This window comes from Acipenser ruthenus, chromosome 14 (assembly GCF_902713425.1).
Source record: "Acipenser ruthenus chromosome 14, fAciRut3.2 maternal haplotype, whole genome shotgun sequence".
In the NCBI taxonomy this organism is placed as follows: Eukaryota; Metazoa; Chordata; class Actinopteri; order Acipenseriformes; family Acipenseridae; genus Acipenser; species Acipenser ruthenus.
The window spans coordinates 13,448,232-13,506,661 of NC_081202.1; the positions used below are offsets into that span (position 1 = coordinate 13,448,232).

The following is a 58,430-nucleotide window of genomic DNA, read 5'->3' on the forward strand; positions in this document are numbered from 1 at the left end:
AGACTTGGCCTTTCCTCTTCATAAATGAGATGCCGCTTGGGGGAAATGTCCCAGCCTTCCCCAGAGGGATGAGAAACAGCGATAAGGTGGTGGAGGTGCGCAGAGCCATGACATGAAAGGCGAGTACAGGGCTGATTGAAGGAATGGCTTGTCATTGAGCCTCTTGGAACCTCAGCCAAGCTTTAATGGAATTTACAAAAACATTCTTCATCACATTTTACCATCTGTCAATAACACAGTAAATACCTATGGGGTGAAAATAACAGGTGGTGTGAGATGCATGATTTTGTCACCACAGGTAACAGATGTATTGCCTATTGAACACAATCAGAATGGACTATGCTTCAAATCCCATGATTGAAATCTACCTGGTTTAAGTGATCAAGATCAGACATAACATTGTGCATAACCTGCCTGACTGGTATTATACCAAATTACATGGTTTCTAGAAAAATCAAGCAGTCCAAATTACTGTAACTTTTCCTTTCCTGTATATTTCTTATGTTGATTCATTATATGTGTGTTAGCCATTTGGTATTATAGTAGTAAAGAATAATAAACCATTCTCCTTATCCAGCCAAGCCATTTTATTCATTTAAAAACTGCCACATCTTATACTTTATTGTTTAATACAATGATATACATACAAATTCATACCTCATCTAAAGTGACATTGTTTGCTCTGTAACAGCCACAGCTCTGAAAGTGCACATTGGAATCACAGCCACTGTGCTTCTATGATAAGAGCTTCTGAGATGAATAGGCATGGCAGTAGCTAGAAACTCTGTTATGGCTGTACTTCTATCCTAAAATGTACTTAAAGCACTTTGTGTAACTGGTAATTACAAATATCAGATAACATAAGTGTACTGTATATAGCTGTGTATAATACCAACACCAACAAAAATAGAATTAATCAATTTTCTTTGTAGTTTTCTTTGAAAGAGGCAACCTACTGTGTGACTTATATACTGATGTGATTGTGTGTGGCATTATGACCGTTTACAATTTAACAAATGAAAAAGAACAACTGGTTTCATTAAAAAGTTTCAAAAAAGGTTTATTTCAAATCAACTTTGTTTCCTTGCTTGATTTAAATGGTTTGTTCTTAACCATTTGTAGCATACACTCTCATAATCTTTGTGTACATCATGCAACAGTGATTCAACAGTGCAGTCTAAATTGTATGCAACAAAGGGTTCATATTTCACTTTGGCATGCTTAAAAAAAACTATACATTGAACAGATGTACTTTGAATATAAAATGTATTATTTTGGCTTATACACAGGTGTGGCTTTTGCATCAGCCAAATTACAAGTATTCATAAATGCTTAGTTATTTATATTCCATAAATGTTTATTAACTGTTTCAAACCTTTTTGAGGTCAATATGCAATATAAACTAAACATTAATAATAGATAAAGCTAAAAACAGATGCATTCAGAATGTATGATTATATATTAATCATTGTATTGCTTTATTTGCTTAATTTAATTAAGTGCAGTATAGTGCAAGCCAATGGACAGCACTGTATTGTTGTTACTGAAACCAGTGACAAGCGAGCAGAAAGCAGACTCAAGACTCTTAGCCTGGCAGTCTGAATATGAAGAGCACTTACGACAATTAAAGACTCAAGATCAGTGACTTTTTTAAACCAGCTCTCTCTACCTCTGAACAACGCTGATTATGTACAGTATGTATTTTGACCATTGATGGGATATTATATTTTATTTGTATTATTGCATTTTTCAATTTTTGAATTAATAGCGCAGGAATTTCCCAAACAGTAAACTCAATTTCAGCTAATCCGTGTTTTTCACTAATTCGGGCCCAAATCGGTCCCAATCTGCACGAATTAATGGGGGTCTATTGTATAAGTAGTAAACTATCTAAAACTATCAACTTCAAGTCATTAATGTTATTGATATTGGGTCAAATTTGTTTAAAAGTACATTTAAAGATGTAACTGTAGTAATTATTTTCAAATGAAACCAGGTTTTATAAAACTATACATTTTTGTATTATATAACGTGGTTACTTTAGTAACAGGAAATGAGCTACATTTATAAACTGGTTAGTAAGCTTAATGTTAACTGGTAATAAACAAAAAAGAAAATCCCATTAAAATAAAGCATGGCCAGTCTAACAGAAATCACCAGCCAACTTTCTCTAAATATAAGCTAACACCAAACTATTTTAAATACAGCATTTTTGGAGATTTGCCAAGTTATAATGGGAATTTATAAAATCTATGCATACTGTATAATATGAGATTGCAAACGTAATGCTGACTTGAAATACATCCACACTACCTGTATAAATAATGAATTGTGAATTCATTTGAAGAACACTGGAAATGCACTGTTTTAAAAGACTGCTGTGTGGGTTTCAGCATTTGATTAGACCAATACTGAAACTGCAATTGTTTGAAGGCATCACCAATTAAATGTATACATAAAAATACTTTTTCTAATGAACTGAATCTTCTACATTATGTACAGTCAAAAGGTGGACATAATGAACAGTTTTTAATTTGTCATATAGTAAATACAAAAACACATCTACATGATATACAAACCAATTACTTATTTTTATTTTAAAAATGTCTTGTGCATGTTAATACTTTCCTTCACTAGCTGCAAAATATCACCTTGAATTTGTACAACAATATTAAAATAAGTTTCATACCAACAAAACAATCGTTTGGTTATGGTTGAGCTCCAATTATTAGTCAAAAAAGCACCTGTGAATGCTTGGTCTCACATACCCTTGGAACAAGCGTGAATATTTACAATTACATAGCATGAATACAGACCAAGATGTTAGCCTTTAATGTACAGATGTGTTGAACAAAATAGTTCCTTAGCTTGAAAGACATTCTTAAGGTTGAAGGTCCCTTTAGTTGGATGTCCAGTTGAAGTGGCTTTATGATACTACAATTTTATCAACTATATATCCAAGTTCTTCTTTAGGAATGTACACAAGGTCTTGTTGGGTGATAACAAAATACCTGAGATGCAAATTAATTTATGTGTCAGCATCTTCAGGATTGCGGCTTGGGTGACGAGTGTGGTGTCTTCTGTTTCTGCTTTTCTTTATCTCCTGCATGTGTTTCCATTTGCCAGCTGACCCTCTGTGCTTTTGCCGCCTTCTCTCACGGTGCCACTTTTGCTCACAGTAGTCATCTAGAGTGAAGGTTGGGCTACTTAGCAGCTGGAGATAATCTTTATATCTGTTGCGGGACTCCAGTGTACTATCTCTGGCACGTCCCTCTTCATCTTCTGCCTTCGGTGTGTTCTCCATTTGCTCATTCTCAATGACCTTCAAATTGAGTTTCACGACTGTGTGGGTGAAGGTGTGCTCTTGGGCAGTGCAGTAATATGTCCCCGTATCCTTTTTGTGCAGCGTTCGGATCAGGAGGCCCAGCTCTGTCTTCATTACTCTTTCATCAGGCTTTACCTAAAACAAAAATACATGATGAATGCACAAGAGTGTTCAACACATAAAAGAGGGACTTCTTTCCCAAATGCAACAAGTTTAAATGGCTTTAAAGTTTCAAAAAACAAAATGGCTTGCATAATTTAAGACTACTTAATTAGTATAATGTCTTAAGAGGTGTATTGCTACTGAAAAAAATAGTTGAGATGACGATATGTTTTTGTGGTTGTTGTATTAAGATCCAACAGGTTGAATTTAAAGTTGCTTGCCCTAGATATTAGGGCTTGGTTCTGTCTCACTCATAGTTTGGGGGGACATTTTGACAACCGATAACAGTATAGGGGTGACTTTTCACAGGCAAAAGAGGAATTCATTTGGTCATAAGCTAGTGTTATTGTAGATATAGCTGTTCAAGCCAGGAATCTATGTAGAAACAAGCTATGCATTTACCATTTATTTACAATCGTTCTCATTCTTGCTTTAGAGTGTTAATGAACAATCAAATTGCTCATGGCAACTGGACTAGCAGATTAAAGGAGCAAAGGTTAACACTACAAACCAAATGCCTCTACATTAAGATGGCATAAGACTGTTGTTAAGACAGTGATGGCATCAGGTAAAGGGTCAGCACCTTCTAAACCATTTTTTATGACCTGTTAGATAGCTCCCTCTTTACAAATGAATCACATGTCATGGTCCTGTCAGAGCTAAAACAATACAGCTGCCCAGTAGGAAAGAAGAAGCTTCAAAGCATACTTCACTTCAGCCTCCGAGGTGAAAGATGGAACATACAGAAAGTTAGTTGATAAAAAAAAGTGCCCTGTAATTTTAAGTTATAGAATTAACCAAATCAGCACTAGTAAGTTTAAGCACTTTCACCTTGAAGGTTAACAGGAAAGTTTGCAATTGTTTACTTTGAAATAGATGGTACATCTTATCCCAGACAAGAATGGTGTGATTTTTATTAACATTTTACATATTTACATGCCACTTCCTCAGCACTGCTAAAATTGACTGCTGGTAGTATTTACAGTGAACAGTTTGAAGTTTCACCCATGGCTGCTACCTGTCAGTAACCAACACTGTGTGTTGAAAAAACTTGTGCAGGATATCTCAAGTTCTTGTTTTCCATCCCCAGGGTACAACCACTCTCCTCAGTTTCAGACTCTCAGCAGGACTGGAATGTATGGTACTAAACAGGGCTGACACACTAAAAGGCATAGTACTGAAATGTGTCAAGAGCATTACACATATTTTGAAAGCATTCCAAAATACAGATTTATAAACTACATGTAGTTATGCTGTAGTTGCCATTTATTAATATTTACTACTTATATTTAGCACACAATTCTGAGATTGTGAGTATAGAACAACATTATTTAGAACAATATTTAACAGTCTATATTTCTCAATCTTATAATTTGGTTTTAAGCTCACGTATTACATTACGTAACAAATGGGTCCAGTGAAACTACGTGTAATGTTAATGTACCTATGTTTTGAAATATAGTACCCCGTATTTTGCTGTCATATTATCTTTCAATTATCCACAGTTCATGCAGTTAAAAAAAAAAAAAACACAATACAAAAAAGAAAACTGTTATTTTTTCCCCTGGAATCACACCACAGAAAAAGGTCGCTCCTTCCTTTACATACATTTTTAAAACATATTAGAGGTCTATAAAACTCCCAATAAACCCAGTAGGTTAAACATTTCACGTACTGTTCAGAGCAAGTATGTTACTAATTATATGTTATATGTCATCCATTTAATTGCTGGGAACTTGGGAGTTTCCAGTCATAACAGCTCTGATAGACTGCGGCACCATCTGCTGGACCGTAGGCAGTAGGAGACCAATGAAAAATAAATAAACAGTTAGGTCACAGAAAATGCAAAGGCTCTTGGACCTGCTTTGTTAGAATAAGTCTCCAAAACAACGTCATGACAAAAAAGAAGCTGAGAACTATACGGTGGCTAGACATTTGGTTGTGTTTACTAAACAACTGATAATGATGAGAATAGTGCATGCACTGTTTGTATCCAATGCTTAACTGGCTATGTGAAGGGGTATATTGTGGTGTAGGGAACAGCAAAATGATCCACTGACAACCTCAATTCCAGTCCAGATCCTGTCTCCTCCCATACACTATTCAGAGGAGAATTGAGATTCAGCCAAGACCTGAAAGGTGACAGGCAAGAGACACCCAATTGAGGCGACTGCTTCCGATCCAGCCCAATGGTTTCCTCCCTTTTCCTTCCCTTAAGGAAAAGTGTCTGTGTTTCATAATCTGATTGTGCAGCAGTTATTCAGGGTGAGACATTGCCCAGAAGATGAGGAATGATTCTTTAAAGTTCCAATCAAGTACGGTCTCTTGGGTTTTCCCACACGGGACTGGATTGTAAATGGGTGACTTGGGAATACTAAGTAGGATTATAAGAATTTGTAATGTCAATACATATTGTTTTTATTGTAGCATACTTACATCTGTGTTCACTTAAAGAGCATTGTAATCTTCTACAATGTTTTCTTAATATAACAAAGCTAACAGTTTTCCTAAAGCATTATTAAAAGAAACAATTGTTTTAATAGTTTGAAATTTTACCAATGGAATGTGATTTATCATTTTTTACAAAGACCATACCAATTTGCATATAATGACATATGAAAAAAAATACATATGTAACTAATCTTCAAATGTAGTATAGGTTTCTCCAAAATAATAATAATAAACAATTAAACACCCTAGACCATTGTTGTCCAATATGTTAGCGATTTCTATTGGACAGCACTGGCCTAGATGTTTACTTGCTTGTGTTCACTGGAGGGAGTTTGGAGCTCAGCTTCCATGTTGTGCAGGACAATAGACAATGGGAACTGTGATTATTATTATTATTATTATTATTATTTATTTCTTAGCAGACACCCTTATCCAGGGCAACTTACAATTGTTACAAGTTATCACATTATTTTACATACAATTACCCATTTATACAGTTGGGTTTTTACTGGAGCAATCTAGGTAAAGTACCTTGCTCAAGGGTACAGCAGCAGTGTCCCCACCTGGGATTGAACCCACAACCCTCCGATCAAGAGTCCAGAGCCCTAACCACTACTCCACACTGCTGCCCTTCCCATATGATTTTGTGTCATTTGAGAAGCTCTCAGGATGCCACTTTAGAGCGCCAGAAGTTTACATTTGGGCAATACCACGTCAAACTAGAAACTATAAGAAATAAAAATCTAGATGAACACTTATTTATGGGCATTCTCAAAAAAACCTAAAATAAACAGTGAAAAAATAACCTGAGTGATATCATTAAGAATTTATTTTTGAAAAAGCGTTAAAGAGATATGTACTGTGCAATGTTATCCTGGTTGAAATCCCTGTGTTTAATTCAATATGACATGCCTCTAAATCACAGCAAGGCGCCTTGAAAGTTATGATTCCAATCGTAAACCATTGAGTTGCTACTAATTAATTTAACAATCAATAACACTGACAACCTTTGCCACTGTAAAAGGTTCAAAACCTTACACAAAGGAAACTGTTAAACCCGGGGGCTATTAATCATGAATGACTGCTAGCCCTCGAGTGCTCTACTACACCTTTTATGTCTGAGGAAGGAAAACGTTAATTAAAATATAGGAAGCAATACGATTTAAGACAGATCATCATAAAAAAGAAGAGATTTTTGCTCTTTCATTATAATAGTACAATAAGAAACAGGATAAGAAATAGTTCAGCAATGACATGACAAGTAAAACCAGGGTTGAGTCAGCAAAAACCTTTTTAACAAAATAAATTATCAGCAAAACAGGATGGTTATATTGAACCAATATGGATTACTGGTTCTATATAGCCAGGCTTATTTTACATTAACCATGTATTTTAGATTGCCCCAATTAATCTAAAATGTTGCCTGCTTGACAATAAGCATTGTATTTATTTATTTTTTTAGAGTACTGTTTGTAAATCTCTAATATACCTTTTGGCGTCATTTGAAGTATCAGCACCTGTATTTATGTTTGCATGCCCGTATGAAAGTGCTTAACCATGATAAATGCTATACCAGTAGACACCTTTTTCCAGTCATTTTCTAGTTAAAAAAAAGAATATATATATATATATATTACAGTCTGCTTCTGTTACCAGTCATTCATCAGGCTGTTGTTTCATTACATGACACATGGGACAAAACTACATTCTACCTTTCAATACAGTACAGTAAAGTGCAGTAAGCTGGGTACAATTAAATGAATAGTTAAAAGGAAAGTTTCATTAACACTTTACCTAATGACTTATGATTTGGACACTGTACCACAAATTAATGGTGCTGAAGATCAGCATATGATAAGATTTTAAATACCAAATTCAGCTATGTAGATGCCCCTGAATTTTCACTTTTTTCATTTTTAATAGCAATACATTTCATCTTGTGCATGCATAGAAACAGCTGCCGTTTACTGTGAGAAACAATCTGAAGTGCATAAAAGACCACAAAAAAAAAAGTTAAATCATGGTTGCCCCAACAAAAATAAAATACTTTTGGCTACTTTCCAGCTCTACTCCACCAGGACGTTTACACAGCAGAATCTGCTATATCCCACTTGGAGGTGCAGCAAGATATCTTTTTTAAATCTTTAAATCATACCTCTTCCCGATGGTCAGCCTCAGACCTCTGAAGAAACCATCTAGTATATGCCTGCTGAGATTTAGGAACACATTCTAGGAAGGTAGAGTTGTATTCAACACCAAATATTAGCTTCTCTTCAGCAAGTTCATTGCTCATACCTAGGAAAAGAAATCATGGTCAGTAATTAAGGTAAATGCTTCTTTAAAAAGTAAGTAGCGGGATTCTGAAAAATATAGCGCTACACGTCCCCCAGGTGTTGCTACAACTGTTTAAATAACGCACCTGTATTTTTTCTTTTCATTGTTAACATCCTGACAACTTTTTACAATTATAACTTTAAAATCTGTTTCTAATCTCTTTGCAAAATTCCTGCTCTAGTGCACTGATAGTGTAAGGATTATTGCCCACTATGAAACAGGTGACACAGCAATAACGATCCCTGATGTGGTATGGAATAGAAAAGCCAGAGCACTTGTTGTGTTTTTTTTTTTTTTTTAAATTGCTCTTCCTGTAGTGATTTAGGGCCCTATTCATAAAAGTACTTGCCGACTGCCGTAATAAAACAAATTTTGTTTAAAACTAACAAAAGTCGTTCATATTACTATTCATAAAATGATCTGAGCAAATGGGCGACTGTCGCAAAGCACTTTATGAATGGGTATACAGTCGTTCAACAACGAAAATCCGCCTCTTTTTGATGACATCATCAGCATTATTAATGTTCCCTGGGTGGCGTCGGTAGCTGTTGCAAGAAGAATAACGGAATCCACCGACAGTAACCTACTACCGAAACCCGGGTCTGCAGCTGCCAGTCACGGGCAGTTTGCAAAACCTGATTCCGATGCCCCTATCATGTCTGCCAAAAATTATTTTCATTGTTAACATGTGGATATGTCATGTCATAATTTGGAAAAAAAAAGTATTTTTTAAACAAATACTTTGTATTTTCGTGTTGTTTGGCAACGTTGGTAAACACATTTACGCACACATAAGATTTCACACATAAGATGGTTATTATGCTTTAAACATGGTAAAAAATATCAATTGTAAAATGATATCAACTATATGTACTCTGTAAAATATAAAATCTTCATCCATCAGTTTCAGTCATGATGCAATCTGAAATATCATTGCCTGCATATTTCCAACCTAAACTTCCCTAAATAAAGATGTTGTCATCATGGTAACATGCAGGAGAGCCAGACTGGTTTGCACAAGCAGTTATAGAGCTTTTAACCTCATCTCACCTTGCAGACTAATTAAATCGAATGACTACTGTCCTGCATGCCTCTGCAGCATGCAAATGTTTATTTTCTGTCTTACTTTTCAGAACTACCTAAAGTACTTACTGTCCTCCAGATCCCAGCACTGGCTTGAAGGATCCCCGTGTTTTATATCTTGTCTTCTTGCTCTTCTGTAGAAGAAATAGCAGACATGGCTATGTAGGTTCCATTCAGATACTCAGTAGCAAACTGGTTATTCCTTACCAGAATCATCATTTACATTTTTTTTTTATTATCTTGCAGACAAAAAATAACAAAATGCATGGGGAATAAACTAAGTTAATCAATGTGTTAGAGGGTAATTAAAGAGAAACACTTGAAATATAATTACTTTTGCCTTATACTTGTGTTTTTTCCCCCCATGAAGTGAATGGGTACCCATTCCATAAAGAACATATTTTTGGTTAATAGGTCTTTCAGATATTCAAAATGTCAACGTCTGAGGGCATAGTGTGTTTAATTTGTTATACACTGTTGAACAGTGAAATAGCTCTAATCTACAGTTGTATATTTTGGTACCCATTCTTTGACTAAACCACTATACCATATGTAAAAAACAGACTGAAATGCCTGAAGATTATTACTATAGAAATCTGATAATGTAAACATAATCAAATACAATCTAGATCTGTCATTTCTGAGCTGCTCCCATGGTAAGCATATCTTAACTTTTAATCTTATTGTTAACAATTTCTGAGCTGACAGATACAAACAATGTTCAGAAATCCAGCATACCGGCATATTTTCCCTGACACAGTCGCAGTCGCTTACTCTCAAAAGCTCATTAGGAATTCAACTGAAACCACAAACTTCAACAGTCCACCTCATATTAATCCACCTTTGTATATTATTCCATGTCACCTTTTTCCAGTAAGTTAAAATACAAATTGGTTACACTAAATAAGTGTATGTATTCCTTTCAATTCTAAACTCCAAAGTATTTACTGCCCCATTCTATGTAAGAGTAATGAACTGGTAACTGAACTTGAAATCACGCATGGCAATGAGAAGCTGGCAGATTTCATTTCTGAAAGGAGGTTCTTTGGGTATACCTTTTTGAAGCTGGGATGTATCTTGAACAGGCATATCCATCCCACGCGCAGTAGGGGTCTCTTGCTAGACAGCACTCAGCACAGACCTTCCCATAGATGTCACAGCGGTGTAGGGACAGCTGGGCAAGACCATCCCTGGACCCGATAAATAACTGTTGCTGGAAATCAAAATACAATTTGGTATGCTGAATCTTATTGCGCTTCAATATACAGTACATACTGTACCTACTTATAGTTGGGGCTCTTTATTTTCAGTGCATATTTTTAAGTTCTCAAAATACTGTAATACATCACACAACTTTTAGAGTTACTGTATGTATTTATTTCAACTTGAGTCCTTTGTTGAAACATCATTAAATGCTATTAATTGTGCAGCACATTGCTTCTTTGCTACTTAATGAGAATAATTTCTGTTTATTTTATACAGCTACGAATCACATCAAACATGCATTTCTGGACTGCTGAATCTGAAAGACCTGTAGTGGTCCAGTCAGAGAAGCTATAGTCTTGGATTGTCACCAATTTTAAGCTCAAAGCCCTCTTCATCCTTATTGTAATGTTACCAAAAAGGCAATGTAACACTGATGAAAATGAAAACAGTATATTATTTTAAAACTAAAGTTAAGAACCTTTTCTTACATTCTATATTAAAGATGTGTTAATTGAATAATAACACAAAATGTCAACAAATGGTGCTATAATGTGTTTCATTCCTTAAAAACTGTTCAGCTGTGAAACAGCTACAGTACAATTGTATATTTTAGTAGCCATTTTGTTTCTCTTTGCTTTAACAAGGGTTTCGTTTTTTGGTGTTTATTTCTCCTCTTGTGCAGTGTTTATTTTTAGAAATAAAGATGGTCAAAAAATCTGTGTTTACCTGGGGTTTCATGTAAATTGTGAATATGTGAATTAACTGGTTCTTTCTGTTATTACCTAAACTTGTGGAATTTTAGTGTGTTGAGGCATACTGTTTAAAGGGTAAACATCGGTTTCATTAGTTTTTGTTGCAGTGTTGTTTATCTGTATTTATGTTAAATCCTATAACCAGACCCCTTACGTATAACACAGCATAACTATATTACCAACACTCAAACATATATATTTGTTTTAAATTAAAGATATGTTAATAAGTATGCACATTAATATGCAAGGCTTATTGAATTTGAAAATGGAACTCAGACAAAGGGTGTTAAGTTATCCATCTAACTGTTTTACTTTTTTATTATTTACCTTGATATACATCTGCATGCTATTGCATTAAGATGTAAAACCTGCTGCACAGTTAAAAAGTTTCATGATGTTTCAATGAAGAACCCAGTCTGCTGAAAACCAATAAACAATACTATACTTTGCACACACATTACCCTGTATAATTAACATTATTTAGGCTCTCCATACACTCATAGTAAACATGGAACTTGAGCTTGCCTTAAAATTATAATCACTGCCTGGACACTGTGGCCTGCAGATCCATACAAGTTCGTATAATGTATGTAGCTATCTGAAATTTCATCGCAGCAGCTCTCTACCACCACCTGGGGTTCCTACTCATTGTTTGGAGTGGTTCTGGGCTATCCAAGTAAGGACACAGGGATATTTCCTTCATGGAACCACTGGTTAATGATGTGCGCTGTGAGGCATAGGACACGGCTTGAAAGTGTTTGAAGTGGAACAGACAAAGGTCCATAAAACTAAACTGAGTTATCATCAAGTTTGTCTAAAGTAGGTGTGATGCTGGTCCAAGTCTATACATGCAACATGTTAAAATCAACATAAAAAACCTGATGCCTTCAAAAGCACAACACAGCTGGAGGTTCTGGCTTAGCACCTGGTTGTTACACTGTCATGTATTTATTTGTATTTTTATAAGACAGCAATAATTACACATACAATATATATATATATATATATATATATATATATATATATATATATATTGTATGTGCTGCTTGGAAACATATCTCCATATTTAAAATGTCCAGTTCTTGATGGTTAAGAGTTCAGTGTGTTTCACAGCAAGGGAAGTATACAAACAGTAAAATTCAGATGGTGTAGTTCTAAAGGTACAAATACCCAGAGACAAAAAATCCAGTATTTATTTTTTCACCGGTATAATTTTCTATTATAATTTGAATTTCAGTAAATTTTATAAACAAGTGAGAAAGTCCATTCACTAAAGTAATAAATGGCTTGCAGGTGGCAGCTTGCCTTTAATAGTACTGAGGGTCCCACATGCCGTACTTATGCTTGCCAATGCTTCTGACCTTTAGGTGAACTTCTTTCCTACAAACTCCTACTATGAACTGCCCATTTCTTAGGTCACCCAGGGTGTGGGGCTACAGGACTGCACCTGGAGGTCTTTCAAAACGAGGTCCCCTGCAGTGCACTTTGACAGACCTGTGAGGACAGCAATTTCCCTAAGGGACTTCCCATATGTGGCAACCTACCACTATACCATGCTGGAATAGTCTCAATTCTACATACCATACTATTATGAAACTGGTCTTTGATACTAAACTATTGTTTAATGATGGCTTCAGCAGACACATAGGTCCATTAAGGAATTTCCATATGTGGATCTAAAACATATATATATATATATAGCATATATAGCAGTAAAACCTTCTAGCAAAATTTCTTACCTGTTTGGAAGACATTTCCATATTTAAAATGGGTGAAGGCACCTAAATAAATACCACAGAAAAAAAGAAATGGTTTAGAGGGCAAACGAACTTTGCTTTTAAATGTTCATGAATTCTGCATAAGTGACTTAACCATTATATACAAATCTTTTGACTCCTGTATAATTTAACATACTTGTGTAGTATCCACCCTCTGGAGATCTGTTTCTGAAAGTGTCTTTGAATATGTCCCTCTAAAAAACGACCTGTTTATTTCTAATTTTGAAACATATATATATTTAAATCACATTAAATAACATACATGCATGGCCAGATTATTTGAGGGAAGTTTTGGTAATGTATGTTTATTTAAACTAAATGAAATTCAGGTTCAACACCCCAGGTGAAGTGGATATTGTCTAAAAGGTTATGTTGGGGAGTGAGTAATGGGAAATAAGTATCAGGTTCTAACAGGTCTTCCGCAATATGTGCATCTTTCAGTAGCTGCTCTGTAGTAATGCAAGGTGTTGACTAGTTTGGCTCTCGTGACCTAGCAAGAGTTGGTCTGGGAATATGTGTTCTGTAGTTAAGACAGGACATTCATAGTTTAGCTCTTTTTGATCTGTCAACTGGTGGTGAGTGAGCTTCTAAATTTTTAATGTAAATGTCAGGGAGCACGTCTGGTTCAGGTAAAAAGCTATAGATTTCTAAAAATCACAATAACCTTGTTTTGCCATCTGCTAGCACTTGCTGCTAACTTCATTAGCCTTGTGAATAAGCCTCTTGTCGTTTGTGTCATTATCTCCTGAGACACGTGTTCTGGTTTAAATTGCTTTTTTTATACTGGCAAATCTTTCCTATCGATTTCCTGTTGTTTTACTGCTTACCTTGAACACCTGCAGCTCTTCAAGCACAACCTCTTCTGTTACCCAATTCTCCTTTGTTACGCTCACAACTTTTAAAACAGTACCCACATCTAAAGAAAGGCAGAATACAGAAATCATACTTTTACTACTAAACTTATATTATGAGTCCCAAGACTTTAAATGAACATAGTTTCATCAATAGCGTTGTCAAATTTAAAATCACATTCATTATTTTATAGTTGATTGAAACTGTATCAATTTCTCTAAAATTGTCTGTACATTAGCAGACTTGCAGGAGAATTGCCCCATCTACTGGCAATATATATATATATATATATATAGTCGACTCCACTTACTTGCATATTGGATAATTGCACAAATCGTTTAATTGCATTGCATGCCGCTGGTCCTGTTTTTTAGTGCATCATTTTCTATGATTGTATGATACGGTTAAATGCATATCAGCTAAATGCATAATTCGCTTAACTGCATGAAGCTGTGCAGTTCCAAAACCCATTGTGCATTGCATTTTAATTTAGATAACCGTATAATGCAAACAATGTTAGTGTGTTTAAAAAAAAATACAGCAATAGCAGTGACTTAGAGCGCATAGCAACGGCATAACAGCGGGAAAAGCCGGCAAGAAAGATAAAGAAAATGGCAAAGCGGAACTATGACTGGTTGTCAGTCTTATGACAGTTATTTACAGTTGTTTATCAGCAATCGCCCGAATTCTGTGCATACTTCAATCAAATATTGTTTTGCTACTTTGTAATCACAAGATCTATAGTAAGGTACTGTACACACCTGTTTAACGTTTATGTTTTACTGTACTGTATTACAATAACTTAGTTTATGCAGGGTGTTGTATACTGTACATTACTGTACTTTTCATTGTTTGCATTGAGCATATAACATATTTCAAATTGATTTATTTTTCTGAACTTCTTCAGTATTTTCAGTTTGCATTGAGCATATAACATATTTCAAATTGATTTATTTTTCAGAACTTCTTCAGTATTTTCAGTTACTTCTAATAAAATATAAGTGAAACATAAAGTTACAAATCTGATCAAAACGAGTCACATATACATGTACATGTACATAAAGACCTATTGTCATTGTATCCCATTATATTCCCTCACTCCTATTATGTGCATGACCTCACACCAGGTCCCGAGCCCATGTAATTATGTGATTATAATGGTCCAGAATGTTTCAAAGGGTATAATTCAATTAAGATTTTGCTGAGAAGAAACATTTTAGGAAAAAAATAATACATGCAAATGGGTGTGGAGAATATTTTATATTGAAGCCGTATCAATGATGTATAAATCAAATCAATATCAAATACATTTGTCACATTCTCACTGTTTAATGTGCAATACTTTCCTTAAATACTTTTTTCACTCAGATAAAAGCTAGTTAAATTGGGTCCAAAGTCTCATTTGGACCTATGTGCAGTAGTCAGTTTGCTATGGGTGTTAGGGCAATGATCTAAAGTGTGTGCAGCATGTTGAGAAGGTATCAGTATGCATTGTTAACTCAGGGATTGTAATCTATCCACAATTAAGTGCTGTGTGTGTGGTAGAGTGTTTAAAATATTGGTTCATTTTGTGGATAGCTACCCATATTCAAGGCTTCTCAAGTATCCAGCTCTATGTTGAATATTACTCCCATCTGCTGCAAAATCAACACATCTATTTCTATCATCTTTTATAATATGCTATATTTCCCATGATGTCACTGTTTTCTTGAGGGGCATTTTTTTTTTTTAAATATAGACTTTACCAATCGTAGCATATTTGAAACTCAGATTCATACTACTGAATATTTAGGTTAAACACAGATACACTGTGTTTAACTATATGCTTAGCATAAAATAGCATAACATAACATGATACTGCTGATACACAGTTAAGTTAAAATATCCCCTATGTTACAGTAAAAACTATAGTAAATCTCACCTGTGCCTAAGAACATAACATCATACTGTCCATCTTCTGCCCCAACACGATCTACTACAATCTGTGTAAGTTGGTAGTCCACATTTATTCTAGTGAACACAGGCTTTGCAGTCATGGGATAGACAGGCCGATACATCATAGGATGGTATTTTATGAAGCTGATGACATCATCAGGAAAATCCTTAGTTGTCTTTATCAATGGATCATAGGTTCTGCTTGGACACTGCAGATTGGAAGCAAATAATAATAATAATAATAATAATAATAATAATAATAATAATAATAATAAAATCAGTTCCAAATTATGCATATTAAACATTGATTCTTAATGCAGTTTGTCATATTGTAAGTCTATAACTCCACTGAACAGAAACGACTGTAAAGTAGTATCTAAACTATGAGTCAGCACTAACCAAAATCTGAACTACTGTTATTTAAGTTGTTTTTCCAAACAAGCTTTGAAAAGAGAAACAGTTGCCATTGTGTATTTTTTTTAACAAATGGATATATAAAACTAAAGTAAACCTTAGTTTCTTGTATTTACTTTATCATCATATCCCAGTTTCTTATCAACATATGTAGATGTTTTCATAAACATTGTTTGTGATCAAGTATTGTTCTTTAAGAATGGAGATGGTTGATATATGTATCAATGTTTCCCTCTAGTGGTCACTGAGCAGCAAAAACATACACTTGACATGTGGAAAACAGTTCTAATTCATTCATTTGTTCAAATAAAAAATAATCTATACTTTGTGATGATTGCTTAGCTATTTATTTTTATTCTTAAAATTGACACATTTCCCAATCCAATATATTTGTCTTGTGATCTGTTTACTTTTAATGTAAATTAAATACAACTTTGCTCACCAAATGGAATGTTTCCATTTTGATGACAGCATTTGTCAGTGAAAAATGAAGAGATTACACATTACATTCCAGCAGACACTAAGTGCAGACCAAAGATTAGACAAATATACTAATATAATGCATAGAATACACTTCACTCGTTACATTTTATAAGAATCTGCTAATGGTGCCAAGTATTAGATCTGTGCTTGTACTGTATGTAGTACATCATTTTGAAATGTTGACCCAAGCAAACATGAAGACCCAGTGCAGTGCACGTTTTAAAATGTCATAAAATTACTTTTTATTTGTTTCTATTTTTAATGCTCAAGCCAATCTTTGTTAAGAACACCACAAGAGAAAACAACTATTAAAAAGTAATTATCGTCCCATTTTCATCGAACATGTTTTTATTACCCAGGTTGCACCTCATTTTCAATAAGGAAACATTGCTTATTGTCGTCACCTCACGTTTCAGGCCTTTGTAATATTTCAAGGATATATTACCAATACACTTTTTACCTAATGAACCGAGTTATTTTTTTAGACAGATTCATTATTTTCTTTAGACTCAACAGAATTGGGAAATCTTTCAGCGCTTTCCTTTTACAGCTGTGATAAGCATCTAGTGCTGACAGCATCACTAATGTGCTACTCATACACTCTTACAACTAGCTGTGAAATGGTAACTTTAGAACACTTTGTAACCATAATTGTTTCTGATAAATCTATGTTACAGTATCAGGCCTGTAGAAGTGATCTTTTTTTTCATATTTTGCAGTTCATACACTGCGGTTATTGAAATACTTACAGTTCCAGGACGCGGGTAGGGTATTTTCCCCTCATATTCTACCCATCGATGGTCTGGGCCTTCTTTATGAGCATACGGACCATTGAAGACAGCTCGTATATCAGCCATTCTGTACACACAGACTGCAGAACCTTTAAATATAGAACTGAAAAGGATCGGATTTAATACAAATATCTTGTTAACATGGATAAAAAAAAACAAAAAAAACAGGTTGTTCCAATCGGACAGCAACACATGGCAGGCCACTTTTATTCCTTCTTAAATTTGAACTGTAATTGTTTTAGCATTTTTTACATTGATTATACAATAAATATGATGGTTTGTCTATGCTTTCTATTCTGTACCATGCTTGCCTACACTTTGTCATGCATCACCTATGCTTTACTACAATAAAAGATAATATAAAAAGGTATATAAACAGAAAAAGTAAATGGGGTGTAGGACAAATCTCTATATATAATTGTGCAAACACTCATGCAGATGTGAGGTGCAATAGTAATAACGCTGAGTGTGTGGCATGCAATTGAGGTGTTTAAAACAGTTAATGGATGTAATGGTGAAGGACAGGGCAGTGACATAAAAGCACAAAACAAGTCACGCCTTACTGTGAGACTTCTAAAAAAAAAAAACTAAATGAAAAATCACTACAAGGAAATCCATGCTGGATTGGAAAAGCTGGATAACAGATAATACATCCTGTACCTTGTAGTAGTAAACACTCCATAGACAATGGGATTTCTTTCATCTTTTGTTGAAAGCAGGAACATGTCCTCTGCAAGTAAAACCAGCAAAGATAATGCACTGTATTCTAACTTTAACAATGTAAAAGACATATGTTTGATCTGGAGCATTACTTACGCAATTCATCGAAATGTGTATCCACACCATCTGGCCCAGGAATGGAGCAAACCAGTCTGGCTTTAAGAAATGTTGTCCACTTGTTTGTCAAGCTCCTCAGACCTCCTACATCATTCTGGAATATTAAAAAAAATATATATAAATGCTGTTAAGAATACATACATTTCCTAAAAAGTTTCCATGAAGACATCCTAAAAGCTAACCCAGTGACAGGGAGTTTGAAAGTTTCCTACTGTTCTAAGTAAAAATTACAAGACCATTGGAAACTGACCAGCAGTGCAAAGAGCTAAATCTACCTCCGGATTAAGAAGCCATCAGTACAGCTTGGTTGTGTTAATCCACTGTGCTACCTAAAAAGACCAGCTAACCTCTGGTAACCATGCAGTTAAAGCAGCAAACATATCAAAGTTAAACTAAAGACCTTCTGTACCAATTGTAAGTACCCTGTGGCCAGTGAAGGACAAGCTGACCAGATCCCCTCTCAGCTGTACAAGATACTGTGTTGTTAGACCTAATCCAGGATTGGTTCTCTCATTATCTTGGATTCACACTGCAAGAATACACTTTTCATCTTTTCCAAATGGTTCTAGGTCAGCTGAACCCAATGTTTTCCAGGTCCAATTACCAAGAGGTGAATTCATACAAACATAATAAACATAAATACCTTTACTTCAAACTGGGTAATTTGTGTACACTGTATTAAAAGCTTGTATGAGAAAACACTGAAGGCTTGCTGCATAAAGAAAGCAATGCTGAAAGAGTATATACTTTACAATATCTATAGGTGTCTAGTTGATGCAGGTTTATTTTGAATTTAAAAAACAAGCTACAACAAAATGATGAACATGAGGACTAAAACAAAAATGAAATGCAAGAAAAATAAATTTCAACAGGTGTTCAAGAATTAAAATCTCCTGTAAGTTAACTTACAAAAAACAGATGCCTTTATGTGAATAAGTCAAATATTACAGTAGAACTGATCACATCTGATTCTGTATGATACCCTCTATTAACCAATGGATCTCTGGCATGTGTCATTTACATATGCTGGTACCAACAGTACAGATGGAAACTGATCACCGCACATTTTATTGTGTGTCTAAAACAGTAAATTCAGCTCTTAGCGGGAGAGAACGTGTTCAGTTGCATAGAAAAACCAGGCGCTAGAAAAGACGAGAGGGGCGCTGCTGCAGACAAAAAAGGAATCCGAAAGCCAGTGCATTTGGGAATGCACTTTCACCTTTTACATGTTACAGTAGCTGCCACTAAGTTCACATAAAACCGAACAAGAAAGCGAGTGATTAATATAATCACTGTACCATTAAAAAGCTGAAACAATATTTTTGCACAACATCGCCGACCTTCAAAAGCAGTCTGTGTTTGTGTGCGTACTTCTTTGTTGTTATTGTTGTTTTTTAAACTCCATTTCTGTCTTGGGTTAACACACACTTTTGGTGCAAAAAAAAAAAAACTGTCAACTTACTTTGGCATGGACTGAGAAAGGAAAGGATGGAGTGTTGGAATGCTGCTTTGTAAATTGCCAAATAGTGTATTACAGTGCTTTGTTTTTAATAAAGGAGACTGTGTGGTCCAGTGGTTAAAGAAACAGGCTTGTAACCAGGAGGTCCCTGGTTCAAATCCCACCTCAGCCTTAACCTCCTTGTGCTCCATTTTTCAGGTGAGACGTAGTTGTAAGTGACTCTGCAGCTGATGCATAGTTCACACACCCTAGTCTCTGTAAGTTGCCTTGGATAAAGGTGTCTGCTAAATAAACTAATAGTAATAGATCTATCAAACATACTGTGGTCTTTATTTTGTAAACAGCAGTCTTGGAACATGGAAAAACATATAGAATATACTTCATCAATAAAGCATATTAAAGTGCATGTTTAAATGTATGGTCAGTACACAAGACAGTCCTTTAAGCCTGGTGTTTAACACAGGTTTTAATGGAATAACAATTACTAACTATTACCAGAAGAGGGCGCCTAGTGCTCACTAAAGACTTTTAAGGCTTTCTTATTTATGAATTACTCAGAATAAACTTTGACTAAGTCTGTGCATTTCAAATGAGACTATGTATTAAAAATAAGAAAATTGATACATGCATACAAAACAGGGGTGTAGTGAGTTTAGTAAAAGCATAGTATAGTGCAGGGGTCTCCAGCCCTGGTCCTGGAGAGCTACAGGGTCTTCTGGTTTTAATTTCAACTGAGCTCTCAGTTATTTAATTGCACCAATTATTGTTTAATTAGTCAAGATTAACAGGTGTTCCAGATCTTTAGCCATTGATGTAAAGACACCTAGAAAACCTGCAGGACTGGGGCTCTCCAGGACCAGGGTCAGGCTTGCAGATCCCTGGTATAGTGTAACAAAGCACTGTGAAAAATGTTAAAGGATAGGATTTCTGAGTTTTAAGAATGGTAAAACTCAGAAAGCTGTCGTAAAGCATGTTTAAAAAAGGGAAACCAAGGTAAGCTACGGTGAATACATAGTATAACCACGGGAAAACTGAGCGTGAAAATTTAGCATGGTAAACTTTTATAAGGGGTGGTTTAAATCTAGTAAGAAGTGAAATGAATTTATATTTCTTAACTGTGTTAACTGCAGCATCCAGTACATCCTCAAGCTAATACTACCAAACTTTAGTGATAAATGATATACATAAAACTGAAAAGCACTAACCCACCGAAATTTAACATTTAAACTGTCTTGCACAATTTAAGTAGCTTTAGTCGCTGAACCTATGCCTGGTGATTTCTCAAAGGTTTTGGGGAACTTGAATAATGACCACCCACACAATGCCTTGCTTGTAGCCAGTGCCTTAACTTTCATGAGCAACCACTAACACAAAACAACAGATAAAGGTTGTACTAAAAAAGCCAATTTACACATATATAGAAATGTATACATCCTTGTTTTAATGCTGACAGCACAGATGAAAAAACCTGTTGCCTGCCAGAGAGCTGACACATGTGCAGCCTCAATGCCAGTTATAATAAGACTTACAATGGTTACTGATTACTGCATAGGCTATCCAGGTTTCAACATGAATCATACCAGTATAGTCTTGTCTGTGCATATTTTCAGTTTGTGTAGTTTATAATGCCACACAGCTTTGTTTCCCCGTTAAACAGAAGCCTACTTTGGCTAAAAACTACATTCCTGCAGACATAACAAGTAGTTGCAAGATTCCTGTATTTTTTTTGTCCACAAAAGATTCGGGACAGCTTTGAAAAAATGTTTTTTTAATAAAAATTTGGCATGTTGGATGTTGCAATTCATTTGTTTTATGTGTCATGTGGCAGGGCAGAGGCCTTGCACACTTTGAAATATGTGTTTTGTGCCTGGCAGCCATCTTGGCTCAGGTGTAGAGGAACAGCTTGGGGCCAATATGGCTATCTTTGCACAGCAACATAGTATATTCGAGTTTGGTATTGTGTTTAATTGTTTAACTAGAAAAGTATGATATGTTTTAATTGTTTAATTAGAAAAGTGTGGAATGTGGCCAGCAGTTTATGCTATCTATGTCTAAGGCCCCAGGATAGCCCAAGCTTGGGTGCTGATTTGATGTGTTTGATTTGTAGTGTTTAGGGGTGTTTTGTTTAAACCTTTTGTTTTGTTCATGTGTTTGTTTGGAATTAATAAAACAGTTTCTGAGTCTGGGTTTACTATTTCAACATCGCAGACCAGCCTTGACCTTGGGATGCTACGCCACAGTCATCAACAGACACTGTCACTCTTTCATCCACATCTTTCCAATCAAACAAATAGATACACATCTAAATATGGAAGGACTGACTTCACACACGGACATACTGTATTTTCTGTTTTTAATCTGACTTAATAACATGAGTCTATGCTAAATACATTGTATACTTATTTATTGAAGAACACATAACCTTACAGTTTACATTCTGAAAATAGAAGATCAGCCTGTCATTTAAGCTGAAGTGAACCTTGAATGTAGGAAGCTATAAACAGGGCGAGACATGAACAGCCCATCCTGACATATAACCCAAAAAAACTAAAACAGACTGATGTCTAGTTAATAGAAAATGGAAAGGGAGACTAAGGCCTGGGGATATTTTCTGTCCTAGAAGAAAAATTTAGGAAGGAACATATTTTTATTTTATTTAATAATTTTATGTGTATAAACAAATTAGGAATATTAGAAATGATAAAAAAATAAAATAAAGGCACATAAATGGCACATGTACTAAAAGGGGTTTGGAAAAATAGCCACTGAGAGTGGTTTAAGACAGTGATCATACTGGATTGAAGATACATATCTTAAACCTGGGATCTTACCTTGCACACTCGAGCTACTCTTGAAAAGATAGTTTTGTCAAAGACGCTGCTCTCTCTAGAAGTTTCTCGAAAGAAGAAGTAGATCTTATCATCATCAGGATTGTAGGTGTCTGGAATAGGATGAGCTGCAATAAACTTAGCCTCTGAAATACAATAAATAATACATTTATCATAACAAGAACTAGCCATACTTTCTAGTAGGGTAGACATTTCAAGTTATAGCATAGGCACAAATACTAATAGTTACCACAACTGAGTATAGAGGGTGCCACTTCTGAATTACGAGATGCGATCTATAACTAAGATACACTGGCTGCGGGTATTATTTACTCGTGGTAACATCTGATATTTGTTGCTCATTTGCTGCTACGTATAGTACCAGTAGCAAAATTCAAGGTTCCGGGGGGCATTCTAAATAGAATGCAGAAATGTCAACATTCCACAGCCTGGATTGACGAGTATAGATTTGAGGAGACACTTTTGTAAATTAAGCTTCATTCTCAACTGTTTGTCTTTTTTCACGGTTACAAGACTTAACTTCAACATGCTTACACAGGAAACAAAATGACTTTGGCGAGATGTTAATAAATGCAGCCCCTTCAAATCTGGTGTGAATGAGTTGCACAATATAAAACATGTACAGTATAATGGATATAAGGAATACATTATTATTTTTAGGTAAATGATTTAGGAATAAATACTTGAAATCAAAGAACCAAGTGCATTCACAAAAGAGTAAGTATGCTACTGGACCTGACATCATCCATCATTATCTCCTACTATAGAAGATAAATATCAGTGTCCATGAAAAGGATATTGAATCATGTTCTGGAACATGTACCAGCCCAGGGGATCATTTGGAAGCATGTATAAGTGATCTGATAAATTAAAAATGGTTGTTGTTATTAATGCTATTTGAGAAATGTTTGCAAATGTTCTATTACAAATAAAATAGATACAAAATAATGAGTAGGGGAAAAATGCTTTAAGCTTGGCATTCTGTGACATTTGGAAAGCATATGTAAACATTTGATGAATACAGAGGTTATGAAGTACATTACTGGCGATCCTATTGGCTATAAAAAATAAAACACATAAGAAGACCGGCTCTGAGTCACGCAACTACAGGATTATATACTATGAAAAAAGAGCAGACACAAGGATATGTGTTCTCTTTCATCCTATTGGTCTTATGTGAAGAACTAAATCAAGCTTTGACTCTGTTAAAATGAAAACAAAGTGGACCTCCTGGGTCATTGGGAGGGTCATACAGTACTGTGGTTGTTTACACTATCAGATGAACATTTGAGATCAACTGCAGAACAAAGTATAGAGCTTTAACTAGGTAGAGAGACACTTACAATGCCTGAGTGTATGATCAACCGACCTAGGCTTTAAAGCAAAAACAACACATACTACAGTGATTAAAGTCAAAAGGATCATGTTAATGCCCTTCATCAATGGTATGGATGGCAAACTGGAATTGAACCAACAACCAGTAACTGGAGAGCAGAGGAGGGAGCTTTAAATTCACACATTAAAACATAATATTAACCTTTTTTTGTGAGTGACTAATATAGTCTTTAAAATTTACCATTTATCCAATAGTGTTCAGAAATATCAGTTCTTAAGTAATGTCGATCATGCGGTGGTCCCAGAGAACGAGTGAACGCTGTATCCTTGCCAAGAAAATCTGATGCTGTCCCAGCATACAGGTACTCATCTGTAAACATGAAAACAAGCAGAGGTTTAATTGAGCAAGGAAAAGGAACAGAGTGTGCAATGAGAGAAGTAACAGCTTTGATTTCAGATATAAATTGAAAAAAACTAGAATCCATGTAACAGCTGTTCTCCTTTTTATTCACATGTGCATGATTTGTTGTCTCACTATTAGGGGTATTTTAATTAGTTTGGTTAGCCAAGGCTACGAATAACACTAGCAGTAACCTTCCCCTCAGTGTTCAGATGTAGGCAGTCCTAGTTTTTTTTAGCCATTGCTTAAGTCATTCCATTTAAAATCTCTGAGCAAGGGCTTCAGAAACATAAAAATGTAATTGGATAAAGTTACTGGAGGAGGTGAGACCTTAATCACAGAAAGATTTGCTTGAGCAGGTCTTACTCATACTCATCAATTACAAAGCCATACCCATGCATTTAAGATACCTGAACTTAAGCGACAACCCTGCATTTGGCTTCAAACAAGTGTTCAGATGATGATAGCTATACATTACAAAAGTGTCAGATCCTTGTCATCAGTAAACATTGGAAAAGGGCTTGAAATGGGTTTTCATTTGTCAATGCCGGATGAAGAAGCAACTAAAACTGAGACTAATAGTGGGGTCACCAAACTATGCCAGAGCTGTAACAGATGAGTGGCTATAGTACCTGTAGTTCTGCTGTTCCTAATAGCATTATAGTGCATAATACTTAACGTTGGCACACATAAATACTATTTTTATATTGCCATGATAAGCAATACACATATCAAAGCATTACAATGCAGTAATGCAGATGTACTGTACTGTATATGATTACCTTATACAAATGTGAATAGTATCCATGACAACCTACTGGTTAGAAACAGCAAAAGGATAATGATCCACAGTATTATTTTGTCTGCGCAGAAAAACAGCCACTTAAACCTGAAGTAAAAGAAACTAGACTTACTTGTCTTGTTTAAATTAGCATGAACTTTTGCACTCTACTTAAGAACATAAGAAGAACATAAGAAAGTTTACAAACGAGAGGAGGCCATTCAGCCCATCTTGCTCGTTTGGTTGTTAGTAGCTTATTGATCCCAGAATCTCATCAAGCAGCTTCTTGAAGGATCCCAGGGTGTCAGCTTCAACAACATTACTGGGGAGTTGGTTCCAGACCCTCACAATTCTCTGTGTAAAAAAGTGCCTCCTATTTTCTGTTCTGAATGCCCCTTTATCGAATCTCCATTTGTGACCCCTGGTCCTTGTTTCTTTTTTCAAACAGGTCCCCTGGGTCGACATTGTCAATACCTTTTAGAATTCTGAATGCTTGAATCAGTTCACCACGTAGTCTTCTTTGTTCAATACTGAATAGATTCAATTATTTCAGCCTGTCTGCATGCGACATGCCTTTTAAACCCGGGATAATTCTGGTTGCTCTTCTTTGCACTCTTTCTAGAGCAGCAATATCCTTTTTGTAACAAGGTCACCAGAACTGAACACAATATTCTAGATGAGGTCTTACTAATGCATTGTAAAGTTTTAACTTTACTTCCCTTGATTTAAATTCAACACTTTTCACATTATATCCGAGCATCTTGTTGGCCATCTTGGCTGCATACTGTTTCTGGCCAAAGATTCCTATAAAGAAACACTATAATACAGTTGAAATACTGCTTCAATATGTCTTGTTCTGGCTCTTCTCAGGTAAAAGATGCTCCCTGTTCCAACAATGGACCTTTACCCAAACAAATACAGGGGATTCATAGCCATTGTTACTATCATTCCTTTCAGTCAGGCTTTACAGCAAGTGTTTATATATACATCAATCAGGAAACCAGTCTCCTCTTCAGAGAAGCAACAATAGCATTTTCAGAAAGCTACATGTCATGATGAGGAATGGGTGGTATAATTAGTGTTTGCCTAGCTGACAGAAAGGCAATGACCACGGCCCATCCAGAGGTAACCTTTACTAACAGACCCTCTTTCAAAAATTATACTCTCCAGCAAATTCCTTTCCACTTGGTACAACTTACACAAAAAATACAGGTTGTCACTTCTGCCAAACTCAACAAACTTTATTGTATAGCAAGAACATTAGTTTGGCATTTTTTTTTAACTCTAGTACTGTACTTTAAATAGTATGGGACTGTCAACATAGAAGATTAATATGGCTAATGATTGTCATGGTCAGTTGCAAGGAGTAAGATTTATTGAAAACGGCAGCAATACAATCTTACGTTCTTACAGTTGAAAAAAAAAAAACCTTATAATGATAAATTAACTTTTTTTGCCATATGTCTGGGAGACTCCTGTGGTCTTTGTCAGATTTAATAAAGCTTCAGATCAATGAAAACTTTTGAGTGCAAAAAAAAAAAAAAAAAAAACACCTTCTAACATCCATGACAAAGCTGTTATAACTGCTCTAATCTGTATTACAGAATAAATGACCATCTGCAGAGTAATGATCACAAATCATGATTCACATTATAAAGGGATAAATGGCAGGACACATTCTCTTAATAACCCAGACAAGGACCCCCCACTTCAAAGTGAAGGCTTTTATGTAATTTACCATGAATGGTGAAGATTTGTGGTGATTAAATGGCATTCAACATCCATACATTCCTTTATATACAGGTCAAATAAAAGCTCACAGCATGCATAAATCATAAAGATGATAATTGTCTTTTTGCAGACTTGTTTTTTCCAAATGTAATATATTTCCATATATTTTTCTGTTAATAAAAAGTTTTTTTTTTAAAAAAATCAATTTTTATGCCTATGATATTAAGAAAGAAGGGGCATTTGTACTGTACAGTTAAAAAAAATGATTATGAAGTGATAACAAGAGGGCACATAGTGTGTATGAGGAGATAAGTACACTTCACGCGTCCTGCAGTTATAACTGTTATGTGAAGCGTTTTGATCTTTCCTTTTATAAGTTTCTGGATTTTAATTTTTTAAAAAGTCAGTTATGTGTCGCTTCCGCTCTGAGTCTGACTTCAAAAGAATCAGTCATTCAGTTTTACACAGGCTGCTGTCGCAACCCTTTGTGACGTTTCTTTTTGTTTCAAACTGTGTTGTTTTATAGCAGGATTTGGAATCCCAATGAAAGTGCATGGCAGAGAGAGTCCTATTATAAGATAACACATTTGTTCCGAACCCAATATTTTGTCAGGCTTTTACTTTGCTGTCAACATTCCCCATAATGGTTCTAGAGAAGTCATCATGTGGTTTATTTTCTAAATCTCAAATACTGGTTACACATTTGGGGGTATTTATCCCCACAAAGCAACATACTTAATTAGCCATGATTATTAGTTAAGGATTTACAACCCTGCCTTACCAGTATGTTTCTTTTTCTTTTTGTGGTTAGCATAGCATATATTTTACATTTGTGCATTTTAATTATCTAACTGATTTAAAAAAGAAAACTTCATTTTCTCTTCATCACCTGTTAAAACAGAAGCAAATGGCTGCCATGGATCAAAGGGGCATTTCAGTCTACCAGATTCCAAACTCTGTTTATTCAGACGAAATGTGGTTTCCTGTTGTGACAAAAAAAGTTGAATTATATTATTAATAATGTAAGCCTTTTTTAAAAATAACATGCATATTCCCATTATGCCAATGCATAATAAAAAGGAGTAGCATACAGCATATTTCTTGCGAGTGTAACTTAACTTGAGCGAAACAGCACTAGCTAGTACACCTTTAGGCATTGTTGTTAACTTGCCATAGAACATTGTGATGCTTGCTAATAGGAAAACTATACTGCTATATGTAAATGTATAAAATGTATAGGTTACTATTTCCATCAATTATACACAGTAAAAACAATCACTAACAACATGTATGACAATGGAAAAGAGGTTTTAGAGTGTGTTACTGACCTTTTCCAGTATTACATTTAAAATGTAACTGTAGAGACTGGAACGGGAAGTCTCAAAATAATCAGACATAGGTCAAGTTGACAGCTACATTTTTCTTGTTAATATGAGCAGCCTAGTTTCTTTACTTGAATTTTTCCACCTCTCTCATGCCTAACAGTTTACCTCATTGCCAGATGTTGCCATAGCTGTAATAACTGATGACAAAATAAACTGGTTTTGATAGATGAATATCCGTCTATTTCCTGCCATGTTGTGTCAGTGACTAGGATTACCTCGCCACGGCCTCCAGTTTCAATAAATCCACACACAGGGTGGAAGGCTCCTGTGCCACAGGCATACACGTGAGTCTTGTTATAGTTGTGGAGAACCCTGATGAAATTTGCACACTCTGTCTGTAGGGGAGAAAAGAAATAAGAAATGAGTGAAGTTAGCTAAACCATTCATTTTTTCTATCTCAGCAAGCACTACTAAAGCACAGTGTGACCATATATTTTATTTGAAAAATGTAGCAGCTTTTAATTAGATTGTCACATTGGAACTTGAGATGCATAAGAAGCTATATATATATATATATATATATATATATATATATATATATATATATATATATATATATAGATTACTAAAATAGTATATAATGTTTTAGTCATACTGTACTCACATATACATTTTTCCCAGCTAGTTTACATTGTTCAAATCCTTCTTTAGAGGCTGGCCAGTGAATCTGCAAAAAAAAAAAGTTTGTTTGAAATGCTACTTCAAGTTTTGTGGAGAATTGCAAATGTTGACAATAGACACCTAATGTGAATCTCCTTCTCCTTTGGCATTAACAAAGACAAGTCTGTCATCTTAACATGCATATTGTAGCAGGATTACAGTTCAAGTGATGACATAATTGTGTATGTCTTGTTCTAGAACTATTCAATGTGGTCTAAAAATAGAACAAGGCTTGTTAATTATACTGCAGTTTAAAATAAATCGAAATCTGAAAGTCAAATATTATTGTTACTTCATTTTGTCAATGTAAGAACATATATGCAGTGAAAGATAAGGTCATACTACTACAAACAAGATGCTGATGTATTGTTCTCAACAAAAATATATTGGGATTATGTTTATTTAAAAGCCAGCAGTTAAACAAGTAGGATGGTTTATTGGCTGTAGTCACCATAATCAAGTATCTTCCGGCTGACTGTATGCTTATACTGTCAGTCGGATTTGTATTTGGTCTCACAATTTGTCAAATCTGTGAAGCTTTCTTATTGAGGGATGCAGACATTTCCAACAAAGTAATGCATTGAGGTTAATGAGGCAACAAGGTATGTATTTTTTCTACAACAAAGAGAGAACTGATGGTTTCAAGCAAATTAACTGTGATTGGATACTTTGGGCTGAGAAGAGAGCCAAATATATTTCTGACAAAGGCAACCATTAGAGGACTTTCTTGTAACAAATCCAGTAACAGGAATGCAAGCCAAATTAGGAATTGTCACACAGTTTGCACATATGAAATACCTTCCACAAGGCTTGCAGCTCATTAATTTGTCTGGCAACTACTTCACTCAAACTATGCCAACCCATAAATAGTCACGTTGATTTTATAAAATGTCACGAATACCAAGAGAAGACGACCACCAACATACTTATGAGATAGGTCAGAGGTGCCGATAGGCCCCTTCCTGGGGTGACATCCTCGGTTCTGCCTACCGAGGGATTAAACAGTCAACCCACAGAAGCCATTTTCTCTTTCGCATCGAACCCGTGAGGGCGACCGATGTGACCTAGCTGGTTGGTGGTCATCTTCTCTTTCAGGGAACCAGGGTTATGGTAAGTAACCTAACATTCCCTTTCAATTCCAAGATGACCACCAACATACTTATGGGAAAGTATACCAGAGCAGTTCGCGAGGGAGAAGGAATGGCAGCAGATGAGGGACGCATTAGAACTGCATAACCCAAGGGTTAACGGTGCGAGCGTGCAACCTCAAGGACCCTCATGCCTAATGAAGGCAAGGAAGGATCTACCACTTTAAGGCGGTAGAACCTGGAGAATGTATGCAGCGTAGCCCAGCTAGCCACAGTACAAATGTCAGTCAATGAAGCTCCTCTAAAGAGGGCCCATGACGTAGCCACACCTCTGGTAGAGTGTGCGGCCACCCTCCCAGGTGGGGGTAGGCCAGCATTAGTATACGCAGTCGAGACTGTGTCCACAATCCAATGGGACAGTCGCTGCATGACAGACAAAGAGCTGGTCAGACTGACGCAGCACTCTCTTCCTATCCACATAATCTCTCAATACCCTAACAGGGCAGAGGGAATTCAATCTCCAGTCCATCTCCTCCGCACAAGCAGGGGGATGGAAAGCCTCTAGTTCCACTGATTGATTCAAGTGAAAAGCTGGAATCACTATAGGGAAAAAAGCAGGGTTCGTGCGCAACGATACCCTGTTTCCATTGTCACAAATACGCATACAGGAACTGTGCACTGAAAGCGCCTGTAACTCACTAACCCGCTTAGCGGAGGTGGTGGCTAATAGAAAGGCTGTCTCCCGGGAGATGGACAGCCAGGAGGGATAGTAAGTGCCTCTGTGCCCAGATCAACAGCTGAAAGGCTATGCGGTGTAACCCCGAGGACCGAAGCCCTCCCTGGCGGTTCACATCCGCCACTACTGACATGTTGTCTGTGCGGACAAGGACATGTCTGTTCTGGAGCACAGGAAGGAAATGTTGGAGTGCGAGGTGGACTGCTCTCAGCTCCCCTGCATTTATGTTCAGGGATGTCCAGCGACCCGACAAGGGTCCTTGGACTCCACTGCCTGCCATGACCTCCCCCCAACCAGAGTTGGATGCATCTGTCATTATCAATTGATGGTTGTGTATCACTCCCATCTTTACGCCTTCGCTCAGGTGAGAGGCTTGCCTCCACCAGCGTAGGGCTTCCCAGCATAGGCGAGACACGGTCAGCCGACAGTGTCTGTCGCGCTTGGGGTGTAGCCGAAAGGCACTGCGCCACACTTGGATCGGGCGCAAGTGGAGCAACCCCAGTTGGGTGGCTGATGAAGCTGCGGCCATCAGACCCAATAGTTTTTAACACAACACCAATTGTACTGTGAACCCTTGTTGAACAGGGCCAGACAGTTGCGAATGGCAGCTACTCTGTCGTCCGACATGTAGGCTTGCATCGTAAGGGAATCGCGCTGGAGACCCAAGTAGACCATACTTTACACTGGTATTAATTGGCTCTGGCATCATTGAGGGTGAGACCCAGCCTCAACAGATGCTTCATCACAATCGCTGTATGGGCCACTGCTCCTGGGACAGAGGAACCAGTCGTCCAGGTAGTTCATCAGGCACCAAGAGACGTATTGTCAACACAACCTGGGGTAGCAAATAGCCTACACCGGGTGGATACACATAGGCTGCGGTAGGCAATCGGGAGAGCAGTACAGGGAAGCACACGGTGCTACACTAGGGTGCAGCGCGGCGATAACCTGGTTCTGGACCGCGTGCAGTCACACAACGGGGCAGCGCGTAGAGTATACCAGAGTGGAGCACAGGCTCAAGGAGCTGCGGCGTGTTAGACAGGAAGAAAAAGTGTACTGCTTTTTATTTATTTTATTTTATTTTAACTGCAGAGGCAGTAATAGGAAAAAAATATAGGCTTAACCACACAGCAATTCAGCTATGGGAGAAACACAGTCACCACGCCAGGCGGGTGAGCTGTAAATTTGTACTATTATTGTTATTGCCAAGCGTGCCGAGTTGGCGGGCTGAAACAAACCGGCTGATTCAACTCAGCAAAACATATTATAAAGAATCTCCTCCTTGCAGCTGATGAGCTAATAATACTGCCATCAGCATAAGACCTGTACTTACCTCTCGACCACACAGCTTGTTCTTTAACCCTTTGCGGTCCATTGTCGGACTGGGTCCGACATTGCAATTATTCCTCACAGGACTATTATTATTATTATTATTTATTTCTTACATAGCTGAACGCTATAGCAAACAAAAGGGTGGGGCGGGGCTGGAGATGCCTATTGTGTGCTTTGTTGATATGCAGGGACATTTAAACCCGTTTGACTGTGAAAAAAAAAACTTTTAAACAGCGTGTATAAAATTAACTGCGCGTGTGAAAATTAATTAGACCTGGCGTGCCTGACGCGCGATTAATAAATGGACCGCAAAGGGTTAACTGAATGGTAAGACATTCGTTTTTGAACCATATGGTATGCGGTTCACATCCAGCCCTTGCTTTTCCATTCAATTCAATGGGCTGAGATGCCAATTCATTACAATATTATTCAGCACAGTGTACCAGGTATTATCAGTGCGATCAGCTAAGTTATTTTTAGCAATCTTACAGTTGGTGCTGGACAAAAACAAAAACAGTCCACATTTCTATTGAGACTAACATTCTTCACTCACTGTCAGTGTGACACTTGCAAAATCCTTACAGCCTCTTACAGCTATCAATGCTAAATTACACGCAACTGACTGTCCTTGCATTATTTCCAAGACATGGGCATGATAATGATTGACAGGATTCACAAACTTGGGAACTTATATGAAAAAAAGTGTCAACACAACCATGATCCCAATCTATCCTTGCAACAGACATTGTATCTCTGATTTAAAGACATTTGGGTTTGGATTTGGAAGGGATGAAATATTAAGCAACAAATGGTCCATAGACGGCGACAGCTTCAAATGGCCTATTGTCTTAGTCTCTTGTGCCCTTGCTCTTTATGAACCTAGCACACAGAAAATTGCAGAGACAACAATTCATAACCCCTCAGTCCTGACGTGTGTGTGTTTTATTTATTTTTTTCGTGTAAAATTGGGCTGGATTGGAGCTCACTGGCACATGGCCAAGGCAAACAAAGGAACTGTCTAAATACTACACAGACACAACACCACATTCTGTCACCTAGCTGCTAGTGCAGATTATCCAACAGAACTGGAGCCTTTTTAAATGACTGTGATGTATGTGTATGATTTTATGTCACACTTCATGATGTTAAAAATGAAGACGAAAACTTACATTTACAGACCAGGGCAAAGAGCAATTGAAGTCTGCCATTTTAGTTAAATTGCATACCAAAGAAAATTAGAACTGTTTTTACACAGTGAGAATGACAATTTTTAATTTTATAACCATGTGCAAAACAAAGACTGAAGGCAACCTTTGTGTGATCTGGAAGTAGTAAAGCAGATCTGTATAACTGCCGCCAATTACTTTTGTGAGAGTTTTATACTTATGCTTCTAGTTTTAATAAAGAGGAGCTGCTACTTAGAGTTTATTAGATGTTCTCATTTTATACCAACACTATACGATGGTACATGTTTGTTTCTACTATTTTGTACATAACAGTGTAATACTAACAGGTGCAAAAGGTTTCTCGGACAATGATTCCTTGTGAAGGAAACAATGCAAAATAAAGTGAACTACAGTCGTGTGTAGATACAGGGATATGCACTTAATTTGATATGTTACACGTTGTTGCTGGCTTGTACCTTAGGTTTTCTTCCTAAATAAAATTATATTTCCATATCTATCCTGACCACATATCCACTGTCAACTGCTTGGTGTTAAATGTATGACAAATTACTTCCTTTAACAAAGTATCTTTAGATTACTTAAAACTGTAGACAGCTGAATGATATCATTTTTTTTATTTGTTCGGGGTAAAAGGCCACATTATGAACTTGTTTTGAGAAAATTCACAAATTGTCAATAAGGCCTGTGAAAACATTACAGAATTTGATGGAAAGTAAATATATGTCAGGGGAAACCGGAGCAAAATAAGGAGGCTGTGTGGTCCAGTGGTTAAAGAAAAGGACTTGTAATCTGGAGGTCCCCGGTTCAAATCCCACCTCAGCCACTGACTCATTGTGTGACTTTGAGCAAGTCACTTAACCTCCTTGTGCTCCGTCTTTCAGGTGAGACGTAATTGTAAGTGACTCTGCAGCTCTTGCATAGTTCACACATCCTAGTATCTGTAAGTCGCCTTGGATAAAGGTGTCTGCTAAATAAACAAATAATAATAATAATAATAATAAATAAAGGTGCAGTACCTTCCGCGGGTTCTTGTTTAAATCATCCAAACCAAGCAGAAAGATGTGGTCTTTGGCTCCCAGCAGAAGGAGTCCCCTTTCCTCATCCAGCAGCAGGGTTTGGAAATTAAGCCCGTCAACTGAGCCCAAGAACGGCATGCAACTGTTTGAGAACTGCAGTTCTGTGGAAAACAGAAGGGATTACTTATGAGAGTAGGGCCTGAAAATTACTCACTGTGTTTCTTTTATAAATACACTAGCACAGCTTGATGTTTATACATTAAATCAGTAAGATACAAGGGTTCATTCTTAGTTTCATTTTTTAAAATAAACTTTGACAAGTTAAACAGTTGCACCTTTAACATATAGCATAATTCCCTATGTAACCGATTTTCCTGAAATGTCCATATAAATACATTTTAGTGTTTTATTGGAAAGGGGTTTATTTATACAAATAATCTATACTATTCCATAACATGGCATTACTGCCATTAAGTTGTCATTTTAAAGTATCACATTGTGGAATGGTTCAAATTTGACTGATTATTTTTTGCCAGCTACAATAACAAATCATTTGGTATGTGTTGGGTTTCTGGGAAACCAAAGTATTTATTTTTCCTACGTATTAAACAATTTAAAATAACAAAAATAAATGTTGACAAACATGTTGACGTCTTAATAAATGGCTTTATAAGCATTTCTGTATATATCAAAAACTTTCATAAACCAGGCACTAAGAGTGAACTGCGACAATTTATTCTGAGTAATGAACCAATGCATTTAGACTGTTTTGACAGAAGTAGTGCTGCAGAAAGCATGGAAATGCTGTAAAACACAAACGTAAGAGCAAAGAGTTTTATGTTCACGCTGGATTGTTCCATCCAAAGAACAGCTAATTAGAATGTTGCAGTTCTTTAAGCAAATTCTTTAAATTACAAAGTACATTGCTTCAATTGAATTGGCTGTGCTCAATTAAAAGTTAATTACAATCTGCACATCAGTATTTGAGGTGGAAAATGATCTATTTATAGTCTTGGTTTATCATATACTGTCTATGAATGTTGTTAGGGTTATACATAAATGCACTGGGAAGTATTATAACAAGGAAATATTTTAGGACTATGTTAACAATCTAAAACTAGTGTATCTTAATAGCATCTCCCAAAAATGTATACAGCTAGTTTCACAGACCCTGATTGGTACTAATCTTGGACTACCTTAGCAAAAATACACAGGATTAATAAAGGCCGGCAATATTTAGATCTAACACTGTTTAGATTCGTCTCTGTTTAGATCTTTAAAATGGAACCCTAAAATGACTAAGATCCATTTTCCAGAACATATTTTGCGAATTTACCCTGTTACTTGCAGCATGACGTTTTCAAAGAGCTGAAAGATTGGTTCTGCCTGGTTCCAGCCAATGACAGTGGTCATTCAAAATGGCCAACTTCATTAAAATCATGAAAGCCTTTCATTGCCTATGGGCACATCTGTCAAAGAAGGCCTCAGAATATAAAATAATCAAAGTTCTGGCCAATACACGGCAGAAACAAAAAAAAAAATCCTGGATCCTTGCCTTCTGTTTGTGAGATTTTTATGTGACAGACAGACAAAGATGTATTCCTTAAGGATAAATGGGTGGGTCTCCACGACTACAGTAAACTTTCACCAGTTTTTCATTAGACTGAAATTGAAAGGTTAATCATTTTAATATCCAAACCTTCTATATGTAGTGGTTGCAAAGCAATAACGTGTTGTAATACAAATATATGTTTGGTTTATAAACTTAGTGAAGTGGGATAGTTTAATGCATCACAGGTCATTCTTTCACTTCCATATGCATTTAAAAGCACAGTGCAATAAGCAGACATCATTTTTTGGTAGTTATTTATGGTAGGCCATTTTTGGTCATAAGAACCACTGAAATGCTGTCTGCCAAGGTATGTGTTTTAGGTACAGTGCTAATATGTTTAGTCTTTCTTTTCTCCAAAATTAAATAATCTTTGGAATGCTGATATATGTTACTATTTCTTTCTTAAACGTTTTGCATATAGTTCTATATTTTTTAAATATATGGATACTAGTCACAGACGAATGGTGTTAATTTAAAAAATAGGAGGTTTCTGACATGTAGGACACACAGTTGCATCCCTAGTAAGAGATCAACTCATCATAAAAGATCAGTGTAAATATATGAATTAAACATTCAGCACGTGTCTATGACTTCTTTATAGCTGCTAACACACACCTATATCATCTTATCCTCTACAACCACGTACTGATCTCATGACATGAAATGTTGAAGCTGATAGGATTGGCACTCATTGATTTTTCTTCAATATAGTGCAAAGAGATCAGCAAATGTAGTTCACTTCTAATCAGCTTTGTAAACCGAACATGTAAAAACCAAAATGAAAGACCTACTAGAGGTATTTTCCAGCCAACACTATTTGGAAAGCTACCAAGTGCCATGGTTATTGCAACTAATTCAGCAACCCCTTTAATTCAAGCATGAAAGATACAATGATTCCATTTATTTGTAAAAGATAACAGAAATCTTGGATCACACTCTCACTTGTCTAATACCACAGCCTTATACAATCAATGGCAGTACAATCAAGATAAGACTGTGCTGAGTATCATGATCTCAACCCACTAATTATTCTTGCCAATAAAGTACTTGCATCACATACAGTATCAAGATATGAGCAAACTTCATTATATTTTTTAAAAATACCTTATTTACATTTTTACAAAAAAGAGTTTATACACTACAGAAAGATATATATATATATATATATATATATATATATATATATATATATATATATATATATATATATATATATATATATATATATATATATATATTAGCCAAGTAAAGCCCTTTCTAACATTTGGATTTGCACCAAGGAAAGAAAGATTCTATAATGCACTACAAATCCCCAAGTCTTTGGTAATCTTTGCTACCATTACTCAGATGGATTATGCAAACAAGCACCAAACTGTGTTTGAGTATATGTTTCGTCAAACTGGCATTGTTCATAAATCATTTTAAAAGATCAAATAGCTAAATAAGTCAACTTTTAATGTAGCTTTGAGGAACGTGCAAGAATCAGATTGACATATACCAGCGGGGAGTTGTGTAATCTTGGTGATACATACCAAATTCAGAACTATTGAGTCACGGAAAGGACATGTTTAAGTTATGCAGGAAACAACATAGTGAAAGAGGTCCCCACAACATAATATAGTATAGTATAGCACAGGTGGAGCCAATATAGAGAGATGCAATTCTAGAATGAGGAAATCAATAGATAACAACTATAATAGAACCCATTCAACACAATTTAATTTGTAAGATAGAAAGTACTATTCTGTTATTTTGCAATCTGGCTTCACCTCTAAAACATTGTGCAAAATTAGAAACAGTGAATAGTTGAGGGCCCTTTTGCAGTATAACACATGTATAATTTACTTTCAATGTAGCATCAGAGTGGGTCATAATACCACTCTGTGTATGAAATTAACAGAATTGAAATATACAAAGGGGGGGCCTAAGCCATTCTCTGTGTCTACCTGGTTTCTGGACATAAACTCCCCCACTTTTTAAAAAGAGTCATAAACTAACTGCTGGACAAGTGTTTGATCTTCCCCCATTGCTGAATTAATCAATTTGGTGACAGCAGTATCTTGTAGAAGGCAAGCCAGACAGTTTTGAGTACACCTCATAAATACAGCCGACAGGGGAAGAAACCACGGACCAATTGAGAACAATGGGCTGTCTCAGAACGAGAACAACCAATGAGAAACACCCCACGTGGGCTCGGGCATAGCCCAAAATAACCACATTAACCAATCACTAGGTTGAAGAGAGAATCACAAAAAGCCATGCGACTTTCAGAAACGCAGAGCTCTCCACACTAGAAGTGTGCCCCACAGAAGTAACAGCGCTCCAGGCAAGAGAAAGAAGTGAGCTCCACCCACTAGAAGTGGCTCAGAGTTTGGAGGAACGAAATGGAAGCTACACTGCTCTGAAGAAAGTTTCTGAGCCATGGGAGCATAACTGGTCGAATTAACGGAAGGCAAGGAAGAACTAATGTTCTGAATAATGGCTAAAATCATCTTCTGAGGAAGGGCCCTGACGTCTGTCCTACGAGAGACTGAATCAGTAAACGGGATACTAAATTAATCAGAAAGCGGGTCTTTGTTTCCACGTAGCTGCACGTAATGAACTGAAGCAAAGCCATCAGTTATGCTTTTGGAAGATCCCGAGAGAATTACAACAAGAACACTTCTACAAACTATATAACTTTTCAATTGCAATGCATTATCTGAACTGAGTTACATCTGATCAACAGAACTATTCCCAGTTGGAAAACTGTTGACAACAAAGATAATGTTGCAAGACTTGGAGATCAACAAGCTGATCTCCATTTGAAAAGAACTATTTGTTTATTGCGAGCCTACGCAATACAATGCGTACAGCAAAGTACCGTCTTCTTTCATAGGAATTTCTACGAGCCACTTCCTATCCGCAACACTAGACTAGACTACATGATGTCATCATTGCACCCACGGACAAATTCATTCATTAAAATCATCTGTTCAATTGCAATTTAAATCTTATACATTGCGGATTATCCGTACTGAAAAAAGTATGTAATCAGTTCAATGTCAGCCAAATAAAACAATCCCACTTTAGGACAACCAGAGTCGCTGTTTTCTCTGCATTCCCATGGAAAATAACTTAAATGTTTGGATATTTTAGGTTGCTGCTGGTCTATACCCCAAAATGACTTCACTTCCCATATTATCATCTTTTCCACCAGTGTACCATATCTAACACCTGACATATTAGGAAAATATGCAGTACAATGGATATTTAACTAACCCTAACTCAAAGCTTGTGGTCAATTAACCATTTCTTTGTGGATTTTGATGTGTGCTTGTGGTCATTGTCTTGCTGGAAGATCCACTTGCGGCCAAGTTTCAGCCTCCTGGCAAAGGTTTTTGGCTAAAATGTCCTGGTACTGGGTAGAGTTCATGATGTTGTTGACCTTAACAAGGGCCCCAGGACCAGTGGAAGCAAGACAGCCCCATAACATCAAAGATCCGCCACCATATTTTACAGTAGGTGGTGTGCGTGGCCAAATAGTTCTATTTTTGTCTCATCTGACCATAGCACCCGTTTCCAATAGAAGTGCCAATGCCGTTTAGCAAACTCCAGGCGCTTACGTTTGTTGGTTGCTCTCAATAAAGGCTCTTTTCTGGCAACCCTTCCAAATAGCCTATTGGCATGGAGGTGGCGTCTAATTGTAGATTTGGAGACTTGGTGACCCCAAGATGCAACCAAGTTCTGTAATTCTCCAACTGTGGCCCTTGGATTTCCCTTTGCCTCCCGAACCATCTGCCTCACTGTGCGTGGGGGCAAGATACACTTGCGTCCTCTACCAGGCAAGTTTACCATTGTTCCAGTGGTTTTGAACTTCTTAATTATTGCCCTAATAGTGGTAAGTGGTATATTTCGTTTTTTAGCTATTGTTTTGTACCCATTGCCTGATTTATGAAGGTCAACAACCATTTGTCTCTTTTCATTTGTGAGTTATTTGCCTTTCCCCATGGTGATGGATGACAAATGGATTTCATATGCATGTTACCTCATTTTTATACCCCAGTGAAACAGGAAGCCATGGAAGGCCACAATACAGTTCCTTAAGACTGAGATGAACTTAAAGAAGTAGAATGTTAATGCAGATTTAATTTTGTTTGATTTTATTTATAAGAATCTTTAGGGGTGCCAATAATTCTGACACCTATCTTTTTGAGAAGAAATGTTATTACTTGTTAATAAAAAACTTTTTTTCCCTGAGCAATTGTATTAGAATAAAAGAATATGATTTTCCCATATATTGGAGCATAAAATATAGCTCATCACCTGTGTTGTTTATTTTATACAGCCTTTTTTGCTCATCTTTATCAAGGGTGCCAATAATTTTGGAGGTGACATATATATATATATATATATATATATATATATATATATATATATATATATATATATATGACACAATTTTGGCACATTTCTTAGCAGCAATTAAAATCCTTATTACTATCTTTTCTATTTAACAAGCAGGCACCATCATTTATTTGTGTTATCTTGTACCCAGGAAAAGTGCTCCTTTAGTTTGACAATTATCATTGCTGCTGTTCATTCACGGAGATTTCTTTTCATGTGCAGTTCCTTCAGCTTCAGATTTGGCTCTTTTCTGACGGAGTGCTTACAGAGATCAAGTTCTACATTGTGCCCAGCTTTCCATGGTCTACAGATATAAACATATGAGAGGGAATCGTTTGTCACACACATCACGATGGGTATACCAAAATGAGACTACTCACTCACACATTTATAGAAACTTTTTTATTTGTTAGCCATGTCAGCCAATGTTTCAAATAAGCAACATACACTTTCAAAAGGTTTCTACTCATTATGTGACACACAATTAAACACATTAAAACACAAACTATATTCAAGTTTCCATAGTTACATTTATTTTATCACACAATCACAATACAATTAGGGGAGCAGCTGCAGAACACCAATACCATTTTGTTTTAAACCTTCTCACAAACAGAATGTAGCATTTAAACAGTGTTTTTTTTTTTTTTTTAACAATCATTGTGGCATCACAGTTTATTTTTTTAATTACCCAGTACATTGGCCTGGAAAATATAGTCCCATTTCATTTTGTGTTTTTGAGTAAGGCGAGGAAGTCTCGTGAAATTAGTTGGAGACAAGCTGATGAGAAGCAATTACCCTCCGCAGTACGAATTAAAATGGTGTGCTGCTTTTTATGCAAAAAAATTGAAAAACCAAGTCAACAAAGTTTAAAAAAAATGTTATGATATATTCATAAGTGAAATGGAATTAGTACACTGAGCCGCAGTTAGACGATAAACAGGACGCATGCGGCCCACGGGTTGCGACTCCCTGGTTTAGGATAATGACAGAAATAAGTCTGACTCATTCAGATATGTATTTGGCACCTTTGCAACAAAAACATTGTATTTTGTCTTACTTCCACTGTGAAATATTCTTGAGATGCAGTTTTGTGGGATTTCTGAGACAGTTTGTCTCCAAGGTGGGTCAGTTACTCTCGATTGGAATGACACCAATGCCCTCCTCTATCCATTAGGCTTAATTAACAAGAAACACTGGTGTAGAGTAGCTGATTGAAACACTGTACCCCACTAACCAATATAAATAGTTGTAGACCTCCCATATAAAAACAACTGTAGTGAAAGTACAATAACTTGATGTAAACAGTTTAGTTTAGGAGCATTTAACTGCTCTTATTGTATTACTTGTATTGTAACGCTTGAAATGTTTTTGCTTACGATTGTAAGTCGCCCTGGATAAGGGCGTCTGCTAAGAAATAAATAATAATAATAATAATAATTTAGCTTCAATAAATTACACTTTACAATGTGAAAGCAATTTTCATTTGTTCACACCATCATTCTTTCTTCAAGAAGAAAACCATGTTTAAACCATGTGATACAACTAGAAGGAAACAGCACAGCTAACCTGCCATCACACTTTAGTTTAATGAACGAAGGGCTCAATGAGTAAAGAACATATGGACATGTTATTGAAGTGTTTGTATGACTATTAATGATGATGTAACATTCTTTACTTTTATATTGGCTTATAGGCTGATGTCTTCTTTTTTAATCCCACTGTCACCCAATATAAATATTTATTCTGAAGTACCTTCAATAACAAGACATGTTAATGTTTGGTGAGTTTGGTTCTACAGTGTTAAAAATGTAATATATGATGACAGCCTATCCCATTAGCAGTTTTGTTTCTCAGTGGCATTGAACTTTGGTTTCAAAACCTGTATGTTTATTTAATAAATAGATGGCTCAAAAGTTGTCTTTTCACTTGGAATCACCCTAAACTCCATTGTATTTTACAAAACTTTAAACACAAGTAGTGACCACAGGCAGGATGTGAACCTCGGCCAACCTGCAGCTGGTCAAAAACAATAGCTTGTTTCCAATACATAACAATGCTGGTCTTGTTCCCACAGAATGAGGAAAATGAATACCATTTCACCTAACATACAATAGCTATAGATAGGTAAGGCATCCATTAACTCCCTAACACCATGTAATATAATTTATAGGGTTTAAATAGGATGCTACTGCGAAGAGAAACTTTTTGTATTTACTATTTACAAACAATTCCCCCAAGAGATCTTAATGAGGAATTCGATATTAAACCTTTTCTGTAAATTCCTCTCATTTGACTAAAATGATCTAGCTCTTTGTAAATATAACACTCTTGCTGGTTATGTAAATTGTAGAATATTCGCTCAGATTTTGATTATGATGTGATGTTGTTGATTATTTATGTGTAATGAGTTGATATATATATATATATATATATATATATATATATATATATATATATTGAAAAGTCTGAAATGTTTGACAGTATAAATGTAATCAAATAAAATATAACAACAGTACATAAAAATAAAATAATGTACATATTCAAGTTAACACGAGAAAACCAAAACTCCAAACTACTGATATTTTGCAGTTATTTGTAAAGTCTATTTTTCAGTTTGTTCATGTTCATGTACTGTATGCATATACTCAACATGTTGTTCACCTCTTTGTACTCACCTTGTAATGTGTGTTCATATGCATAGGGCAACATTGTGGAGTAGTGGTTAGGGCTCTAGACTCTTGACTGGAGGGTCATGGGTTCAATCCCTGGTGGGGAACACTGCTGCTTACCCTTGAGCCAGGTACTTTACCTAGATTGCTCCCGTAAAAACCCAACTGTATAAATGGGTAATTGTATGTAAAAATAATGTGTATAAAAAAACAATGTAATTGTATGTAAAAATAATGTCATTATCTTGTAATAATTGTAAGTCGCCCTGGATATGGGCGTCTGCTAAGAAATTAATAATAATAATAATAATAATAATAAGTAAAAAGTTCACCAGATTTCAAACAGTAGATTAGAGCACATAAAATGTAAGGAATAAGAAGAGGCCATTGTGCTCAAAGGCTTGCCTCTTTACAAGCTGCACACCGATCGCCCTAAGGCAGAGCCTACAGTCTAATAGTTTCTTGAATGACCCCAGTGTTTTAACTGCTGCAACATCACCCAGTAAAGTATTCCATCAAGTTTATTACTATCTGCGTGAAACATGCTTCCTGTCTTCTGTTCTGTAAATGCTTGCCCTCAACATTGTGCATGTAATGTGACTTGGGCTGACCTTATCATACCCCTTAAAATGTAATAGACTTCAATTAAGCCTACCTATGGTCTTTTTGTGATTTCCAAATATTCCAAACTTCCAAACTATTCCAAATCATATATAACTAGATCATTACATAATCTTAGCATAATAATCTTGCATTCCACATTGTTAGCTATATACCCAAACAGATCTCTTGTCTTTTTAATTGCCCTTTCACTTTGTTGTAATACTGTTGACTTGCATACATACATGTGCACTACAAGACAAACCTTGTCATTCAAATTGAAGGGGGGAAATTATTGCATTTTTGATTGGCTGACCTGATAAACATGTCAGTAATGGATATATTAGTCAAAAACTAGAAAGCACTCAGCAGAAGCTATACATCTTACCTGATTGTAACTATTTGAGACATGAGCCTGGGTTTCAAATATGCTGATTTTTATTTTTTTATGTAGTCTTGAGACAATCAACATGAATATGCTTGAATATAATGACAGTTGAATGTATTGTCTGTCACACTGAGGTAATCACAGTTAAAACTGGAGAAATACAAAACATGTACCCATAGAGCCAGTTTGTTATGTAATGCCTTTTTGAAATGCTCACAAACAGACAAATATGTCCCTGCTTCCTGACCCTTTTGAACCTCAGTCATAAATCAAATTGTGGAGGGTTAATAAACTAAGGTCCTCCCAACTGTTTAGGTATCTACATGTAGTTATTCAGGGAATAGACTGTACTTCCCTTTGGCATCTCTGTTGTGCCATCTGTTCTTTGCAATTTAGATTCCATTTAACAAATTAACCTGAAGCCAGCATACATCTTTAAAGAATAGATATTCATATGCAGGTCACAGCAATTGCTAACAACCTCAGGCTTTGCAGATATCAAGGTGCCTTCTGAAGTTACATGAAGTAATACCCTAAAAATATCTTGACATCATTGTTTTTTTTTATTATTATTAACTAATCATCTACCTTAGAAAATCAAAGAACAGTAGAGTAATTCCAGTAGTTCAAGAGCAACATCTGAATGTACCTATGAATTAGATTTGGACATAAATATAAAATATAAAATAACAGCACATACGGGTGGTAAAATAAATATATATGGTTACCTTTATATGACAGCTTGAGTCTTGGTATGTTCTGCTTCAAGGTGTCGACATGCGGAAAGATCAGAAGCAGCAATCCAAACAGCCACTGGACAAGTTGAAATGGACTGCCATGCCATCTTCCAATGCTCTTGTTATCATCTATTGCCAAATCCATGGTGGAATATCTGCCTCTGATACAAGTCAGTCAACTCCTTCTCTATAAGAACAAAATTCAATCTTATGATTAGAGTTGGTTAATGACTCTCTGTGGGAGGAGGGGCAGCCTTGTCTTGACCACCAAGAAACAGAAGCCAGAAAATCCAGACTTTAAATCCCTGCATAGCCACTGACTTACTGTGATACCCTAGGGCATGTCATTTTACTTTAATATGCCTCACATTCCTCCTAGCTCAAAAAGTTGGATATGAGTCTTCCTTAAAAAAATATATTGTCACTAAAGAAAACTAAACATTTTTCTCATCTTACTCCACTACATGACGTTAGAAAACAATGAACAAAGAACTGGCAAAAAAGAAAATATGAACTATTGCACAGACATGCCTGCTATTAACCCAATTATTAGAAACAACTGGTTATATGATCTAGGGATGGGCTGGTATAACATTTACACAGTATGGTAACTGTCAAATAAAAATACAGTGGTAGCCTTAATATCAGGGTATAGAGTACATAATGCAAGTTATAAAATGAAGGCTTACAAATAATGGAGAAATACTACAGTAAATTACTTAAATTCACAACAATCAAACTTACCTTCATGGAATTATTATTACACATGTGAAGTTTGTACAAAAAAATATTTCTTCATTTACCTAAAAAGTTTGAATACTGCAAATAAGTAGTTTAAACAACACCACTTTGAGAATAAGTAGGCTATTCCACTGCAGTCGCTTGCTGCAATTATCATCACTTGATTTAGAAGCATGTTTGCAGTAGAAAAATGCAAACGTGAAACGGCGGTGGTGATGGTGATTGACAGTAAGGTAGAAGTCGATGGAATGTGTGAGGCTAGGTGAGAATGCTGAGTAGTACTGAGCCTTGTTTTGTACAGGACATTGAATAAGAAGGTGGTCATATTAAATTGGCTTTTTCCTTCACTTTGTTCATACGAACACGAATATAGCGGTAACCATTGTATACTGTAATTACAATAATTGCGGTGTAGAATAACAGGAACGTAACGTAATGTACATCTACAAAACCGGTATGCGACTCACCCCTACTATGATCTTCCAATTGTGCAATAATATATTGGGCATACTCTATATTAATAAACTTTACAGTTTCTTTCTTACATACAGATCAGCTAAATGTTGTTCCATTAAAACTATTACAAAATGCACAAAATATATACAGTAGGAATGTTAATAGACCTTGTTTACAACTAGTTATTGGAATATAAATGAAACAACACATTCCAGAAAATTATGTCTCATTTTTCATTATTGCTATAGAATATGTACAACCTTGGTCAGGGTGTGTTATATTTCTGCTGCTGTCTTAATTGAAGCTCCTTGATAATTAGATGGTAATCTCAAGGGTGCTACCAGTTAAGGCTGTTTTAACTTCATGGTATGAATGAATACCTGGCTTTCTTTAATTTCCCACATATATAACCATCAAATTAGATTTGTGTTTATATGAATCAGCAGTTTTTGTCATAAGCTTTATCAATGGATTTAAAAAATCTGGAATTGATCTAATGCAATCAGAAACCCAGAGGTATTGTAAACTGTGCCTGCTACTGTAGTAGGACTGTTTTATGTTAAGCATTTTCTGTGTTCTTTTTTTTTTTTTACAAGGGTTTAAATAAGTAGCAGCCAAAATTGTTTGTGCCAGATTTATTAGAAAGTCTGTAATAAAATGGTTGATTGTTACTGTCGATATGTTTGCTATTACTAAAGACACCCACCGTGTAGGTATTGGAAAGACCATAAACAAAACAAAACGTCAAAATAAATTAGTTCTGCACTGTATAAAAATGAGCTGATTTTACCAGTGCTTGCTAGTCTAACTGATTAGAAGGCCTTCTTGTTGTTCTCCAAGTTGCTGCAGTGACATTGTAGATGCTAATATAACGAGATACTGTAAACTACATACTATTTTAGCAGACATAATTAAGTAAATATTTATTTAAATATTTTTGGAATGAAAAGTATAAATGCAAAACTGCGTTGCATTTTTCTTTGTGACGGCGCTAAGTGAAAAACAGCGATTCAAAAACTATCAAAATCCCCCAAGGTAGCAAATCCACTGAATTTATTAGCAGCCAAAATGTCCCGTTATACGGTATGTTCCCGCCCGAGGAGTGAAAGCGGACCAGAGAATTCGAGCTCCTGCCCGAATTGGGAGCCAACTCAAGTAATTTAAAAACATTGAAACGGAGGTGGGGGGGGGGGGGGGCAACTCGAGCACGTTCCTGAGTTCTGTGATTCATGGAAACGTGGTATCACAATAATCCATTAGATTTCCCAATTGTTGTCAGAACACAGGAATGTAATGATGACTTTGTTGTGAAGTACAACCCTCTATGCACTATAGTAAAGTAAACTGAGATTCTGTGATATAAAAATTACTTTTAGAACCAAAGTGGATCCAAAGTGGAAAATTAAAACAGTGAAATGCAGAATGACATAGAAGCAAATAACTCAAGCCATTTAAAAAAAAAAAAAAAAAGAATAGAATTTTAGCAGTCTGGGTGGATTTTTATATGAGAAAAGGTTTGTGTGGTAGAATACAAATAACCCTATCATTTGGGTAGCCTGAAATAATCCCCATATGCTACCAGCTCTGCTAAATCATTCTTACACAGGGTTTCAAGGTTAGGAATTCTGCTGCCACCTTATAATTTGTACGCCCCCAAATAATGGAATATTACCTCCTTAAGCGTTGTTGTCCATGTGCGATTATTTTGCCTTCTATACTGATTAATACCATTTCGACTGACCACACACTGTAGATTTAGTTGATATTAAAGTTATTTAGTCTACTGCTCATGTGTCTGTACTTTCTCAAAATGGCTTATAAATTGTGTAAGTCCCAAAAGTATCCTCTTTAGATGAGCAATTATGCCTACTCTGTCAAGGAAGGGACTGGTTTGTACTATTCAATTAACTGTTGCACTCGGACTGTTTTCTTTGTTATAAAAGTGGTTTCACTATGGGTTTAAGAACATAATGAATAAGTGTTTCATTGGATCAATCTGTATGTTTACTGTGGGGCTGTAACTAGCAATTAACAAAACACTTAAAAAATTGCATTTGCTGTTCTCAAGGTGTTTATATGGAGATTCAAATTCTAATTATTCTGTTCCATGTAAAACGGAGGGACAACATTAATGATCATACATATCCCCAAAACAATGTAATGTTGCAACATAAATCATAGTTGTATAGTGAAGGCAATTAAACAGTACAGCAGCAGTTACAGTGCTGTTATTCAATTTTCTGTTTTACTAAAAGATATTTTGGTGTTTAAGTCCTCAGTATATTATGTGACTCCCTTGAGACAAGCTGTATGCCAAACTAAAATATTTAATAGATAATAATGCACAGAGGTTTACACTTCAAACAGACAGTTACTGACTATGAACTTTATAAACACATTTCCAACTTGTTTTATGGCACATCAGCTTCTCAAAACTTAGACAAGTGCATCTTCTAAAAATGCTCATCCAGTCTGTGATACCATTAAGACACTTGTCAATCACTAGAAAAATAAAATTGCGTTACTCTCACACTTTCTTGACAGCAAAGCAGGGCTTTATAGACACGATTACTATAACTTACTGACGTTGACACTGTTTTAAAGGCCTCTTTGTACGATATCATTTACATTCCTTTAGAATTAAAGTTTGCCCAAGGGGCATCTTTAAGGTATATATACACATCCCTTCAGGTCAGCATGAAGCATACCATTTCATTCTTTTCTTTTTATATTTAACGCTGGTGTGACTGAAAGTTCCCTGCTAGTAATATGTGGGCTTTAATGCTCTCTTTGTTTAAATGGTATGTTTATTATGCTTTATTACTTCCTAATGAGAAGAATGCATCATGTATTGTACATAGCTTACAATGTGTAAGTGTCTCATCTAATGGAACTGGGTGGTCTTTTATATATGTGAGAAACCATTTAAACCAAGGTCTTCCATCACCTGAGGCTCAACGAAGGCAAAACTGAAAGGAAAAAGTCCCCTTTTTTAAGTTTTCCTTATGAGCAGCAAACAAAAACACCAAGGGACAGATGTATCAAGGTCTTAACAAACATGGCAGGCATACATCTGAGCCTTTAAATGGACCTTCTGAATAATGTGTGACATGTTTTGTAACACTAATAGTTTTAATGTACTTAATTTCTATTGAAGACATTGCTAGATTTATTTTGGTGACTAGTGACTAGAAAACACATATGGTATTAAATAGCAAAAACAATTTAATTGAGCCTTGACATGTAGGCTTATTTCTTTATATAATATATATGAAAAGAACAGTGAAGTTATAGTGCCCTTAAACTGTTACTTCTTTTGTAGCTTTAGTTTAAATTAGCAGAAGGCATATTAAGTGCTGCCATATGATGCTTCTAAATCCTGTAATTACTGAAAAGTAATGCATTGCCAGATCTATTAAAAGCAGTTTAAATATTTCCTCGTGCTTTTTTATTGTTGACTTCTTCAAGTTTTTCATTTCTTAATAAGAAAATAATGTAGTAATAATAATATCCCCTGGCTAAACAAAAGAACCCTGGACAACGTTTAAAGTAAGATAGAGCTATAATAAAATGGATTCATTTTGTATTAGCACACTCAAGGGACTCTCCAATTTCAGTATATTGGATAGGATAAATAAACAGTTTGGCTTCCTCAGTGAAAAAGTTGTTTACAGACGTTAATAGTTTTTAAAACAAACCTTCTGCCTTTTCCTTTTCTTTCTGTGCGTCCATGCTTCATAACTTTATATAAACTATTTTATTAATTAATATTACCTACATTTGAATCACTTTATTCTAAGCAGTAACAGTAATTAAATGTAGTTGCCAAACAAAGTGATATTCATGAAACAGGGAAGTCCATACAGAACAGGGAACTCCTCATACATGTAACAGATTCCCCAGATTATGAATCTGCCAGATGCATTTATTTATTAGAATTTATTTACAAGTTATTATTGCGATGGGGGGAGGTGCTTGTGTACAGTACATAGTAAAGTATGATGAGATCTGTGGTCATGTACCGTCAAGTACAAGCCTTCTCTCGATCTTGTCCTTTTCTACTTCAAAATACGCAATGGTAGATGCATTTCCTGTGGTTTTGAAGTGCATCATCAAAACTGGCATGTAGGGATTCTCACTTTTTGTTCCTAGTGCCTAGCCTTATTTAATGACAAGACTCAGAAAGACTGATTTGATTGCACCATGGCTTATTATTGTCATGAGACACCCCAGAAGAGAGATTGCTTTATCGGTGCTTAGGCACAGAAATAAGAGTGGTCCGGCACATCAGGGTTAAACTATGCTATCTCAAACTATGCTATATATAACATCCAAATACTTAGCAAAACTGGACTATACATGTTCTATAATTACAGTGTAAATCTAGACTTTAGAAGAATAACATAACCATTTAAATCTGTGATGGCAGAGTGTTCTAAACATTCATGAGGATTATCAAAGAGTTTCACAAGTTTCTTTAGTATCACTAAATGTACTTCCAGTGTTCTGTCATTATGTATGAAATACCACAAGAGCATACTACCAGTTTTAAATACGTCTGTATACACCATACAAAGATAAAAATGTGAAAAACAGAATATTGGAGTAAAAGAACCCAGAACCACTCAGAAGAAGTCTAGTAAAAAAAGCTACTTGCTCTTTAATCATAAAGAATAATCTGCAGATAAGTATTAAAAGTAGCATACATCCCCCCAACATGGCTGTAAATTCAAAATTAGTGCTATCCGTGTGATAGATAACATGACATATATCAACAATATGTACAGAACAGAATTTGAGATTAAATGAATAATCACAATTTAATAAGCGATTTTGCAGATACAGTATATACAAAAATGTATGAGTGACATAGACAGGTGGATGAATGGACAGACAGACACCTCCACAGATCCCCAGAAACTGCTACGCAGGGAAACTTGTAAGTTCAAAATTAAATTATAATTATATGTGATATTATGTAAAATTGAATGCATTCCAGATATCATAGTCAAACAGTATCAGTAACAAATAAACATATGATCGATACCATATACCTGTACACTTGGGAAATACAACTCCAGAGGAGCTTTACATTCCAAGCACGCAGCATCAACTTTCAAAAATCTATACATATATGCATTATATATTATATATTATATATTTCTGGCTATAAGAAGTGCCAGTACGCAAGTCTTTGGAATAAAGGGGTGACAGTACTGCGTACTGGCATGTACTGGCCCATTTCAAGCACTCATCAAGACTTCAGATTCAAAACTGAAATCCAGAAAGCCTAATGTGAGCAAGGGTTGATTCTAGTTCAAAATGGTATGTGCTTCCAAGCTGAAATGTCAGGGGATAACAAAATAATTGTATGTCCCTGTTACAGGTACTTTAGTACACAAGTTAGCTGACAACAAACCTTACAGGAAAAATGAGGGAAGCTGCCACTCACAAGCACACTTTGTTCAGGAAATTGCCATCAATTCTCTTAATTGCCATCATTTTTTAAATGTTTTATCTGGTTGCAACCTTCCCAGCCCAGCAATCTGAAAACAAACTATTTCAATTACAAACATACCCTGTATACTGACAAAAATAGATTTGTGTTGATTGCTTAAACCAAGTTAAAACTTTTATTAAGCAAAGAATTTGCATAATAAATCGACCTCCATTAAAAAAACAGCGCTCATACAGACGTTTTGTAATCTATTAATTTGTTAAATATCTTAATATATCTGCATATATGCCTTTAGTATTGATTGACCACTGCTGCTGCCAACCCCTGTAAATTGTCATATGACCCATTGGCCAACCTGCCCAGTTACAGTACTAATTCTATTTGTATTTATAGGAAAAGTCATACCAGCCAGGTATTTAAAGACACCATCCAGGCCAAAAGTAGCTCCACTTTCAGTCAGATGTGTATGAATGAGTCACCTTCAGAATGAGGAGAAAAAACAGAAATAACAAAACAACGAAAACCAGCAGCATGACTTCTAACTCCTCTTTGTGGTTGAAATATGAGTTCAACTTTTCCACACTTGACGGTGGCATCACCAAGGAACTTATAAAAACCTGAAATAAACAGGCCATCTAGCAAGGGCCCTTAATTGAAAATATATATGGAAAGTGTGATTGCTGTCACAGAACAGGGAAATAACACTGGTCGTGAATCAACACAAAAAAGCTACCAACACAAAAAGTTAATGTTTTGTTAAAGATGAGGAATTGAACAAATGGAACAAACACTGAAAAAAGCCAAGCTTCCTAAAACATTCTTATACAACAGAATCCAAAAGGAGCAGACAGAATGCAAAGCTGTAAGGTCTTAACTCACTACATCTTACAGGTGCTTTGCGCAAAGATGTTACATGGCTTGAAAGAATCCATGGACAGCATATAAGGTCCTAGTAAAGGTCCATACATTCAAATTGAAGGGTTAAATGGGATTTATGCAATGGTGGCTGCCAATAAATCAGTCTTGGAGTCACCATTGCAGATGTCCAGTTTTGGGGGTAACTATCCCATCCAGTCTTTCTGCAGTAGTGTAATATTTGGAGTACCTCTAAAATTGTGGGGTCTCTAGCTCAATAATATAATTTGCAATAGTTTTCAAGAGCAGACATTATCTATTCAGGGAAAATATATTTATAAAGTAGTTTGAGTGAGGTAAAAGGGGCAACAAATGCAGACCCATACCATATCACAGGATCCATATGCAAATGATGAACGACTGCCTGGAAATGAAATCTGTGCATATACAGACGATCAACATTTTGTTATCTAAAACGTATACTAAACGGAGTAAAAAGGCTCATTATTAATGGTATTACATAATTAACTTTTTGATACAGGTAATTATTATGTGTGTATTATAGAGCTTGTAAAATACATATTGCAAAACAACTACTACAAATTTAAAAAAAAAAAGAAACAAAACATCGGACTTCAAGTTCAACTTGCCCATATTATAAATAAATAAATACAAAAATTAACGTCTAGATGAACAGCATACAGAAAATATATTTTTATGTACCAAAATATGGACAAAATGAAGACGTGATATTTATCTCATGATATGTATCTTACTCGTGTCTGAATACTGTAAGTGCATTCTGGAGGTAAGTAAATAATAACGCTCAATTCAAATGTGTAAACCACTCGTTAATTTACAACGTCAATCTTTCACAGAAGTGATACATCACAAATATCAAAAACACGTGTAAAAACATTTTAAAAAGTAAACACCATACCTGTTAGGAATGTTATCTTCCGTCAATAAAGGTGAGTCCTGCCACTCGATAAGAAACTCCGTAGATAAGAGCTCTTTAAGCCTCAAGCAGTCACTTACACAACTTGCCGACAGGTTTAGAGAGCGCTCCACATTTTTTAGAAAAAAATAGCACTATATTTTAACCACCACTTAATTTAGTGAACGGTAACTTGAAAAGGTGTCTAGTTGTTTTTTTAAGCACGATTAAGCAATGTAGTATATACTTATCCCAGTAAAAAATAAAAATAAAAAAGGAATCATTTCTATACCACACGAAACTTGAACTACTGTATCTCTGGCACCCAGTGGTTTCTGTCAACAAACTGCAGCCAGCCCTGGGAATCTCCAGGAACTTACAATCAGTGCTTAATGTTCTGCAGGCAGGGAGTGGTTAGACAGAGAAGAGCCAGTCCAAGGAAACAGGACTCATTCGCACTCGAGCTTCTTGGCAAAGTGTCCCATCCGTTGCCAGATCCAAAAAATAAATGTTCAATGCACTTTTAAACTAAAAACCCCAAATCACAATAGCTGAAGGTTTATAATAATGTACTACTACTATTTATTATTATTATTATTATTATTATTATTATTATTATTATTATTATTATTATTATTATTATTATTATTATAAGTACACCAAGATGAAAATATTGTTATAATATTTATTACTTTTTAAAAATGCTTTATTCTTATTATGCAAACATTTTAAAGGCCTAACTTGTGTTATTGGTAATATATACAAGTTTGTACCTATCACATCTATATCTCAGTGGTACCCATATATCTTTTAATTATACTTATTTATTTTCACTGTCAATATTTGTCTTCATTTTGAAATTCAAAGTGTTATTTTCTACAAATCCCACAGTAGCTACAGTTTATAACACAACAATTACTATTTAATGACAGTCCTTGATATTAACATGGATGATTGTCAAAGAGACACATATTGCCCCGTAACCAACATTCTTATAGAAATGCCATTACCAATTAGCTGAATAATCCAAAAATAATCTAATTACAGTACATGCTAAAAACAAATCTGCCCTTTCTAGGATTGTAAAAGCCATATTCTACCTTCCATTAACGTTTGTAAGTATAACTGCCAATGACAGGTAAGTTATTATTAGTTAAAAATAGATTGCTTTGTGTAACGATTAACAATATGTTTATGTACCTGTATTTTTTGAAGATTGTGCATTCAGTTTCATCTTTATGGTTTTACTTATGAGAGAAAAGGTGGTCAGTGTGGAGTAGAGGATAGGGCTCTGGACTCTTGACCGGAGGGTGGTGGGTTCAATCCCTGGTGGCGGACCCTGCTGTTGTACCTTTGAGCAAGGTACTTTACCTAGATTGCTCCAGTAAAAACCCAACTGGTAATTGTATGTAAAAAATAATGTATTATATGTATAATGTGATATCTTGTAACAATTGTAAGTTGCCTTGGATAAGGGTGTCTGCTAATAAATAAATGATACTAATAATACATGTCAAAAAGAGTTTTGAGGAATTGAATCACAGTGATCTTTCTTCATACAATTCAGTAGCTATGTTTGAGATACAATGCCAGTGATATTCCAAGGGGTGAAAGTTAAAACCAGGTATCCTAGACATTCTGCAGTTTTTAGCGTCAAGGCCCAGCATTGAAATAATTGGAGTATATTTTTCTCCTAGTGTACTCTTGGGAAGACATGGTATCTTTAAAGACCCATGACAATGAATGTGATTATGCTATCACACCAGGACATTCCTGTGGATGATGGCCAGTTCAATATTTACAAGACTCTAATTTCTTCCCAAGTCCTACATGTTTTTCTAGTTTATTTTATAGATATAGCCTCTGTTTTATTAATTTTAATTTATTCTTGTACGTTTTTAAACATTGTATTACTTAAATGAACCAAGATGTGGTGATGAAGGTTTTATAAGACCTGTAAAGCTAACAGAGAAAAATACCAAAGAAGGAACATTGTAATTCACACAGAAAAAACTGTTTTTATTTCAGTCTAGATGTAGTCTATATTATTCAGACAGGGGTCTTCATGGTACAGTTTTCTCATATTTCCACAATAATCAACCCATAAATTAAGAAACACAAGAATGAGCTTGTTTTTTTTAAGAAGCAGATGGTGTGGTAACAAGGCAGGACTCCCTTGCTCTCAAGACCATTTGTACTTTTGTTAGTAATCTCATCAGACTTCTGAAGAAACTGCTTGCTGTTATCTGTCAACCTAGCAATAACAAAAGGCGGCAGTAGTTCTTAGTGCAACATTTTCACAGGTGTTGTAAGGAGGGAAGTCAAGGTGTAGAGGTATAACATCTTAATCTACGGAGAGTATTTTTTTCCAAAAGGCTGTTGTAAGACAATAAATAAGCACAAACATAAGAAAACGAGATACAGTGATACAGGGGTTATCAGGACATAATTGAATATATCAAGCAAAGGACATTTTCTGCATCATGTTGTTTCTTATGTCTTTTTTTTTTTACTTATTGATGACATGTTATGCCTATAACATACAAATCCTTCAAAAAGGATATAAATTGCACATTACAATTGTTTCAGGTTCCCTGAAAACGCACGTCACCATTACCTACAGTACTTGAATAGCATGTTGTGTGACATCTAATTTGAAGTGCCTATGCATATTCAATAAGTATATTAGAAACATACAGTACACCCCCTGCCACGGCTTCAGATTCAAAATTAGAGCTCTCAGTATGATGAAAAGTGGACGGCCATGACATCTATCAACAGTATGCACAGAATAGTATAGAATAAAATAATGGCTATGAAATGTGTAATCACAATTTGAAATGCGGCTCTCCAGATAGGTGTGACATACAGACGGAAAGATGTACGGCCAGACAGACACCTCCATATATGATGGGATAGGTGGGACCCAGGATCTTGGCTTTTGGAAAGAAAGAATCCACCCTTCGATAAGGGTGAAACCTCCGACAGCTGGGCGATGGGACCTGTCGACCCACAAAAGGGAGCTGCAGCTGCAAAAAAGGAAACAAACTTCATGACAGATGGAACACGGTAATAAAACCCAGCTTTAAGCGATTGGGGTAAAACACTAAGCGAACGAAAAGGGGCTGCTGCTTCACTTTTAGAAATGCAGCAAACTGACAAGTGGTCGTGAAGATTTGGGGGGGGGGGGGGGGGGCTGTACTTTTGACATCCAAAGTGTAAATGGGAAATACACCTGTTTAAGGTGTACACAACCAGAAATAGACATATCAGGTAAATTTATTTTTATTTATTTATTTTAACTTTGGAGTAAAAAGCTTTGAAATCGTCCCTATAGCCCGCTCCAGCCAATCACGTGTCATTGCCATGAAAAAGTTCCTACTTTCCTCCCTCCTCTATCTCCCCTGACGACTTTGCCTCCTTCTTCTCTTCTAAAATCTCAGATATCCGCAAACTCTTTAACACCTCTCCCTCCCCCGCACCCCCTCCTGCTCCAACCCCTACACCCACTACATCCCCTACTAACTCGCCCTCCCTCTCCACCTTCTTGCCCCTCTCAGACTCTGACCTCTCCTCCCTGCTCCAGGGTCACAAACCCACCACGTGTGCCTTGGACCCCCTCCCCACTCACCTCTTTCAAGCTGCTGCTCCTGCTCTACTCCCCTTCATCTCCTCACTCCTCAACACCTCTCTACTTTCTGGCATCTATCCCTCTGTCTTCAAAAAAGCCTCTATCACTCCCCTCCTCAAAAAACCTACCCTCGACCCCACCTCCCTCCAGAGCTACCGTCCTGTCTCCCTCCTACCCTTCCTCTCCAAAACCCTCGAGCGGACTGTACACCGCCAGCTCTCTGCTTTCCTGTCCAACCACTCTCTGCTTGACCCTCTCCAATCTGGCTTCCGCTCTGCTCACTCCACTGAAACCGCCTTCCTGTCTGTCACCAACTCACTTAAGTGTGCCCGAGCTGCCTCTCTCTCCTCTGTCCTAATTCTCCTCGACCTCTCTGCTGCCTTTGACACTGTTGATCACTCTATTCTACTATCATCTCTTGCTGACCTGGGGATCTCTGGCACTGCTCTGGCCTGGTTCTCCTCCTACCTCTCCAACCGCACTTACCAGGTAACCTGGCGTGGAGCAACCTCCACACCTCACCCTCTCTTAACTGGAGTCCCCCAAGGGTCAGTCTTGGGTCCTCTCCTGTTCTCTCTCTACACCCGCTCCCTGGGCCCCCTCATCGCATCCTATGGCTTCTCATACCATTTCTATGCTGATGATGCTCAGATTTTCCTCTCCTTCCCCACCTCTGACTCCACCATCTCCTCCCGTATCTCTACCTGTCTGTCTGCTATTTCCTCCTGGATGCACTGGCATCACCTCAAACTCAACCTCTCTAAATCTGACCTCCTTTTCTTTCCCTCCTCCTCCCCCTCCTCTGATCTCTCTATCTCTGTTCCTCTGGAATCTACCACACTCTCTCCCTCTTCCTCCGCTAAGAACCTTGGAGTCACCCTGGACCCCTGCCTCTCTTATTCCCAGCACATCTCCACTCTGGCACGCACTTGCCGATTCTTCCTGAGCAACATCCGAAGAATCAGACCCTTCCTCACCAACTATGCTACCCAGCTCCTGGTCCAGGCCCTGGTACTCTCCCGCCTAGACTACTGCAACTCCCTCCTGGCTGGCCTCCCTGCGTCCGCCACCCGTCCACTCCAGCTCATCCAGAACTCTGCTGCCCGCCTGGTGTTCTCTCTGCCTCGCTTCGCCCACGCTACTCCACTACTCCGCTCACTCCACTGGCTCCCGATCACCGCTCGCATCCAGTTCAAGACTCTTGTACTAGCCTACAGATGCCTTGACCAGACTGCACCCAGCTACCTCCAGACCCTCATCTCTCCCTACACCCCCACTCGACCTCTCCGCTCCGCCTGCACTAGAAGACTGGCTCTACCTCCGCTACGCTCCCCTGCCTCCCGAGCCCGCTCCTTCTCCACCCTTGCTCCGCAGTGGTGGAACGACCTTCCTACAGATGTCAGGACTGCCCAGTCCCTGACCACATTCCGGCGCCTCCTTAAGACTCACCTCTTCAAACAGCACCTGTAGAACTCCTCTGTTGTGTCCTGGGACACTATCACCCTTCATTTAAATATGCTTTATTTTGCTCTTATCTACCCCCTATTTTACTGCATTTAATCCTGTACTTCAGAATATTGTAATCTGCCAAGTGT

General features: G+C 36.4%; 1 protein-coding gene across 1 annotated transcript; it reads right to left on the reverse strand.

Moving 5' to 3' along the window:
• Positions 1-635: 635 nt before the first annotated feature.
• LOC117419965 (semaphorin-3D-like) lies at positions 636-53,601 on the reverse strand. The gene is made up of 18 exons (XM_034033418.3): positions 53,208-53,601; positions 44,749-44,944; positions 34,363-34,523; positions 28,948-29,010; positions 28,559-28,678; positions 27,848-27,941; positions 24,288-24,416; positions 22,694-22,836; positions 18,383-18,497; positions 18,227-18,296; positions 17,525-17,669; positions 15,865-16,087; positions 13,919-14,007; positions 13,053-13,094; positions 10,411-10,568; positions 9,425-9,489; positions 8,094-8,233; positions 636-3,460 (listed from the first exon to the last, which is right to left on the reverse strand). The coding sequence occupies exons 2-18, from the start codon at positions 44,900-44,902 to the stop codon at positions 3,029-3,031; spliced, it is 2,343 nt and encodes a 780-aa protein (XP_033889309.1). The 5' UTR covers positions 44,903-44,944; positions 53,208-53,601; the 3' UTR covers positions 636-3,028.
• Positions 53,602-58,430: the final 4,829 nt, after the last annotated feature.

What these genes read in the sequence shown, in the direction of transcription:
- LOC117419965 (XM_034033418.3), bottom strand. Translation starts at nt 44,902, where the DNA reads ATGGATTTGGCAATAGATGATAACAAGAGCATTGGAAGATGGCATGGC. An exon ending in TAGCTGGGAAAAATGTATAT is followed by an intron (nt 28,679 to 28,947) that starts GTGAGTACAGTA and finishes TCTCCCCTACAG; the next exon opens with ACAGAGTGTGCAAATTTCAT. An exon ending in GGAGTGTTTACTACTACAAG is followed by an intron (nt 17,670 to 18,226) that starts GTACAGGATGTA and finishes GATCCTTTTCAG; the next exon opens with TTCTATATTTAAAGGTTCTG.